The sequence below is a fragment of the Cherax quadricarinatus genome, chromosome 37 (genome assembly GCF_038502225.1).
Source record: "Cherax quadricarinatus isolate ZL_2023a chromosome 37, ASM3850222v1, whole genome shotgun sequence".
Lineage (NCBI taxonomy): Eukaryota > Metazoa > Arthropoda > Malacostraca > Decapoda > Parastacidae > Cherax > Cherax quadricarinatus.
Window position 1 is genome coordinate 17,027,299 of NC_091328.1, and position 71,857 is coordinate 17,099,155.

The following is a 71,857-nucleotide window of genomic DNA, read 5'->3' on the forward strand; positions in this document are numbered from 1 at the left end:
TAGCTTGACCAGATGACAGAGAGTAACACACACACACACATAGCCAGGATGTTCCAGAGATGGGACACAGCAATAAGGGGTCACAATTGAAAGTTCAAGACTCAGATGAATCACAGGGATGTTGGGAAGTATTTCTTCAGTCACAGAGTTGTCAGGAAATGGAACAGTCTGGGTAATGAAGTTCATGGAGCAGGGACAGTGACCTAGTAGTGACCAGTGAAGAGGTGGGGGCCAGGAGCTGAGACTCGACCCCTGCAACCACAATTAGGTGAGTACATATACCTCTATACACATACACCAAAAAAAAAAATGTCTAATGATCACTAATCGACAAGTGTCTTTGACAAAATGCTAACACACAGGATAATACACACGGAATGATGTAGTAAAACACAGAACGGGACTCACTTGTCACGGGTTGAAGCCCCAACACATTCTGTGACTCGATTGCAATCGTTTTATTACGATTTATTGAGTCATTCATATAGTGAAAATTAGTTAGGCGGGTAGTGTACTGACATAGTGTAAGTACACTACCGTTGCTCAGTGTATATGCTGAGAGAAAACCTTAATCGCTAGTTGAGGGATTTAAATATTGTTGGCTGGTGGTGTTAATGTGAACTGCAGCCTTAGTGACCTTGTGCAGATAATGACACCTAAAAAAAAAAACTGAAAATTTACTGGTGTGGTGGGACGCTTTGCAAAGTACATCACATTTATATATTTGTATCTGATACTGAACTACGTAGAAATGTACCTGCATATAAATGGAGTGGTTGGGTTATATAAACTAGGGTGGAATTACGCACTATTTTTTGGGTAAGAACAAATAAAACGCCAATTTTTTCATATAGTATTCCTAATCATCGACCGTTTGAGACGCTTAAGTTAATAACTTGATTTATAAAGATCATTACACGAGATTATGATTATTGTTGCATTAGTTGTTTTGATATAATTAAGTAACTATTACCTATTATCTTTATCGTTTCAAAGTAACTTTATAAAGCTTATCAAACAAATAAGTAAAATCTATAATAAAATATATTAAATTCGTTTTTATTGGTGCTATGAGGTTGCTATATCAACTTGCCTGGTATTTAAATATAATAATAAAGCTTAGTTAGCAGTGCTGAATATCTTAATAGTGACTATCTTAATAGTTTTGCAGCCTTTTGTATAATATTGTGCTGGCAGAGGTGATAGTATGACCAGACTGTTGCTAGGCTTCCCAACATGAACTAAGTCTCGTGCACAACAAACATTTGTACATAAAAGGTCAATAAGAACATTAACTCTCATGTTTTACCAGTGTGGACCAGAAGTCAACACATATACAAATCAAAGAGAAAATTAATATGAACACTTTTTATTATCCACTGAGAATAGATTGTAAGAGTTTAATGTTTTAGGTTGAAGATTCAATGCTTCACTTTTACAGTGATCAAATAGACTGTTATTACTCACGCACCTACCCATGTATCTACATTATTTGTAAGACTCAAATAAATAAAACATTATCATCATTATTGTACATTTTTATTTGGACCATCGCCTTGTTAGGTAACTGTATATTACACAGTTTTAGTTAGCTAACTTTTCAGCATTTTTTTTTAGCAATTAAAATGATACGAGCGAAATTTTCTTAGAAAACGAAAATGCCTTAGAATGTCATCTTTTCATCTTTTTTTTTTTTGCAGGAAGGCTGGGTAAGCTAGAGAAGGAGTCAGTCCCATGACTGAACTCTACATTGTCTGAGATATCATTAAGTCTAAGACCGATTTTTCAAAATACCCCTTCGCCCCCCCCCCCCAATAATACCCATCCCTTTGGTTGGAAACACTTGTCCTGTTTCCTGTTAAACCTAACCTCTAGTACATAAGTTGTGAAGAAAAAAAAATTGGATACTCACAGTTTCATCGTAAATGACCATAAGAGAACAAACACGTCTTATGATAATTCTGTTGGCAATATATACTCCACTTGTTTCGACATTTTTATGTTGCAGTATAAGCGAGATATTTTGACAAGTTTTCGTATTTGCGGTGACGAGAGCCTCACCAGGAAGCTATGCTTACCTAGGTAATCTCATCAGTGCTTGCAGGTTAATGCTAATCCCTACATACACGGTGCGCTAACAGGATTCCCTAAGGGTATATATTCTCCCTCGGCCGAATTTTCCGTCAAACCCGACTCCATTTCTAGCAGCAAGAGCTACTGCTTGTGTGGTACTTACGCTTCTAATCCAGAGTTATCTACAGCTACATCAACTTTTCGATGGTGAACGCCGTGAAAGTCTTCAAGAAAACCGCCCCTAATGGTAGGTCGCTTCAGACGATGTTATACTCATTACTTCCGCTTATTTTGAAAATATAAACCCATTATGGATGAACACTTAGCACATTTTTCCAACGTTTAATTAACGAATCAAAAAAAGAAAATATACCCAGTATAAATGGACTCGTGTATATTTTACAGTATGTAAAGGAGTTTCAAAGTTCAGGAAGTTGTCTGATTTTAGTCTTGGAACCAGAATTTACGTCATGAATATATGTAATATTATATCGTGCGGAATAGAAAAAACTGGTCAATTAGCAAGAACTTATTTAAAATTAAGTCCTTTCTAAAATTTTCTCTTATACGTTTAAAGATATATATTTTTTCATTTATATAATGTAAAAATTAATACTTTTGTACTAAAAGAACTTCAGAAAACTTACCAAACTTATTATAAAAAGCGCACTTTAATTTAGCCTAATCCAACTAAACATATTTTAGATAAGTTAACAATAATTCAGTAATAAACAAACACAATGAAACATTTTTTTCCTTAGGTTCAGAATGATTTTGCGAAATTATTGCATACATAAATTTTCGCTTGTCTTATTCTGCATGAACAGCGTTGATATATATATATATATATATATATATATATATATATATATATATATATATATATATATATATATATATATATATATATATATATATATATATATATATATATATATATATATATATATATATATATATATATATATATATAATGAAAGCCTGTAATTGTTTTACATGATGGTAGGATTGCTGGTGTTTTTTCTGTCTCATAAACATGCAAGGTTTCAGGTACGTCTTGCTACTTCTACTTACACTTAGGTCACACTACACATACATGTACAAGCATATATATATATACACACCCCTCTGGGTTTTCTTCTATTTTCTTTCTAGTTCTTGTTCTTGTTTATTTCATCTTATATCCATGGGGAAGTGGAACAGAATTCTTCCTCCGTAAGCCATGCGTGTTGCAAGAGGCGACTAAAATGTCAGGAGCAAGGGGCTAGTAACCCCTTCTCCTGTATGTATTACTAAATGTGAATGGAGAAACTTTTGTTTTTCCTTTTGGGCCACCCCGCCTCGGTGGGATACGGCCGGTGTGTTGAAAGAAATATATATATATATATATATATATATATATATATATATATATATATATATATATATATATATATATATATATATATATATATATATATATATATATATATATATATATATATATATATATATATATATATATATATATATATATATATAAAGATGCGGTGACCTTAGAGTCAGGTATAAGCATTGCTTATATTTTTTATATAATTCTACTTTATTCCTGCATCTTGTAAATTTGATAATGCAATGCTAGAGTATATGATGAGCTATACAATGCAAGTCGTTTTACACTTATAATTCAGAATAAAAGTGACAACATTATGGCTGGAACAAATCAGAACTAACACTTTTGAGAAAAAACTTGGCGATGTCTCGTTTAGTCTTGAATCATTATGAAGTTGCGATGTGAGAGGAAATGGAAGCCAGAAGTATGGTCAGGAGAAGAGACGTTAAGAGACAGGACGAGGACTAGTCGTGTGTATTTCCAAGACGAGAATGTTTACACCGATTGATTTACAGGCTAAGAGCTGCTGTCTTATCTGAACTTATATCAAAACCCAACTCTTACCTATATTACCTCCCCAGAATGAGACTCATAATAGTCGACTAATAGCCAGGTACCTATTTTTTGTATAGGTAAACAGGGGCGCCAGGTATAAGAAGACATACCTAACGTCCCCACCCGCCCCAGGATTTAAACCCGGTCGTTTGATTGTTAGCCAAGGCACTACCACGGACCTATGAGCCGCCTAAGTTTAACAAATGTACTAGTAAAGGCAGGAACTGAGAAACTTCAATTCTGATATCTGTAAGGAATTCGAAAGTACATTCATCGATTAAAACCAAGACAATTGAAAATCTTTGAAACTTAACCCTTAACCTAATCCGAGCTAACCTATCCTAACCTAAGCTAACACAACTTAATCTTACCTAACATAACCTAATCTAACTTGATTTTACTTCTTAAGAAACGTACTTAAGTATAGAGTTCTCATGTTGGATTTAATTTATTAAAATTTCATTCACAATATGTCTTCCCACTATTCTTAACTGATGATAACTGCAGAATTGTATCTTTTCTTTTTTACCTCCACAGGTAAAATCACTGTGTACTTAGGTCGTCGTGACTTCGTGGATAATACCAGCTCCACTGAACCTGTGGATGGTGTAGTAGTGGTCGACAATGACTACCTCCATGGCCGCAAGGTCTTCGCTACCGTAAGTCTCATGTTAGCTCCACGTGTAGGTCATATTCCAGATTATAAGAGAAACCATTTAAGGAAGACAACGTTTCGCTCTGTGTAGAACTTCATCAAATCACGACCACACGGTGTTTAATACAATTCTTTAGCATTCTAAGACCTCGTTAAGAACACACATCTGGAGAGGTTCCAGAGCCCAATCTGGACACATGAAATTGTTGAAATTGCCTCTAGCCAGCAGGGAAACTCATTGTCATCTTCCAGTAACCAATCAGAGACCCCTCATTCCCAAGGAAAAATGAGGAGAGATGTGAAGTTGTGTAGCTCCAGACTTGGGAGCGAGTGGTTGCCAATCGCTCGTAAGTTGAAATAACGACTGTTTAGACTCACTTTTTAAAAATCATGAAGTCTATAAAAAATAAGGCAACAAAAATCATAGGGTAAAAATTTATTATAATAAAAAAGAAGCGCTAAGCCACAAGGGCTATACAGCCATAGGGGCAAAAAAGGTCTTGGAATGGGTCAGTTTATAACATGAAGTACATCTAAATCCCTGCACTATTTCCACGATGGAAAGATAAAAGTCATTAACCATTACTCTATCCCTACACTATAGAGTACATTTTCATAAAGCAAGTTACACTGGTAATGAACCATTTACTTGTTTATATCTGGTTACAATAGTAATGAGTTATTTATACAGACATGAATTCTCAAAACGATATTATAGTGTAGCTCATACATTGTTTTGAATTATTTATAATACCTTATATTTTAGCAAGACTTGGTTGAATTTGAACAAGTTTAAGTAGTTTTCATTTATTCACAACGGGCAAAAGTTAGGGTATTTTTCAAGAATAGTTGGTAATATGCCACTATAGATAAGACATTTTGACATTTCTTGAACATTTGTGAGTCTCCGAATTCATTAGTTTTATCGCATTCGAGCACATAATGACGCAAGGTCATCTGGCCGAGTTTATATGTAGTTCCTTCCATCAGCTGGTGATGCTGACGTGACTTTCCAGAGATACTTGTAACGCAGCCGGAGCCGGGCAGTAGTGACATCCATTTGTTCATTTTGTTGGATGCACCATAAACATGTGCTTCCCCTGCAAAACAGAATGATGATAGATGAGCTGACTGGGGTCAGTTTTTTTTTCGTTTTATTAACTGATAGTCCAAGATTGTAATCTACTCCCTCCTTTGAAGGCATATATATGCCTCTACTAATTCATCATTTCTATTATGCATCTGAAGACCAGTTTTGATGGAATCCACAAGTATACTCTGACTCCACTGCCTAAAGCTTTACCATACCTGTGTCTAGCTTTTGGCACAAGAATGCCACACTTGACCCTCATAGAGTTAAGACCATTTATGGATGATAGAGAATCAGTTAGAATTAAGTTGCCAACCATAGATACATGAAAGCATTTGAGTGCAAGGAGTATAGCAAACAATCCAGTTTGAAGGGTAGAAGACCAAATGTTGATGCGTGCTCCAGTTTCTGTACGATAGCTATTACTCTTTATGACAAAAGCGGCACTACGTGCTTCACTAGCGGACTGATGAACAGAGCCATCAGCATACATTTGTGAAATAGAAGGTTGTGTAACTAAGGCATCATTACAGCCTAAGGCATAGTGCTTGGCTTTAAAACGGAGCCTTGGTTGTGATTTAAGAAGGAAAGAACTTGATATTCCAAGCATTAGAGATCGTGCCACTGAAAGAAATTCCCTCACTGGTGTTAATATGCTCAGGGTAACTCATCCAAACCTTTGCACAAGGGTCCATTTAGATGAGTACTTGCAGTGGTGAGAACTACAAATGGATCATAAAAAAAACTGCAACTCACCTCCGAGTAGATCAGATACATGATATATATCAAGACAAACAGCGACACTACCTTGCACCATGGGAAATTACTTCATTCTAAACCACTATCCCTCACTTTGCCCCACAGGTGGAGCCACGGTAATGTTGACTTTTTCACCTCTCCCACAGGTTGCGGTCACGTACCGTTTCGGTCGCGAGGAGGACGAGGTTATGGGGCTGCACTTCAGCAAGGAGCTGCAGTTGACCTGCCAAGAGATCTTCCCTAACACCAAGAAGCTGAACCCCACCGAAGTACAGGATAGGCTCCTCAAGAAACTGGGGGGCAATGCCTACCCCTTCGCCGTTTCCCTCCCTGACAACGCTCCTTGTTCAGTCCAACTCCACCCCGGTTCCGAAGAAACGGTAAGATACCTTCATGGTGAACTAATTGCAAATAATAAAATAAATGAAGTCAAATGTATTTGAATTTTCGATAACATGAAATTACGATTGTCGCGTAATACCCTACTATATTATTATTATTATTATTATAGTAGTAGCAAAAGTAGTAGTCAAGTTGCGATATACTGGTTAAGTCAGTTTCCTGTTGTATTTACAATACAGCAACATAATCTTTGCTTATTATTTCACTTTTCTTGCTCTGCTTGTTATTCTTTGCAACTTTTTTTTTTAAGTTTGTCCATCAAACTACACAATGAGCACCACCGGTCTGTAAAAGAAACGGATATTTCTGAACTTAATTAAAGTGCATATAAAACAAGGACTACTGCAGTGCTCCTTTATTATTGTGTTCTTATACAGGCCAAACCCCTGGGAGTGATCTACGAACTGAAGGTATATGTCGCGGAGTCTGAAGAAGAAAAGCCTCACAGGAGGAACTCCGTCACTTTGGCCGTGAGGAAGGTGCAGTACTCGCCCCTTGAGATCAGCAAGAGGCAGCCTAGCACCCTCGTCAGCAAGAACTTCACCTTCTCCTCTGGTACCCTCACCATGGAAGTGACACTTGACAAAGAAGTGTATTACCATGGGGAGCAGATCACACCCAGTGTGGTCATCACCAACAGCAGCAAGAAGACGGTCAAGGGCATGAAGTGTTCCATCGTGCAGCACGTTGAGGTCACCATGACCAACAGTCAGTTCACCCGTGAGGTAGGTAGGCCTGCCTTCACACACACACACACACACACACACACACAATTATTTATATATATATATATATATATATATATATATATATATATATATATATATATATATATATATATATATATATATATATATATATATATATATTATGGTAGTAGGTTGGTAGACAGCAACCACCCAGGGAGGTACTACCGTCCTGCCAAGTGAGTGTAAAACGAAGCCTGTGATTGTTTTACATGATGGTAGGATTGCTGATGTCTTTTGTCTGTCTCATAAATATGCAAGATTACAGGCATGTCTTGCTACTTCTACTTACACTTAGGTCACACTACACATACATGTACACATTTATTTATACACACTCATCTGAGTTTTCTTTGATTTTATCTTAATAGTTCTTGGTCTTATTAATTTTCCTTTTATATCCATGGGGAAGTGGAATAAGAATCTTTCCTCCGTAAGCCATGCGTGTTGTAAAAGTCAACTAAAATGCCGGGAACAATGGGCTAGTAACCCCTTTTCCTGTAAAGATTACTAAAAAGAATAAGAAGAAGAAAATTGTCAAAGTGGGAAGTCTGAATGTGCGTGGATGTTGTGCAGATGATAAGAAAGAGATGATTGTGGATGTTATGAATGAGAAGAAGCTGGATGTCCTGGCTTTAAGTGAAACAAAGCTGAAGGGGGTGGGAGAGTTTCAGTGGAGAGGAATAAATGGGATTAGGTCAGGGGTTTCAAATAGAGTTAGAGCTAAAGAAGGAGTAGCAATAATGTTGAAGGATAAGCTATGGCAGGAAAAGAGGGACTATAAATGTATTAATTCAAGGATTATGTGGAGTAAAATAAAGATTGGATGTGAAAAGTGGGTTATAATAAGCGTATATGCACCTGGAGAAGAGAGAAGTGTAGAGGAGAGAGAGAGATTTTGGGAAATGTTGAGTGAATGCGTGGGGAGTTTTGAATCAAGTGTGAGAGTAATGGTGGTTGGGGATTTTAATGCTAAAGTGGGTAAAAATGTTATGGAGGGAGTAGTAGGTAAATTTGGGGTGCCAGGGGTAAATGTAAATGGGGAGCCTTTAATTGAGCTATGTGTAGAAAGAAATTTGGTAATAAGTAATACATATTTTATGAAAAAGAGGATAAATAAATATACAAGGTATGATGTAGCACGTAATGAAAGTAGTTTATTAGATTATGTATTGGTGGATAAAAGGTTGATGGGTAGGCTCCAGGATGTACATGTTTATAGAGGGGCAACTGATATATCGGATCATTATTTAGTTGTAGCTACAGTTAGAGTAAGAGGTAGATGGGAAAAGAGGAAGGTGGCAACAACAAGTAAGAGGGAGGTGAAAGTGTATAAACTAAGGGAGGAGGAAGTTCGGGTGAGATATAAGCGACTATTGGCAGAAAGGTGGGCTAGTGCAAAGATGAGTAGTGGGGGGGTTGAAGAGGGTTGGAATAGTTTTAAAAATGCAGTATTAGAATGTGGGGCAGAAGTTTGTGGTTATAGGAGGGTGGGGGCAGGAGGAAAGAGGAGTGATTGGTGGAATGATGAAGTAAAGGGTGTGATAAAAGAGAAAAAGGTAGCTTATGAGAGGTTTTTACAAAGCAGAAGTGTTATAAGAAGAGCAGAGTATATGGAGAGTAAAAGAAAGGTAAAGAGAGTGGTGAGAGAGTGCAAAAGGAGAGCAGATGATAGAGTGGGAGAGGCACTGTCAAGAAATTTTAATGAAAATAAGAAAAAATTTTGGAGTGAGTTAAACAAGTTAAGAAAGCCTAGGGAAAATATGGATTTGTCAGTTAAAAACAGAGTAGGGGAGTTAGTAGATGGGGAGATGGAGGTATTGGGAAGATGGCGAGAATATTTTGAGGAACTTTTAAATGTTAAGGAAGAAACAGAGGCAGTAATTTCATGCACTGGTCAGGGAGGTATACCATCTTTTAGGAGTGAAGAAGAGCAGAATGTAAGTGTGGGGGAGGTACGTGAGGCATTACGTAAAATGAAAGGGGGTAAAGCAGCTGGAACTGATGGGATCATGACAGAAATGTTAAAAGCAGGGGGGGATATAGTGTTGGAGTGGTTGGTACTTTTGTTTAATAAATGTATGAAAGAGGGGAAGGTACCTAGGGATTGGCAGAGAGCATGTATAGTCCCTTTATATAAAGGGAAAGGGGACAAAAGAGACTGTAAAAATTATAGAGGAATAAGCTTACTGAGTATACCAGGAAAAGTGTACGGTAGGGTTATAATTGAAAGAATTAGAGGTAAGACAGAATGTAGGATTGCGGATGAGCAAGGAGGTTTTAGAGTGGGTAGGGGATGTGTAGATCAGGTGTTTACATTGAAGCATATATGTGAACAGTATTTAGATAAAGATAGGGAAGTTTTTATTGCATTTATGGATTTAGAAAAGGCATATGATAGAGTGGATAGAGGAGCAATGTGGCAGATGTTGCAAGTATATGGAATAGGTGGTAAGTTATTAAATGCTGTAAAGAGTTTTTATGAGGATAGTGAGGCTCAGGTTAGGGTGTGTAGAAGAGAGGGAGACTACTTCCCGGTAAAAGTAGGTCTTAGACAGGGATGTGTAATGTCACCATGGTTGTTTAATATATTTATAGATGGGGTTGTAAAGGAAGTAAATGCTAGGGTGTTTGGGAGAGGGGTGGGATTAAATTATGGGGAATCAAATTCAAAATGGGAATTGACACAGTTACTTTTTGCTGATGATACTGTGCTTATGGGAGATTCTAAAGAAAAATTGCAAAGGTTAGTGGATGAGTTTGGGAATGTGTGTAAAGGTAGAAAGTTGAAAGTGAACATAGAAAAGAGTAAGGTGATGAGGGTGTCAAATGATTTAGATAAAGAAAAATTGGATATCAAATTGGGGAGGAGGAGTATGGAAGAAGTGAATGTTTTCAGATACTTGGGAGTTGACGTGTCGGCGGATGGATTTATGAAGGATGAGGTTAATCATAGAATTGATGAGGGAAAAAAGGTGAGTGGTGCGTTGAGGTATATGTGGAGTCAAAAAACGTTATCTATGGAGGCAAAGAAGGGAATGTATGAAAGTATAGTAGTACCAACACTCTTATATGGGTGTGAAGCTTGGGTGGTAAATGCAGCAGCGAGGAGACGGTTGGAGGCAGCGGAGATGTCCTGTTTAAGGGCAATGTGTGGTGTAAATATTATGCAGAAAATTCGGAGTGTGGAAATTAGGAGAAGGTGTGGAGTTAATAAAAGTATTAGTCAGAGGGCAGAAGAGGGGTTGTTGAGGTGGTTTGGTCATTTAGAGAGAATGGATCACAGTAGAATGACATGGAAAGCATATAAATCTATAGGGGAAGGAAGGCGGGGTAGGGGTCGTCCTCGAAAGGGTTGGAGAGAGGGGGTAAAGGAGGTTTTGTGGGTAAGGGGCTTGGACTTCCAACAAGCGTGCATGAGCGTGTTAGATAGGAGTGAATGGAGACGAATGGTACTTGGGACCTGACGATCTGTTGGAGTGTGAGCAGGGTAATATTTAGTGAAGGGATTCAGGGAAACCGGTTATTTTCATATAGTCGGACTTGAGTCCTGGAAATGGGAAGTACAATGCCTGCACTTTAAAGGAGGGGTTTGGGATATTGGCAGTTTGGAGGGATATGTTGTGTATCTTTATATGTTTATGCTTCTAGACTGTTGTATTCTGAGCACCTCTGCAAAAACAGTGATAATGTGCGAGTGTGGTGAAAGTGTTGAATGATGATGAAAGTATTTTCTTTTTGGGGATTTTCTTTCTTTTTTGGGTCACCCTGCCTCGGTGGGAGACGGCCGACTTGTTGAAAAAAAAAAAAAAAAAAAAAAAAATATATATATATATATATATATATATATATATATATATATATATATATATATATATATATATATAGCTGGACTTGAGTCCTGGAGGAGGTGTTCGGGATATTGGCAGTTTGGAGGGATATGTTGGGTATCTTTATACGTATATGCTTCTAAGCTGTTGTGTTCTGAGCACCTCTGCAAAAACAGTGATTAAGTGTGAGTGAGGTGAGAGTTGAATGATGAAAGTATTTTCTTTTGGGGGATTTTCTTTCTTTTTGGGTCACCCTGCCTCGGTGGGAGAAGGCCGACTTGTCAATAAAAATATATATATACGTATATATATATATATATATATATAATATATATATATATATACATATATATATATATATATATATATATATATATACATACACGAGAGAGGGTAAAAAATTGACACCATGCTCAGCCCTTCTAGGGTAGGGTAGGTGCCTGAGTCCGAGCTTGCAGCTCACAAGACTATCATTCCCATTAGTCCCCTTGGGGCGGGGATGGCAGACCAGAGAGGCCTAGCTTGTGGCTAGGCCTGGGGACAGTTGGTCCCAAAGATGAGGAGGTACTTGTGCCTCCTCCCATGGGAGACTTTGGTCTCAGGCACTCCCTAAAGAGAGCCAAGGCCGGGCCTCCACTTGGAAAAGGCCCGGGCCGGGAGAATACCGGCGAATCTTTCATAATAAATAATAATAATAATAATAGAGGGTAAAAGTCACAACTGCAAAATATAATTTTTAGGGCTATTAGGTAGCGTGTTTTTTAAATGGTGTAAATCTAGCGGATGCCTAACCAGGTCATTATTTGACAAACATGAGTATCAGGAGACACTTGTAGTGTTTCCTGACGTACAAAATGCCACCAACACTCTAGGACGCTACTGTGTAGTGAGCCTCGTTTTTACATGCAGTTGATATTTGACATATATTTTTTTTTACACAATGGACCGGTGAGCCAGATCAAGGCCTCGATCAAATGACCATTGACCAAAAATTTCCATCGAAAGGACAAATTCATTTTGGAAAATCAAACTAGGCTTGAGTTTTAGGGTGAGGCATATTGTGTCTTCACTTTGAAAGTTGGGCGAGGATGTTAGGGGTTTAGTGGATTCTTATTAAATTATCATGTTTAAGTTGAACAAAGTTAGGTACTTAAATAAATATATTGCCTGAACACTGAAGACCAATTGAACAACGGGCAGTAAACGTACTACAATACTCCATAAACTCATTCAAGAAAAACTTGACAAGAATTGTGAAGAGAAGCCACCAGCAAGTCAGTTGTAGATGGTTTGTAATTTAAGCGACGGATTTTTAAGCTCACTGATAAACACCAAATACACTTTGCAACTAAGGAGACCTGATATGAGACCGGGTTGCCAGAGTGATGATTAACATACATGTTTAATAATCATCTGTTAAAAATGAAACATAAACAAGAATAACGCTCCGTGTTACATTTCTTGCTCTGATAATGGTTGCAGGTGGCCTCACTGCAGACCAACGAGGGCTGTCCCATCCAGCCAGGTGGTCGCTTCCAGAAGACCTTCCACATCACACCACTGGCTTCCAACAAGAGCAGGTTCGGCATCGCCCTAGATGGCAAGGTTAAGGTACATATATTATTTTTTTGTAATTTATTATGTAATAGAACATTTTTTTTAAATCTAAAGAGATAGAATGAGTACTGTTAGGTAGTGTGTCTGTCTAGCAACTAGCGGACGAAAGATCGAGCTTCCGTTGCTCCTTTATAAACAGCTAAATAAACAAAATACAATTAAACATATGCTCTATTTTTAGAATACTGAAATCAACGTAAGATCTTTGAATATCAAAAGAAATGTGTGTGGATTACGAGTAAACGTGATTCTTATAACAGGACACTGACGCTAACCTGGCTTCATCTACGGTGTTGCGGGAGGGCAAGGGTCCCAACGACGCTCTGGGTATTGTGGTGTCTTACAGCGCCCGTGTGCGTCTTAATTGCGGTGCCCTGGGCGGCGAGCTGGTGGCTGACCTCCCACTGAAGCTCATGCACCCAGGCCCTGGTTAGTATATTGACATCCTGGCGTGGAAAACCTAGATCCAGAAAGCCAGTGAAACTTGACCACAAATACATAGCACCAGTGCCACAGTCACTGCTTAATTATTGAGCAAGTCACTATGCCATTCAGTGAATTCAGGTAGCACTTTTTTTTTATAATTATTGCTGATCACGTTGTTTAAGATACACTCATAAATAATACACCCACCAGCTAAAATTGTCTTAATTTTATGTGCTATCAAGAATACATCTATTTTCTTGAGAGTTATATGGTTATTATAATAACTTGCAGTTTCCCCTTCAAACTTCAAAAGAACTGTGACTTTCATCAGCGATTTTGCTAACATTAGAAATTTATACAATAATAACTACGTTAAATAACTTTCATTCAAAACTAGCTTATCAATTAAAAATGAAAACTGGACGACGTTTCGGTCTGTCCTAGAAAAAAAATATTAAGTCACTCACGACTAATGGTTCAAGACGACCTTAAACGTTGTCTATTTTTCACGTCCAGCTTGTATGTTATCTGTGAGCTGTCTCAGCCATAGTATTGTAACATTAATTCCTTAAGCAAGAGGTATGTTGACACAATCTTCTACCTTCCCAGGCTCTGGCAAGAACGAGCATGGGGACATAGTCTTCGAGGACTTTGCCCGTCTGCGCCGTGGCGTAAGTGTTGACAACCAACTGTAAATCTTGCCTCATGTTCCGATTGTCCACCTCGCCTCTATTACTCCATCAATTGATCTTCAGGCAACTCCACCAGACCTAAAACAACGCAGCTCTTCAACGGATATCGTTTACTATCACAGATAGCTCTACCGAACGAACGAAGATAGCGGCTATATCTATTTCCTTTGCAGAAATTTATCAGCGAAGTTTCCTCCTACATTGCCTTTTTCTGAGCTTAACTCCCCTACTCGTCAATAATAATAAAAATTGTTGCTCCACTATTAACATCAAGAGTGAACATCCCTTCGACTGGCCGTATCTGAAACTCAAATAGCAGCATAAGAAAACAAAGTAGGTTTATCTACCTCAAAATTAATACTTCATTCGAACAATAAACCCTCAATAACTATTCCCAAGAATTTCACGAACAAATCAGTGTTTCTTATCAGGAATTATTGGCTGTAATTTGTGTGCTTTAATAAATTTTAGACATCAATCTTTGTTTCATCGTACCACTGATAATATTAGACTGCTGACAGCCTAACAAAGAGGTTATCCACAAGCGTCATCAAGATTCAGGTTCAGATTAAAAAAAAATACATGACTATTTAAAATATAATGATACAGCATTAGCAGTAGTATGTTAGTAAGTTCACGAAACTGACATGTTACGAGTAACAGATAGTATTAGTACAGCAAGAATAACATAATGGAGCATTAACTGCTGCATCATGAGCAATGTAATAATAGAGAGAATTATATTGGCACAGTGTTCCATAGACTGCAATTTCTATGTAGCATTTAAGACAATTGTTAACTTAATAAATATTTAATTGGAGTATATTAAATGTTTTGAAATTTCATTGCTAATAATATTAAGTGACTAACTTAAATGTGAGGTACAAAAGAAATGCAATTAATACTAATTTAATTTAAATACATACAATAGTTTATATAATACGAAATACAGAATAACAATGCATTCCCGTTAGTAATATATCAATGATTTTGAATCTAAGGAAGTAGAGCAACCTCACTGTACAGACATATGCAGTATATTGCTATCTTCAATGACAACGTTTCGCCCACACAATGGGTTTTATTAAGTCACAAAATCTACCTGGCGAGAGAGGACGTGCGGATATTATCTATCTATCTATATATATATATATATATATATATATATATATATATATATATATATATATATATATATATATATATATATATATATATATATATATATATATTCAACATGCTGGCCGTCTCCCACCGAGGCAGGGTGACCCAAAAAAGAAAGAAATCCCCAAAAAAGAAAATACTTTCATCATCATTCAACACTTTCACCACACTCACACATTATCACTGCTTTTGCAGAGGTGCTCAGAATACAACAGTTTAGAAGCATATACGCATAAAGATACACAACATATCCCTCCAAACTGCCAATATCCCAAAACCCTCCTTTAAAGTGCAGGTATTGTACTTCCCATTTCCAGGACTCAAGTCCGACTATATGAAAATAACCGGTTTCCCTGAATCCCTTCACTAAATATTACCCTGCTCACACTCCAACAGATCGTCAGGTCCCAAGTATCATTCGTCTCCATTCACTCCTATCTAACACGCTCATGCACGCTTGTTGGAAGTCCAAGCCCCTCGCCCACAAAACCTCCTTTACCCCCTCTTTCCAACCCTTTCGAGGACGACCCCTACCCCTCCTTCCTTCCCCTATAGATTTATATGCTTTCCATGTCATTCTACTTTGATCCATTCTCTCTAAATGACCAAACCACCTCAACAACCCCTCTTCTGCCCTCTGACTAATACTTTTATTAACTCCACACCTTCTCCTAATTTCCACACTCCGAATTTTCTGCATAATATTTACACAACACATTGCCCTTAGACAGGACATCTCCACTGCCTCCAACCGTCTCCTCGCTGCTGCATTTACCACCCAAGCTTCGCATCCATATAAGAGTGTTGGTACTACTATACTTTCATACATTCCCTTCTTTGCCTCCATAGATAACGTTTTTTGACTCCACATATACCTCAACGCACCACTCACCTTTTTTCCCTCAACAATTCTGATATATATATATATATATATATATATATATATATATATATATATAGATATATATATATAAGTGAGAGAGTAATTGTGGTAGGGGACTTGAATGCTAAAGTAGGAGAAACTTTTAGAGAGGGTGTGGTAGGTAAGTTTGGGGTGCCAGGTGTAAATGATAATGGGAGCCCTTTGATTGAACTTTGTATAGAAAGGGGTTTAGTTATAGGTAATACATATTTTAAGAAAAAGAGGATAAATAAGTATACACGATATGATGTAGGGCGAAATGACAGTAGTTTGTTGGATTATGTATTGGTAGATAAAAGACTGTTGAGTAGACTTCAGGATGTACATGTTTATAGAGGGGCCACAGATATATCAGATCACTTTCTAGTTGTAGCTACACTGAGAGTAAAAGGTAGATGGGATACAAGGAGAATAGAAGCATCAGGGAAGAGAGAGGTGAAGGTTTATAAACTAAAAGAGGAGGCAGTTAGGGTAAGATATAAACAGCTATTGGAGGATAGATGGGCTAATGAGAGCATAGGCAATGGGGTCGAAGAGGTATGGGGTAGGTTTAAAAATGTAGTGTTAGAGTGTTCAGCAGAAGTTTGTGGTTACAGGAAAGTGGGTGCAGGAGGGAAGAGGAGCGATTGGTGGAATGATGATGTAAAGAGAGTAGTAAGGGAGAAAAAGTTAGCATATGAGAAGTTTTTACAAAGTAGAAGTGATGCAAGGAGGGAAGAGTATATGGAGAAAAAGAGAGAGGTTAAGAGAGTGGTGAAGCAATGTAAAAAGAGAGCAAATGAGAGAGTGGGTGAGATGTTATCAACAAATTTTGTTGAAAATAAGAAAAAGTTTTGGAGTGAGATTAACAAGTTAAGAAAGCCTAGAGAACAAATTGATTTGTCAGTTGAAAATAGGAGAGGAGAGTTATTAAATGGAGAGTTAGAGGTATTGGGAAGATGGAAGGAATATTTTGAGGAATTGTTAAATGTTGATGAAGATAGGGAAGCTGTGATTTCGTGTATAGGGCAAGGAGGAATAACATCTTGTAGGAGTGAGGAAGAGCCAGTTGTGAGTGTGGGGGAAGTTCGTGAGGCAGTAGGTAAAATGAAAGGGGGTAAGGCAGCCGGGATTGATGGGATAAAGATAGAAATGTTAAAAGCAGGTGGGGATATAGTTTTGGAGTGGTTGGTGCAATTATTTAATAAATGTATGGAAGAGGGTAAGGTACCTAGGGATTGGCAGAGAGCATGCATAGTTCCTTTGTATAAAGGCAAAGGGGATAAAAGAGAGTGCAAAAATTATAGGGGGATAAGTCTGTTGAGTGTACCTGGTAAAGTGTATGGTAGAGTTATAATTGAAAGAATTAAGAGTAAGACGGAGAATAGGATAGCAGATGAACAAGGAGGCTTTAGGAAAGGTAGGGGGTGTGTGGACCAGGTGTTTACAGTGAAACATATAAGTGAACAGTATTTAGATAAGGCTAAAGAGGTCTTTGTGGCATTTATGGATTTGGAAAAGGCGTATGACAGGGTGGATAGGGGGGCAATGTGGCAGATGTTGCAAGTGTATGGTGTAGGAGGTAGGTTACTGAAAGCAGTGAAGAGTTTTTACGAGGATAGTGAGGCTCAAGTTAGAGTATGTAGGAAAGAGGGAAATTTTTTCCCAGTAAAAGTAGGCCTTAGACAAGGATGTGTGATGTCACCGTGGTTGTTTAATATATTTATAGATGGGGTTGTAAGAGAAGTAAATGCGAGGGTCTTGGCAAGAGGCGTGGAGTTAAAAGATAAAGAATCACACACAAAGTGGGAGTTGTCACAGCTGCTCTTTGCTGATGACACTGTGCTCTTGGGAGATTCTGAAGAGAAGTTGCAGAGATTGGTGGATGAATTTGGTAGGGTGTGCAAAAGAAGAAAATTAAAGGTGAATACAGGAAAGAGTAAGGTTATGAGGATAACAAAAAGATTAGGTGATGAAAGATTGAATATCAGATTGGAGGGAGAGAGTATGGAGGAGGTGAACGTATTCAGATATTTGGGAGTGGACGTGTCAGCGGATGGGTCTATGAAAGATGAGGTGAATCATAGAATTGATGAGGGAAAAAGAGTGAGTGGTGCACTTAGGAGTCTGTGGAGACAAAGAACTTTGTCCTTGGAGGCAAAGAGGGGAATGTATGAGAGTATAGTTTTACCAACGCTCTTATATGGGTGTGAAGCGTGGGTGATGAATGTTGCAGCGAGGAGAAGGCTGGAGGCAGTGGAGATGTCATGTCTGAGGGCAATGTGTGGTGTGAATATAATGCAGAGAATTCGTAGTTTGGAAGTTAGGAGGAGGTGCGGGATTACCAAAACTGTTGTCCAGAGGGCTGAGGAAGGGTTGTTGAGGTGGTTCGGACATGTAGAGAGAATGGAGCGAAACAGAATGACTTCAAGAGTGTATCAGTCTGTAGTGGAAGGAAGGCGGGGTAGGGGTCGGCCTAGGAAGGGTTGGAGGGAGGGGGTAAAGGAGGTTTTGTGTGCGAGGGGCTTGGACTTCCAGCAGGCATGCGTGAGCGTGTTTGATAGGAGTGAATGGAGACAAATGGTTTTTAATACTTGACGTGCTGTTGGAGTGTGAGCAAAGTAACATTTATGAAGGGATTCAGGGAAACCGGCAGGCCGGACTTGAGTTCTGGAGATGGGAAGTACAGTGCCTGCACTCTGAAGGAGGGGTGTTAATGTTGCAGTTTAAAAACTGTAGTGTAAAGCACCCTTCTGGCAAGACAGTGATGGAGTGAATGATGGTGAAAGTTTTTCTTTTTCGGGCCACCCTGCCTTGGTGGGAATCGGCCGGTGTGATAATAAAAAATAAAAAAAAAATATATATATATATATATGTCGTGCCGAATATGTAAAACTGGTCGATTAGCAAGAACTCATTTAAAATTAAGTCCTTTATGAAATTTTCTCTTATACGTTTAAAGATATATTTTTTTCATTAATGTTAATGTAAAAAATTTTAATTTTGCACCAAAAGAATCTTAGAAAACTTACCTAACCTTATTATAACAAGAGTAATTTATTTTTGCCTAACCCAACTAAATATATTTTAAATACGTTTACAATAATTTAGTACTAAACAAACACAATCAAATATATTTTTTTCGTTAGGTTCAGAATGATTTTGGCGAAATTATTGCATACACAAATTTTCACTTGTCCTATATAGCAAGATGACCGTTGCTATTTAAGCCAAGATCGCAAGTTCTGCCTATTCGGCACGACATATATATATATATATATATATATATATATATATATATATATATATATATATATATATATTTATATATATATATATATATATATATATATATATATATATATATATATATATATATATATATATATATATATATATATATAAGAGAGAGAGAAAGAGAGAGCGTGGTGACAGAAGAATCAGATGAGGAATATTGAAACTGACTTCTTGTGCAGACTGATGAAATAAGTCGCCTGACACTTCACGCTCTCTGTCTACGCACGTCCTCTTTCTCCAAGTATATCTCTCTGACTTGATAAAGCCCACTGTGAGGGCGAAACGTTATCAATAAAATACTGAATTGCATATGAGAATAGAAGAAAGGAGGAACACTACAGCTTGCCTACTGGCTCATACTTGGCAAGTCCTTGTCAAAAACCCACTAACAAAAATATTCACCCAACCCATTATCAATGTTATCCAAAGGAATAAGCTTTGAAAACCCTATGTGTCTGTTTTTCCATCATGTCGGTATTCATTTCACCTCCATCCGTGTATATAAGCTGAGATTTATGCACCTCTTGGTGTATTTAAATACGACAGGCTAAGTTTCAACTGTCTGAAAGCATTTTCCTGAAGACTGTGTAAGTGAAACTGGTAATTAGCTTCATAAAGTTTATACAGCTGTTTAATGTCAATGTATCCGCGTTTCACTGCATATGTTACAACGCTCAGTTTACCTTGATTAGTTCTTTCCAAACGTTAATGACACTCTTCCTAAAAATGTGTACACACACACACACACACACACACACACAGAGGAGACCAGGAGCTGTGAATCGACCCCTGCAACCACAACTAGTTGAGTATACACACACACAAATACACACACACACACACACACACACACACACACACACACACACACACACACACACACACACACACACACACAGGAAACGATAAGGGAGACAGAGACAGGATATTCCAGAGATGGGACACAGTAATAAAGGTCACAGTTGGAAGTTGAAGACTCGTATGAATCACAGGGATGTTAAGAAGCATTTCTTCAGTCACAGAATTGTCAGGAAGTGGAATAGTCTGGGCAGTGATGTAGTGAAGGCGGGATCCATACATGCTTTAAGAGGTATGATACATATCATGGAGCAGGGAGAGAGAGGACCCAGTAGCGGCCAGTGAAGAGGCGGGGTCAGGAGCTGTGACTCGACCCCTGCAACCATACCTAGGTAAGCACACAACTGAGTACACACACACACACACACACACACACACACACACACACACACACACACAGCGGGGTCCCACAGGGGTCAGTCCTAGGACCAGTGCTGTTTCTGGTATTTGTGAACGACATGACAGAAGGAATAGACTCTGAGGTGTCCCTGTTTGCAGATGACGTGAAGTTGATGAGAAGAATTCACTCGATCGAAGACCAGGCAGAACTACAAAGGGATCTGGACAGGCTGCAGACCTGGTCCAGCAATTGGCTCCTGGAGTTCAATCCCACCAAGTGCAAAGTCATGAAGATTGGGGAAGGGCAAAGAAGACCGCAGACGGAGTACAGTCTAGGGGGCCAGAGACTACAAACCTCACTCAAGGAAAAAGATCTTGGGGTGAGTATAACACCAGGCACATCTCCTGAAGCGCACATCAACCAAATAACTGCTGCAGCATATGGGCGCCTAGCAAACCTCAGAACAGCATTCCGACATCTTAATAAGGAATCATTCAGGACCCTGTACACCGTGTACGTTAGGCCCACATTGGAGTATGCGGCACCAGTTTGGAACCCACACCTAGCCAAGCACGTAAAGAAACTAGAGAAAGTGCAAAGGTTTGCAACAAGACTAGTCCCAGAGCTAAGAGGTATGTCCTACGAGGAGAGGTTAAGGGAAATCAACCTGACGACACTGGAGGACAGGAGAGATAGGGGGGACATGATAACGACATACAAAATACTGAGAGGAATTGACAAGGTGGACAAAGACAGGATGTTCCAGAGATTGGACACAGTAACAAGGGGACACAGTTGGAAGCTGAAGACACAGATAAATCACAGGGATGTTAGGAAGTATTTCTTCAGCCACAGAGTAGTCAGTAAGTGGAATAGTTTGGGAAGCGATGTAGTGGAGGCAGGATCCATACATAGCTTTAAGCAGAGGTATGATAAAGCTCACGGCTCAGGGAGAGTGACCTAGTAGCGATCAGTGAAGAGGCGGGGCCAGGAGCTCGGAATCGACCCCCGCAACCTCAACTAGGTGAGTACAACTAGGTGAGTACACACACACATACACACACACACACACACACTGAAACAGGCTCTTGAGACAGAAAGCATTCTTTAGAAGTACACCAAGATATCGCCATGTGTACCTGGATCAGGACAGAACAGGAATAGAGAGAGAACAGCTTAGAATCCATGTAAAAAATCGTCGACATGAATCAAGTACGGTAAATGGGTCACAACAGGGAAATCTAGGCTTACCCAATGCGTCTCTCAGCAGTCCCATTTCTCGACTCACTCTCTCTTTCGCTAACAATGCACTAACTCAACTAAACCCTTCCACCTCCTTCCCTCTTCTTCAACTATAACCCCAACCCCTCTCCTTTTAACTATGCACACAGCGATCCCACTCCCACTCCTACTCTCCTGACACGCAGAAAAGGTAAAAAAGGCTTGAACTCTACAAGCCAGAGAACACTAAGAACAACAGTAACGAACTGATAGAACAAATAGCTGAGGCAGCCTCAGATATTATAGCTTTTAGAGACGAAACTAACTGAAACACCAGAAGTGATGTTTCACACATGAGATGCAGACAGATTAATATGGTATAACAAAAAATACATATAAACTTAATGTTATGTAACTATGAAACTGGAGGAACAATTACTGTACAGGACCGAGCAATATTACGAAAGGCGAAAGGAAACCTACTCAAAGAAAATGACAGAAATTAATGTGAATAGAGAAATGATAAACAGAAGAGCACTAATGAACCCCGATATAACGTAGGATGAAGAGAATCTGTTACAGAAGCACAACGAAGGCATAAAACTCACTCAATATATCACCTTGGATGAGAGAGAAGTTGAAACAGGCTCAGTATCACACGCCTGATAAACAGAAAATATAAGCCATTATTAATATGATAAATACAAAACCCTTAACTACAGACCAATGCAATATGGAGAAAATACTTAAAAAAAGACTAGCCAAGCACCTATAGGAAGAGGATTCATCTCCGGACATCATAACGCCAGAAACGGAAAAGTAGAAACGTAATGCAAACTCAGTGAGACAGAAAAGAGAGAGAGATAAGCTGACTATTTATTTTTGGAACGCAAAAAAAGGCCTTCGACAGGACTGTGCTGTAGAAGACTGATTCTTAAACCTGAAAAACATTCCAAAATAAAGGGAAAAAATAAACGAATGGATATTGGAACATCTAAAAAAAATCAAGAAGGGATAAATATAGAGATACGAATTATCAGAATAGACGAATGTTGCCAGTAAAAGTTCCACGTCAGACGAAATATTAAACATGTTCACAAATACAAGTTTTTTTTTAACATGATATATCGTTTATAAAGAAATAAGTGACACTTGAGTGCATGTTGAAAGCCCATAGTTATACAGAGCATTTCTCTATTGAAAATAAGTCACTTAAGTGAATGTAATCACTTAAATCTGCGTAACTGTACTTAAGTGTAAGTGTACCTAAATCATCTTACTGAACATAGAGTAAGCAGCATGAGCAGCACCACAACGATGATACGTGGAAACTGAATGAAAAGATAAATTTCAGAGAGGTAATAATACAGTTGTACAGCATCAGTGGTTGAGATGGTGGATCATATTAGAAATGGACATAACCAGAAACAGGAATCTAATGCGAAATCTAAGAATTAAAACACAAAATCTGAAAGCTTAACAAAATAATTTAAAGTGGATAATTACGCACTATTAGCGCCAAGGGGGTGTAGCTCAGTGGTAGAGCGTTCGCTTTGCATGTGAAAGGTCCCGGGTTCGATCCCCGGCACCTCCAGTCATGGGGATATATATCTCAGATGGTATAGGGCTCGCTTAGCATGCGAGAAGTACGGGGATCAATACCCCACATCTCCAGATATTTTAAAACGATTAAGCACCGAGGAGGCCGTGTATCAGCTGAAAATGGTTGACTAATGCTATAATTTATTTAAGCAGCATTTGAATTTTGCACCAAACTACCCAAACAATCAAAGTAGGTTATTTGGCTAAAAAATGCCGTTAGTTACTTGGGAAAAGTGATGCGGACGGAACCTCGGGTGACGCAGGACACCAAGGATAATGACTCAGCTCTGTAACCGCAGAACCAACATTTTACCCAGATAAATGCCTGAAACAAATTATGTACCATACACTCAAAGGCTTGTTCTGCATACTTGTGTTACGGTGACAGCCTTCAAACACACACATATCGCAGATGATGTGAAGTTAATGAGGAGAATTAAATCAGATAAGAATCAGGCAGGACTACAAAGAGACCTGGACAGGCTGGATACCTGGTCCAGCAACTGGTTTTTCGAATTTAACCCCGCCAAATACAAAGTCATGAAGATCGGGGAAGGGCAAAGAAAACCGCAGACAGAGTATAGACTCGGTGGCCAAAGAATGCAAACCTCGCTCAAGGAGAAAGATCTTGGTGTGAGTATAATACCAAGCACGTCTCCGGAAGCACACATTAACCAGATAACTGCTGCAGCATATGGGCGCCTGGCAAACCTGAGAATAGCGTTCTGATACCTCAGTAAGGATATTCAAGACACTGTACACTGTGTAAGTCAGGCCCATACTGAAGTATGAAGCACCTGCTTGGAACCCGCACCTGGTCAAGCACGTCAAGAAATTAGAGAAAGTGCAAAGGTTTGCAACAAGGATAGTTCCAGAGCTAAAGGGAATATCCTACGAAGGTTGAGGGAAATCGGCCTGACGACACTGGAGGACAGGAGGGTTGGGAAGACATGATAACGACATACAAAATACTGCATGGAATAGATAATGTGGACAGAGACAGAATGTTCCAGAGATGAGATGCAGAAACAAGGGGTCACAATTGGAAGTTGAAGACTCAGATGAGTCAAAGGAATGTTAGGAAGTATTTCTTCAGTCACAGAGTTGTCAGGAAGTGGAATAATCTAGCAAGCGATGTAGTGGAGACAGGAACCATACATAGCTTTAAGACGAGGTATCATAAAGCTCATGGAGAAGGGAGAGAGAGGACCTAATAGCTGTCAGCATAGTTGCTGATCCCTGTATTCCCTGTATTATATAGCATAGCATATTAGTATCCTCCATGTGCTTTAGACACGAGATCCCTCGTAGGCCTTTGGCTTGGAGTGACGTCATAGGGATTCACATGGGCAGTGATCCCTCTGTCCCGCTCTCACTCGGCGGCAGACCTACAGTGCGTGAACAGGCTTGGCACCGGGCTCCATCTCTCATCTCAGTCTGACAATACACCTACCATCCTACAAGTGTGTCTACCTTATCCTACGAAATCTCCATTCAAGAACCCTTTACGATAAATGGTGACAGCGGTGAGCCTGTAATTCTGACGATTACAGCGATTTCTGGAGATAAAATTGTCGACCAGCAAGACGGCCATTTCGTGTGACCAGTAGGCCTACCGACTACCGAGGTTCACCCCATCCAGCTACCTCAAGCCAGCTACTCTACCAGCTTCTACATTATTCACTGGTCAGTCTCTTTGTATTAGTGTTAACTGCTTTTTGCATTACTCCCGAGGGGTTGACCCGAGTTTGCAAAATAAGCCAGCTTCCAGTCTGTGGTGGGGGAGTCAGAACACCCGAGCCCAGTCCAGCCTAGCCTACTCCATCCAATTATTTTGCCTGCCAAGCCAGCTTCCACCCCTGCTGTGCTCCTCGTGTGAAGTTATCAAGCTATTCTGTGTGAAGGGTTAAGATAAGCCAGCTAGCAACTAACCCAGGTGTCTTACCCCAGTACTCAGGCAAGCCACGTGACTAGTCTTCATCGCTTGTGATTCAAGTTCCAAGCATTCTGAGTGCTCCTTGTCATCCTTGTGGTGTTGTAGTATTTCGTGGGTTTATTTTAAGCAAGTCGGCTTAGAATTATCTTTGCGGCAGTGTGGGTTTTCTCAGTGAGGCTTACGACGTTCAACCCATAAGCCCAGCCACTCACGATCACGTGTGTCGCACCATTGCCGGTCTCAGACGCCTCGCTCAGCCATTACCCACAAACCCAACTAAAGTCGGCCATTACAACTCATCTACCTCATCAGTGTTTTGGTGCACTGCTAAGGGTTGTAGCACCATATTTTAAGGACCACATAGGGGGTCAAGAGCTAGAGTGTGTCGCGCCATCTTTAAAAGCCTCCTGTGTGTTGTCTCTCGCCGATTTAAGCGCAATTCTACGATCATCTGTGCAGAGGACAGCAGCAAGACGATATAAACAATCCTTCAGTCTCATTTTTTTCAAGTGTTACAGCGATAATATTTTTTTTTAGAGACATTTGCGAGTGTTGAGACATTTCTTTTGTGTTCCCAGTGAATTTTTCTCTTAGTGACATTCAGTGACTCTTGATCAGACTCAGTGTTTATCATGTACTGATTGCATTAATTTCTTTTAATCTCCTTAATTCAGTGTTAATTTTCGTGTATTATTTTATATCTGTTGTGTTGTGTTTCTTTTTATACACACTTGAAGTAAGTACTTAGTGTTTCCTTTGTTGTGTGTGCAACATATGAGCAGTATAGAACTTGTGTTTAAACTTCAGAATTCCAGTGAATTAACTCAGTAAATTTTTCACCTCATATTCTGCATCACAACTCAGTGTTGTCTGTTATTTTTTTTTCTTCCCAGCATTTGTGTAATTCTATTTTTGTTCCCTGTGTGTTGAACATTCTTGTGTTCATATTCCTTTATTCAGCCAGTGTTTAATTTGTCTTATTTCCACAGACAATAGTGCCATTTTTAAAGCTCCAGCAAGAAATCTGTTTACAAAATTTTTTAAAACATCAAGTTTCATTGCAAGAAAATTCTAGTATTGTGTGTATGTTGATGTGTTCTGCATCACTGTAAGTGTTCAACCCTCTGTTTTGTTATGTATTTTTTGCACCTATTATTTTTTTCATGTTTTATTGAACAAATTCACTCTTAGTGCAATTTTTAAATTCTCCTTCTAAAGTAAATTGTTCTTTTGCTTGTTGTTTAAGTGCAGTTAAGAGTTAAAGTGTTCATTCCTTGATATATTTCTTTTCTTGTGTGTTATAATTTTTATTATTGCACATAGACTCATTTTGCAATAATTCTTGTGCAAATATTGTGTTGCTATTAAAGTTTTTCTTGCAGAAAATTTTATGCAGTGTTGTGCAATACAGTTTCTTACAGTGCAGTTTCTTATGCTCTGTTCTGTGCATAGTATTTTATTCTGTCTGTCATTTTAATTTTTATTTCAGCGAATTGTGTGTTGTTTTAATTTTTGCACAAGTTTATTGAGTCCATTTTATTATTTTATTGTGTATTTTCCTTGTTGCATTGAAAGTAAAGACAACTCACTGTGCCATTTATTCAATTTAAAGTAAAAATTGAGCATATTAGATTTGAGCAAGTACAAGTTCTCTTGATTTTCAGTGTTTGTTAAGTTGCATATTATTCTTGTGTGAGTTCTTTGCTTACTGTGTAACTTGTCAATTTTTAATTACTTATGCAGAATAGTTAAGCATTTTTTTTTCCATTTAAGCTTACTGTGTCATTCTCTCCATTTTTCTTGACTTATGCCCTTCAGTATTTTCACTGAGAAGATGTCCCAGTCACTTTTGAACGTTCACTTAGTGTATCATTCCAGTCAAAGTCAATATGAATCAGTCCACAGTACCAACATTCCCTTACTGACTGAAAGACAATACCTAGCCCTTGAGCAATGTGTTTGTTCTCACAGCTTGTATCTGAGATTTGTTAAAGTGCTGCGAAATGTGAAGTTCAGATTAAGTTCCTATAGATCCGTGAATTACTTATTAACGTAGCCGAGCGGTCAGGCACTAGTAATTCTGTCATTCCCGTCTGTGTTCCACCTATACCTTCAGACTTGCAGGATAGTGTTCCGTTGCCTCAAGTGTCCGAGGACACTCAGACTGCCTTGAGTGCACAGCCTATCCCTGCAATGACTGCTAGTTCGAGTAATAGTTTCTCCACAGGGGATGCCTTGTCAGAAAACGATTACTTGCAACTAGTAATGCCATCTCTTGTTGATGTGACATGCTGTCTGCAGAAAGACGTCTCTGTTACAGCTAGTGTTCTCACTAGAGTGTCTGTTGTTGTTCCTAATGTTCCAGATGGTGATCCCATCCTAGTTGACAGTAATCAGTGCATTGTAAGAAGTTATTTCTCGAGTAACTTTCACATGTTAACGTTGTAAGTGTAGTTTCTTTATAGCTGATACCTCGTGTCACTGTGTGCGACTCAGATTGAATATCAGCATTGTTCACCGTGTTCATTTCTTTTCTCCTGTGTTTGCAGTTTGAGATAGTAGATTCGTTCTCCCTTGCTCATATTGCGTGTTATAGCGTTAATTTTTTCAACCGGGGGGAGTCATCCACTCCACCGAGTTTGTTCTTTCCTCCAGTAAGGAAGAACTGTTACCTTTATTCCAGAACAAACAGCCTACTGGAAGGTTAGCCAGATGGACCTTGACTATCCAAGAGTTCAATCCCACTTTTGAAAATTTACCTGGCAAGTCAAATGTAGTCGCAGATGCTTTATCGCGACACGTTAGTGTAGTTACTGCAGATCCTCCATTTACTGTCGAGGATGTCAAAACTGCACAAAGACTAGATCCCTTGTGTTCTGGTGTGATTCGATTCCTGCTCCAGGAAGATCTTATTCTTACTGTGAAGCCACCAGCATCCATTAGTGACTTTGTAATGAGCCAAGAATTACTGTATCGAATAGTCGAGTTGAGTACTCCTAGCAGATGAATTAGTAATTCCACAGTCACTAGTGATTGTAGTTGTATCTTTTGTAAATACTCGTTCAGCTCTCTCTCAGTCAAGGCATGTGTTAGCCATTGCAGAGGAATTCGATCCTCCCAGAGATGATAACCATTCTGCATACGTAAACCTCACCCTCGCAGAATTGGGTTTAAGTGTAAACAGCCTGCATAATTAGATGTCCGAGATGAATGAAATTGTCAACTGTGTGTTTATTATTTGCTGATCAGTTTGTCAGAAATTTTCGTGTTCACGTTCCCTCCGTATTCTGAGAATTAACAGTCTAGATTTGTGTGCACCGAATCTGCCTTTCTGTTAAACACTTCTTTGTATATAATTATTCTTCCTCAGAATCCGTAGAGTGCATGAATACAGATCGATCGATCAATTCCATCCATATTGTATAATGATTTGTACTTATAGTTTGTAATGATTACGTTAACACCCATTACGTCAAAATCATGTTGTACCATCCATTAGTTCTAAGTTATATATGCATTTGTTATTGTATAGAATCAGCCCAGATCCGCCTGCCTGTTCAGCCTATAGATAGTAGTGTATGTCGGGACGACATACGTAACATGACCGAGCTGTCAGCATAGTTGCTGATCCCTGTATTCCCTGTATTATATAGCATAGCATATTAGTATCCTCCATGTGCTTTAGACACGAGATCCCTCGTAGGCCTTTGGCTTGGAGTGACGTCATAGGGATTCACATGGGCAGTGATCCCTCTGTCCCGCTCTCACTCGGCGGCAGACCTACAGTGCGTGAACAGGCTTGGCACCGGGATCCATCTCTCATCTCAGTCTGACAATACACCTACCATCCTACAAGTGTGTCTACCTTATCCTACGAAATCTCCATTCAAGAACCCTTTACGACATAGCGATCAGTGAAGAGGCAGGGCCAGGAGCTGAGTTTCGACCCCTGCAACCACAAACAGGTGAGTACAGGATGTTGGACGTCACGCATGAGCCATTAACTAATCCTTGAGGGAGCAGCGCTAGGGCCAAGACAAACATATAATTAAGAATATTGGTAAATGTCTCTTGATCCAAGGAACTGGAACTACCCTTTCTGATTATGTCCCATTCCCTAGGCTATTGTATAACCTCTACAAGTATAATGTTTTCCTACAACTAATAATGATGGTTGTGAAGCTTGGAGATAACAGTGTCAGATTTAAGAGGCATAAACCTCACATTCCACAAGATTCATGGCACTACACACTTGATGTAAGACACTGCACCATTACAAGATTCATGGTACTACACACTTGATGTAAGACACTGCACCGTTACAAGATTCATGGCACTACACACTTGATGTAAGACACAGCACCATTACAAGATTCATGGCACTACACACTTGATGTAAGACACTGCATTGTTACAAGATTCATGGCACTACACACTTGATGTAAGACACTGCACTGTCATTTGGGTTTTCGATACGTGGATGGGTAAAAATACTCATGTAGGCTGGTAGTACGTATAATATATAACGGGAAGTATGGAAAGCGCCAACAGCCGACCTGTCTCTCTCTGCTGCCTAACTACGACTGACTCACAAGTGTCTACAGGGTGAGGGTGTTTGAAATCCTGCTATGGTCAGCAGCAATATGAATACAGTCAATGATTCACACAGATGGTTGGTAGTGAGTCATCTACTGGTACACTGGTTACTGGTAACTGGTTACTAGGAACTGGTACTACTACTGAGAGCTCGGCTACGCTAACGTATGTCGTCCCGACATACAACTAATACAAACTAGAGACGGCAGGTGTACGGCTTGGGCTGATTCTATACAATATCAAAGTACACAACAATTGAACATTATAACATACATAAGTAGAATATTGGAATGGAAGCTTACATAATTGAAACTGTAATAAAACTGTAATGCAATACAAGGTATAATATAGCACAACTCATCGAATGAAACTCAACGTTGGGATTACACAATAGAAGTGATAAAAAAAAAATTTGATCGATCGATCTGTATCCATGTGATCTACAGATTCTGAGGAAGGAATATATACAAAGAAAGAAGTGTTTAACAGAAAGGCAGATTCGGTGCACTCAAATCTAGACTGTTAATTCTCAGAGAGAACGTGAACACAAAAAAAAATTTCTTGAACACTGATAAGTTGATACTGTAATTATTCATCTATACAGGTTATTTACATTTAACCCCAACTCTGCTAGGGTGAGATTGATATATGCAGAATGGGTGTCATCTCTGGGAGGATCAAACTCTGTTGCACTGGCTAACTCATGCTGTATTTGAGGCAAATCTGAATTGGAAGTAACAAATGATACTTGAGGATTTCTCAATACCTGTCATGTACGTAGGGAATAATGACATTCAGGTTGATCGTCTGACTGAGTATCAGAGGTAGAGAGTACAGGATCAGGAGGACTGTCAGAGTCTGTCACATTAGTCTGGGTTGGAGCATCATTAACATCACATACTAACTTCATATGATCTAAATGCCATTCTTTATACTGACCAGTACTAATTTCTCTAACCTTATACTTATTGCCAGTGATATGTTCAACTACTCGATAAGGACCCACAAACTTTTGATCAAGCTTAGGCATTGCAGACGTTTTGTTAAAGTTGGTCAGCATAACTCTCGAACCTACTTTGATTTTGGATGGCTTTGCTCGAGTGTTTGCGACTCTTGTAAATTCTGCTGTTGATTTATGAAGTGTTTCACGGATTCTTCTAAAAACACTTTGAGCTAAGCTGGTACGAGTTGCTATGAAATCATCAGGGTTGTAATTTGGTTTCGGATTAGAATATAACAACTCATAAGGCAAACGTTTATCTACACCGTACAATGCATAATGTGGAATGTCACCTATGGAAACATTGTAAGCAGAATTTATAGCACACTGCACATCAGGTATAACTTCATCCCAAGTTTCACTGTTGGGATTGATAGTGGCTCTCAAGACATCAAGTACTTTCTTATTGGTACGTTCCGCTAACCCATTGCTGGCAGGATGATGAGAAACAATGGTGGATTTAGAGATCTTGTACAAGGTGCACAAATTTTCAAGAATCTCATTACAGAATTCACCTCCATTATCTGTTACTAGGGACTTTGGGGTGGTATGCCTGCAGATAATGCATTCTTTAAATGCTTTAGCTACTGTCTCAGCAATCTTATCTGCAATAGGAACTAACTCACAATATCTGGTGAAATGGTCTACCATAACACAGATGTTTGTTGCCCTGGAGGGAACATTGGAAATTAGTTAACAGATCTAGCGCAACTCTTTCCCACGGTTCGCTAGTGGTTGGATACACTTGGATTGGATTAGGACCATTAGCATTACCTTTATGTTGCATGCAGACACTATATTTCTTAACATACTCAGAAATATCAGTTGCCATACAAGGCCAAAAGTATTTCAATCTGGCTTGTTTTACTGAATGATCCATACCAGGGTGCGCAACACCTGGTACATCGTGAACTAGCTGTAAGGCTACATTCACTAGTTACTGTGGAATTACTAACTGGTAAACTCTTCTGCTAGGAGTACCCAACTCGGCTGTTCGATACAGTAATTCTTGGTTCATGATAAAGTCACTGATGGGTGCTGGTGGCTTCACAGTCAGAATAAGATCTTCCTGGAGCAGGAATCGAATCACACCAGACCACATGGGATCTGTTCGTTGAGCATTCTTTACATCTTCAGCACTAAATGGAGGGTCTGCAGTTACTATACTAACGTGTCGCAATAAGGCATCTGCGACTACATTTGACTTGCCAGGTAAATGTTCAATGGTGGGATTAAACTCTTGGATAGTCAAGGTCCATCTGGCTAACCTTCCAGTAGGTCGTTTGTTCTGGAATAAAGGTATCAGTGGAGCGTGGTCTGTCAAGACATGAACAGAGTACTGATAAATAATGTCTCAGAAGTGCTTTAAAGACCATACTATTGCTAAAACTTGTTGCTCAGTTACTGTATAATTACGTTCAGCCTTCGTAAGGACTCAGCTAGCAAATGCAACTGCGTTGTACTTGCCATCAGTCTTCTGAGCTAGTACGGCACCTATGCCAATAGAACTAGCATCAGTTGTCAGATAGAAGGGCTTAGAAAAATCTGGAAATTTCAAAATTGGAGCAGATGTTAGCTTTTCTTTTAGAGTTTGGAATGCTCTTTCTTGACGGAAGGTCCAAACAAAAGGAGCATCTTTCTTATGCAACTCAGTTAGAGGAGCAGCTATGGAAGAAAAATTGGCAATGAAAGATCTATAAAAACCTGCTAAGCCCACAAAGGATCTTACAGCATCAGCAGTTTTGGGAGTTGGAAAATTTAGTACTGCAGTTACTTTACTTTGGTCAGTCATAACCCCTCTAGGAGTGACTACGTGACCAAGAAACTTAATTTCTGATCTGAAAAATTGACATTTAGACAGTTTGATCTTTAAATTGGCTTCTTCAAGCTTACCAAGTACTACATCAAGTCTTTTCAAGTGTGTATCCACGTCTTTAGACATGACGATTACGTCATCTAAGTACACCATAACTGCATTACCTATGAGACCTCTAAAGATATTAGTCATGAACCTTGAGAACGTGATAGGGGAGGATCTTGAGGAACGTGATAGACAGGATCTTTAAATTGAAGCTTACCAAGTATCGTAATGTGTATCCAAACATGACCATCTAAGTACACCATAAGTGATTACCTATGAGAAGTATTAGTCATGAATGATAGGGGAGGATCGTAATCTGTACAGAGAAGTGATAATGACCTGTAGGATGCAGTTAGCTCTTGGCTGTCCTCGTGAAGAGGGACTTGCCAAAACCCTTGTAACAAGTCCAGGGTTGAAAAGACTTTGTTATCTCCGATGTTACGTAAAAGATCACCTAGTACAGGAAGTGGGAAGCGATCTGGAATAGTTTTCGCATTTAACTTCCTAAAGTTAATCACTGGGCGCCAAGTACCATCCTTCTTAGGTACTAGGATCAAGGGCGCATTCCAAGGTGAGTTGTTAGGTGCAATAACTCCATCATCAAGCATTTGATTGATCAATTCTTCTGCGACAGCAACTTGTGAATGATGCATTCTGTACGCAGGTATATAGATAGGTCTAGTACCAGGTTCAAGTGGAATACGATGGGACAATAAGTTCGTTATACCCATCTTCTCACCTGGTAAGGCAATGGCTTTACGACGTTTGTTCAACAGAGTCAACAAACGCTTGACTTCATCTGGGAAGTCAGTGGGAGCTATGTCTTTCTCCTCAACTGGTGGAACAGATTGATCCAGTGAAGTGGATGAGGTCTCCCCGGTAGAAATAGCACCGACCCACTGGTCAGGTGACAACTCATCCTCTACCTGAACAGGGTAAGGATAGTGAACAAGGTCAACAAGATTGGTATTTGCTCTGAGACGAGCACTGTGACCAGAAGTGTTAGCTAGGAAGAAATGGATCTTACTATCTCTTACAACCTGTAAGGATGGTTCAACAAATAGACCTTTTACTTTGCAGGAATCACTGTCAACTAGGACGTTATCACCATCTGGAACACTAGGAACAACAACAGACACTCTAGTGAGGGCACTAGCTGCCACAGAAACGTCTTTCTGCAGACGGCATGTGACATCAACAAGAGATGGCATTACTAGTTGCAAGTAATTGTTTTCCGACAAGGCGTCCCCTGTGGAGAAACTACTACTTGAACTAGCAGACATTGCAGGGATAGGCTCAGCACTCAAGGTAGAGCGTCCTCGGACACTTGAGGTAACTGGACACTATCTTGCAAGTCTGAAGTTGCAGGAACACAGGAGTGACAGGATCATCAGTGCCTGACCGCTTGGGTATGCTACTGGAAAATGCACTGGCCAGTAAGGACTTAATTCGAATGTCGTACTCTGCGGCAGTATGGCAGATCTCGGATCCAAGCTGGTAACCCCAAAATGGTACGATCAAGTCATCAATTTGGGCATGCCATCGATAAGGGTCGAGCACAATGCGTAAGTCTCGCATGGAAGCAAATCCTAGTAGAAGGTCACCAGGGAAAGAAATCTGGTCGACAACAAGGAAGGAAGCAGTGAAGTCTCTACCTTGGATTGAAAAAGTGAGGGAAGTCCGACCTCGGACACGCAGGTGAGAACCAGCTACTCCACTAAGGGAAGACACATGAGTCGGTTCTATGAGAAGGACATGTCGTAACTGCTTATCCCTAAACAAACTAGACCTGATAATATTGACTTGCGCACCAGAGTCCATGAACAAATGAATGGGCGCATTATGAACAGATGCTTGCACTATAGGGCCTATGGTTGCATTGGAAGTTATGTGCAAACAAAAAGGTGGATTGTCATCAGTAAAGATTTGTTCCACTTCATCCCCAAAATCATCTACGTCAGAGATGTGTGAAGCAACATCATCAGCAGGATTGTCATTCTCGAGACTGCTTAAGGCTTCAAAGGAATTGTGAACGGGGATGGTGTACTCATTATCACCTACTGTCACCATGGGATGGTTTGACTGGGGCGCTCGAATTCCCCCGAATTGGAAGAATGAGCCTGGTTCTGGTTATTTTGAGAACCCCGATGTCTGTTTCCTCTACGGGTTCTGCGGTTGGAACGGCCACGGAAAGACCTACAGTACTGAAGGTTGTAAAGAGCATTGCACTCAGATGTGTCATGTCCATGTATTCTATGATAAGTACAGTAGGGAAGATCTGACTGGTACTCATCATCAGCACGACGCCTCTTCGGGTGACTATCAGGACAATTAATTGCAATATGGCCACGGAAACCACATTTGTAACAAGTCCGCTGACTATGGTTACTGAATGTACTATGAATACTACGAGGTTTATAATGACTCTGTACACTGGTCCTTGGTGATCGCTGAGATGGTTGACGACCACGATTTGTCGCTGTGGCACAAACAAGAGGTGGTGCAGACTGAGGCATAGGTGTGAAATTACTTTTGATACATGGGAAAGTACCCTGGGGGCACAAGGAACGTACATGATTTAGGGCTGTAAGGGGTTCCATCGTCACAGTTGGAGGATTAGCCTCATATGCACACAAGGAAGCAGGCGGCATTAGTTCTTTGATTGCTCCAAAAGCTGCTATTTTAGCAAACGATGCTGTGGATGGTTTATCCTCGTCAGGGACAAAAGCTGAGGACTGGACAGCATTGATAAATGATGATAAAAGTTTATCTAATCTAACAGCAAATGCACTCAACGATTCATTAGTCATGGGTGTAGCATTCACTAGTTCCCTAAGAACGACATATGGATCAGCTGTTTTTACTGGTACGAGGAAAGAACGAATCAGTTCCTCATATTGTGACCACTTAGTAAGATTCCTGAAGTCTCGCATATCAAGAAGATCAACAACGTGAACAGCAGCAGGGGACCGATGAAGAGCTTCTTTTGCAAGTCTGATAAGACTTTCCTCTGAAGGAGGACCATCAACTAGAGCATTAACACGAGAACGAATGGCAGTAAACCATACTTCAAGACTATGTACATGGCCATTGAATAAAGGTAACGCATCAAGGGAATCACGAGTAAAACTGTAGTGTCTCAGTGTCTGGGTTGGTCTGTCAGTCCATAAGGAACTGTGAGGACTGATGACAGGAGCAGCAGTAGCCTGAGAGGTCTGAGTGTCGCCATTCACTAAAGTATCACTTGACGGTATGTGAGACATAATGGCAAAGAAGTTGCACAAGAACAAATAAGGCAAAAATAATGAACAATAAAAATTATATAAAATGTTAAAATTAAAATAAAAGAGATGCAACTAATTCTGCAGAAGTAATAAAAAAAATGTCTAAGATACACTGCAAGAGGAAGGACAACTCAATATAAAGGACTGCTGGACAAGATAAAAAATTACATTGAAATTTACAAGTAAAAATATTACTGGAGACTGAATTAAATGCAAAATGAGCTGTCTGTACTCTTGCTAATAAAGAAATTAACTAATAAAATTGTAAATCAATGTAAAAAGTATAAAATAAAATCACGAAATTGTATGCAAAGAGAGATAACTGGGAAATTTAAATATTTTCTAAGAATGCATAAACAAAATTAAAATATAATACAAAGACAACATGAGGAAAAATAATAAAATGAAAAACAAGACTCATAACTGAGATAATGCATACAGAAAATAATTCACTGCAGAACAAGTGCAATAATTCACTGCAGAACAAGTGCAATAAACTGCAGAAAAGTGCAATAATTCACTGCAGAACAAGTGCAACAAAATAAGGTGCAGAAATAATTAATGCAGTAATAAAGTTACACTGGGAAAATGTTGGTTAAATAATAAAATAAAAATATGAAGAAAAACTGATTGAACACTTTAACTCTTAATTGTAAATTAGACAAAACAATTTACTCAGAGTAAAGAAAACACTTTACGTTAAAAAAAGAAATCACACTAAGAGTGAATTTGTTCAAAGAAATATGAAAAATATGAATAAAAATAAAACAAGAAACAAAACTGGAAGTGTAACACTTACAAGTGGCAGGGCACACAACACTTACAAGTGGCGGGGCACACAACACTTACAAGTGGTGGGGCACACAACACTTACAAGTGGCAGGGCACACAACACTTACAAGTGGTGGGGCACACAACACTTACAAGTGGCAGGGCACACAACACTTACAAGTGGCGGGGCACACAACACTTACAAGTGGCAGGGCACACAACACTTACAAGTGGTGGGGCACACAACACTTACAAGTGGCGGGGCACACAACACTTACAAGTGGCGGGGCACACAACACTTACAAGTGGCGGGGCACACAACACTTGCAAGTGGCGAGGCACACAACACTTACAAGTGGCGGGGCACACAACACTTGCAAGTGGCGAGGCACACAACACTTACAAGTGGCGGGGCACACACTTACAAGTGGCGGGGCACACAACACTTGCAAGTGGCGAGGCACACAACACTTGCAAGTGGCGAGGCACACAACACTTACAAGTGGTAGGGCACACAACACTTACAAGTGGCGGGGCACACAACACTTACAAGTGGCGGGGCACACAACACTTACAAGTGGCGGGGTACACAACACTTACAAGTGGCGGGGCACACAACACTTACAAGTGGCGGGGCACACAACACTTACAAGTGGCGGGGCACACAACACTTACAAGTGGCGGGGCACACAACACTTACAAGTGGCAGGGCACACAACACTTACAAGTGGCAGGGCACACAACACTTACAAGTGGCGGGGCACACAACACTTACAAGTGGCGGGGCACACAACACTTACAAGTGGCGGGGCACACAACACTTACAAGTGGCGGGGCACACAACACTTACAAGTGGCGGGGCACACAACACTTACAAGTGGCGGGGCACACAACACTTACAAGTGGCGGGGCACACAACACTTACAAGTGGTGGGGCACACAACACTTACAAGTGGCGGGGCACACAACACTTACAAGTGGCGGGGCACACAACATATTCACGTATTCATTTTTTTAGTATATTCTTACAACAAAATCTTGCTGTGACTGATACGACAAAAATTGCTGGCAAAAATAATGGTACACAAGTCTGAGAAAAGATCAGGGAATGAGACACTGCTGGTGTACGAAAAAAAGACACACATAGAAATAAATGGATAATTTGGTAGACGACAAATTCTGGAGAATACAATGCTGAAAGAACACAAGATAAAATAAAAAAAAAATAATTACTTCACACGGAGTGACTGACTGGTACACTACACAATAATACTTACTACAGACATAGAGTAGCATAAAAAAACACAGATAAAAATTATAAAAATGAAACACAAGAGATGAGCGATAACACTGAAAAATATTGCAAAAATAATGAGTCAAAGAAACACTGAGTCTACACTGAAAACACAAGGCTTAGAGTACACAAGAAATTCACTGTAAATGTCTCACACACGCAAATGTCTTTAAATGCAGGAAAATGTCTCTAAACAGAAAATTATCACTGAAGTCTGGAGTAGAAGACGGGATGACTAGTGATGAGGGTAAGGTTGTCCTGTGTGGTGATGACGCCTCCTACACTCTGTCGTCGGAAGGGATGCGCTTTCTAGGTGAACTCACATAACTGGCTTTATCGTTGGCGCCAGCTACAATCTCTTGACCAATTATGTGAGCCAAAACAGTACTAGGACCCGGTACAAGGGTGGAAAACCCCACAGGTAGATGAGTGAATAGGGGCGGGTGGTAGTGGGGGCAGCGGAACAAGCTGGCCCTGTGCGCTCTCACTGCCACTCACTTCTCACCACGCACAAGGTGGCTTAACTAAATCACAATGCCACAGGGATGATGAAGACCACTCTTACCAGCATCCAAGCACAAGCGATATATGAGACAATACCTCAGAGGAACTTGCGTGGCTTACTTCTCTCTCTCAGCTGGGTTAGGAAGCTGGGCTGGCTGACTGGCTTAACCCACGAGAATGGCTGACTGGAAGACGTGTAACGATGCACACAACATGAAGGAGCAGGTGGATGACAAGAGACAGGCTGGATGGTAGGCTGAGGCAGGCTGACTGGCATTCACTTCCACAGTCTGGCTTATTGACTGGCTTAATTGCAAAATCCGGGTCAACCCCTCGGAGATTGAAGCAATTAGCACACGAACTAAGCCAGGAAGCTTGAAAAACGGCTGCAACAGGCTTGCAGGCTGGAGCTGGAGGTGGCTGAGACGGTTCACCTCTGACCTGCCGGCAACCCACAAACAGTCTTCTAACGTCTGAAATACCCTTAAATCCACGCCCATACCGGTGCCACCATTTGTCATGTGGGTTTTCGATACGTGGATGGGTAAAAATACTCATGTAGGCTGGTAGTACGTATAATATATAACGGGAAGTATGGAAAGCGTCAACAGCCGACCTGTCTCTCTCTGCTGCCTAACTGCAACTGACTCACAAGTGTCTACAGGGTGAGGGTGTTTGAAATCCTGCTATGGTCAGCAGCAATATGAATACAGTCAATGATTCACACAGACGGTTGGTAGTGAGTCATCTACTGGTACACTGGTTACTGGTAACTGGTTACTAGGAACTGGTAGTACTACTGAGAGCACCGTTACAAGAGAACCATATCAATGTTATCCAGAGGTCAGGGAACAACCTTCACCTGAATCTCATCGACAATTGTTGAAATGAAACGAAAACAGAGCACTATCCAAAAAAAAAAAAAATCATCAGTGCCATGCTAGGCGCAGATTAAAAAAATAACCCGGATTTAAGAAATGGACTTGTCTTACTACAAAATAAAACTCAGCTTTTATGCTTAACCGCCTCAAATTGGTAATTAAATCCCAGTGAAACAAGACCAAATATTAAAAAGTTAAATTTTATTTTTCTTATATAAGTCCTTTACCATATCATACTAGACTTTCAATTGTAATATTATCCATATATAAATATTCATATTATTGTTCTCTTGCCAATTTATTTCAAGATCTGTAACAACTACTACAACCAATATAACAGTTGTCTAACAAAATATCCCAAAATATTATAATCATAAACCAAATGGTTAATGTCAAGGATTGCAAACTTTACCATTCATGTAAATCAACTTAGTTTTATATGTTCGTAGTTTTAAGTTATTTTTAAGAATGCTGGAAATGCTCTGGATAACCAGCTTTCTATAAAGGATGCCAAAAATGTCAACTAACCCTACATCAATTGTATTATGTACTTTATAGAAATAAAGATTATTATTATTATTATATTATTATTATTATTATTATTATTAGTACAGCAGAAAATATTTCCTTTTCCTAATATTGGAACCTTACACTTGTGTGCACTTAAATGCATCTGCCACTTCTCTGGCCACATCAACTTATTCAGGTCATCCAGTCATCAGAAATTATTTGATGATCTATTTTGGAGTCATCGGTAAACTTGCTTATGTCGTTATTTATTCCCTCATCAATGTCGTTTATGTAGATTATGAACAAAAGGAGTGCCAACACTGAACCCTGTGCACACCACATGCATAAGAAGACCAATAGACCTTTGGTCATTCAATTTGTCCTTGAGGACTGTGTCGATGGCCTGGTGAACCAGCGGTGCTCCCAAGAGGGTACTGTCGGACGGAGTGGCAATAGAGACTTCTGGGAGGATTCTTCGCACAGCATCGATTATTTCCTGGTTCGCCGTGATTTCACACTTGGAGGGATTGAGGATGAGTCCCAAGTCTTCTCCCTGAGTTTTCACCAGTTGTAGGTCCCCTACCAGGGACTCTTCAGTACCTGCCAGAGTGCCATCATCCAGGTACCAGATGTTGAGCTCGCTGCGTAGGCTGAAGTTAGTTCTCTTACTGCCAAGCAGAAAAGAAGTGGAGCTAGTGGGTCACCCTGCTGAACACCTTCTGATGAGAGAATTCCATGTTCTCCAAACAAAAGAATTAAGAGTTTGCTGTAGCCGGCTGAAATGAGGGGAAAAAGACTGGGGAACCGATCCCGAACAGCTGGCAAGACAGCATCTCTCTTCACCATATTAAAGGCATTTCTAAAATCAAGTTTGACTACGGCCTTGTCTTCTGGTAGGTCCCTGATGTAGGCCCTAGCCGCATATATATATATATATATATATATATATATATATATATATATTTCTAGTAATGCAAGGAATTGAACTGAAGTTTACTACAAATACATTCGCTGACAGTTTCCACGGTGTTCATTCGTGTATGTTCCCAATTTACATTATTTACAGGAAGTATTATATATAACAGCAGAAGCCTACATTTAAACATTTCAGGCAAAAATCCCCAAATCCCTTGTAACTGGGGAGAAGGATTTTTTTTTTTTAAGGCTGCAGCAGGCAGAGTGCCGCTGCATATACAGTAATCCAGTTACACCAGCTGTCACTGTGTTAATCTCCACTCTTCCTCCTGGGTACTAACTGGATTGATCTTCAGCTATATAATCTCCCACTCGGCCAATTTTCGCTCACTCCGTCAGAGTTCTCGCCGGACAACCTACCTCTCGTTTGTTCCACTTATATTTTCTAGATCCTTAGTTGATCTATTCCAACTTTTCGATGGTGAACGCCGTGAAAGTCTTCAAGAAAACTGCCCCCAATGGTATGTGGTTTAATATTTCTATGTGCTTATGGGATTTGTTTAAATGGATTAGATGTATGGCAGCAATTACACAATTTTTTTTTTCAGATTTCTCTTGGCTTTATAGATTTAAAAGTTTATCGACTAAACAAGCGTCATTGAGATTACATGTAATTTGTAAACCAATAGTCAAAAATGCTTTAATCCCGAAAATAGCGCTTAAGATAAACTCTATATACACTGAGATATGAAACTTTCAGTGTATATATACTGCTATTCTCAGTGTATATACCTCGAGAGTGCTACACCTTTAGAATATATACTGTATTTTAATCATATATTAATGTAAAATTAAATTTAAATTAGGCATTTTTTATACCAATATAAATATTTTAAGCTGATAATTATTGTCTTGCTGTAAATCTTCACTATGTTCAATCTAAAGCCATCAGAATTTAGCTTCCTTTATGAATGTTTTTCGTACAAATTATTCCCCTAATTAAATACGTATATCAAGATCCTACACTGAGATATTAACACGAAACAGAAATTGGTTATCTGTTTAAAGATTTGCTGTGCGAGTTGAGACAAATTTTTTTTAGCTTTGATACATTTGTAGTTTTACCTGAAGTTATACATATTGTAGCATTAGCTGAAGGTTTAAGTTTCGTAGCTTTACCGTAAAGTATAAGTTTTGTAGCTTTATCAGAAAGTAGTTTTTGTAGCTTTACATAAAGTATAATTTTTGTAGCCTCACCTGGAGGTACAACTTGTGTAGCCTCACCTGGAGGTACAACTTGTGTAGCCTCACCTGGAGGTACAACTTGTGTAGCCTCACCTGGAGGTACAACTTGTGTAGCCTCACCTGGCGGTACAACTTGTTTAGCCTCACCTGGAGGTACAACTTGTGTAGCCTCACCTGGAGGTACAACTTGTGTAGCCTCACCTGGAGGTACAACTTGTTTAGCCTCACCTGGAGGTACAACTTGTGTAGCCTCACCTGGAGGTGCAACTTGTGTAGCCTCACCTGGAGGTACAACTTGTGTAGCCTCACCTGGAGGTACAACTTGTGTAGCCTCACCTGGAGGTACAACTTGTGTAGCCTCACCTGGAGGTACAACTTGTGTAGCCTCACCTGGAGGTACAACTTGTGTAGCCTCACCTGGAGGTACAACTTGTGTAGCCTCACCTGGAGGTACAACTTGTGTAGCCTCACCTGGAGGTACAACTTGTGTAGCCTCACCTGGAAGTACAACTTGTGTAGCCTCACCTGGAGGTACAACTTGTGTAGCCTCACCTGGAGGTACAACTTGTGTAGCCTCACCTGGAGGTACAACTTGTGTAGCCTCACCTGGAGGTACAACTTGTGTAGCCTCACCTGGAGGTACAACTTGTGTAGCCTCACCTGGAGGTACAACTTGTGTAGCCACACCTGGAGGTACAACTTGTGTAGCCTCACCTGGAGGTACAACTTGTGTAGCCTCACCTGGAGGTACAACTTGTGTAGCCTCACCTGGAGGTACAACTTGTGTAGCCTCACCTGGAGGTACAACTTGTGTAGCCTCACCTGGAGGTACAATATTATACTTCCTGGTATGAGATGAATGTCTCATTATTCATTGTTCATGCGTGTTCAAGTGAACTACCTTCATGGACCCTCCCTGTCATCACAGTGCTAACTTGGTTTACCATTTTAAGTGTTTCAAGTTGAAATCACAGTGAAAATTAATGTTCAGAGTCAGGTTCATGTGACACAGTGATCGCTCTTCATCATTAGAGGGATGATGGCTGGCTAATTAGGTTTAAAGCCTATCAACTACACAAAGAGCTATTACCTCTGCACGTGGCCTGTTTACCACCAGTGATGGATACATAATCCCTAAAATACGGATTAAACTCAGCGTATATATGCGAGTATTAAGGTATATACCTATCGACATATATAACCTTGTCAATTATGAATGATTTTTAGTTGGTTATTATCAATAATATACATATTATATATTTATTTATTTATTTATTTATTCAGTAATTTTAGCATACATACAGAGGTACAAAAAAATACAGGTAAGAGCTATATTGCAGGTTGCGGTAGCTTTACTGAGGCACACGAGTACTGAGCATGTTTGTTCCCATTAAAAGTTCCAAATCAATGTCTTAATGACCGTGACGAGCAATTTGTCCACTAATTCATAACGGACTTTCAAAACGAAATTCTGAAGTTAAGTTTTCTCAAACAGAAGGATGAAAGTTACAATACCGTAGGTGGAAAGTCACAGTCTACAAATTAAATTAAATTGAACAACGTTTCGGCCATTCTGAACAATTATCTAGTTTCATCTCCAATCTGTGTCAGTTGTGAGATTATTATTATATATACGGTATGAATGGCCTATTTAGTATAAAAAAATGTAGTAACATTCCGTGTTCGCCTCCTTGTACCGTGATGAAGACACAGTTACAGTGACTTGATTGTGACAGCGTTTTAAAAAGCACTAGAGTGAAACGCTGTTACCAGAAAATCGTGTCCTGCACCTTTGTCTTCTCAGCAGAACGCTGCTTTAACTTTGTATTTTCTACTTGGCAGGGAAGACCACAGTGTACCTCGGTCGCCGGGACTTCGTGGATACAACCATCAAGACTGAGCCCATTGATGGCGTAGTAGTGATTGATGATGACTACCTCCGGGGCCGCAGGGTTTACGCCTCCGTGAGTATTCACTGGTTAGCGTGGTTGCTTAATGATGCTTGAAACCTATCGATTACACGAGTTATTAAATCACCTGTTTACTACCAGTCAAGAATGATTAAATTCCTAAATTACGGATTAAAGTAATGTCTAAACATATATGCACTGAGACATACACTTCACAATCCATATAGTATTCACTTTGGGTGCGTCTCAGTTAATGAAGAGAAAATTCTGACAAAAGGGAATTCACCAATAAATAACACGATTAACGTAAAAATATACATTTTCTATAAACTATGAAAGTTTGCAAAGCAGTTAATTGATAATACATATTCCTTTTATAAACTAATGCAATTTACATAGCCAGAGTTGACTAACGTTATTTTAATACTGTACCTATTTATATACATACTTATTACGGGCCGGGAGAGTACCGGCGAATAAGAAAAAAAAAACTTATTACTGGTGAAATCGTAATGACACGATTGTAAACAACTTGCATCTCATGCACAGAAAAAACGACATTGAAGATATTTGTAGAAGACCTGGAGAGCAGAGGACTGGTCATGAAATGCCAGCTTACGTTTGGAAAGGTAAATCAAATAGGCAGTAGAATTTGATGAGACAAAGAAGGGTGGTCTGTGTATTCTTAAGACGTACAGATTATATTCCTGGGGAAGCGCAAAGCCTACTGGAGTTATACAGCGCCCAGGGAACAGGAGGTAACTAAATTTGATCCAAGAATGATGCTATTTTACATTTTCCTTTCAAAAATAATTCTTTGTCATTTAATTGTCGAGTTGCCGTTTCAGAAGATTTAATCACCGTTTCAAAAGTATTTCATTTTGTTGTTTTAACGACCACCAATTCATATCCCCTTGAAGTACATTGATGCACACTGGAGCATCTGGAAGACATACAAAGGATGGAGTGTAAGGATGGCCAACAGTAATAAGTGGAGTCTCTTAAGGATCAATACTAGGACTCAGTGTTGCTGTATACGAAGACAACGACACACTACAAGGGACAGATTCTTGTGCGTATTCGTTCGTTGATAAGGACGAACTTGTGTCTTTATTATACATTTGTCGGTTCCGGTTGACTTGTGTGATCTACCTAAGTGCAAATTAACGAGTCGAAGAACAGGAGACCAGTGGAAAAATATCACATGGGAAACTTTTCAGGGCTCAGATAAAGAAAAGCACAGGGAGTGGAAATAACATATTTCCTGAGCTGTATATACACTGAAGAATATCAAACATATATACGAGTGATAAAAATAAACTCATACAGGAACATACACAAGGAATCTTTCAAGGGGTTACACATCTTAGACCAATTCTCGAGTACACGGCACCCGCATGGAGGCATCTGTAGAGCAAATAACGAAGCTCGAAAAAGTTCGCCAAATGATCCTAGGATATTACTCTGTAATGTGCCACATTTTCTGGACGAAATAGAAATACTGCAATCACCGAACCAAATAATAAGGGGGTGTAGCTCAGTGGTAGAGCGTTCGCTTTGCATGTGAAAGGTCCCGGGTTCGATCCCCGGCACCTCCAGTCACGGGGATGTAGCTCAGATGGTAGAGCGCTCGCTTAGCATGCGAGAGGTGCGGGGATCGATACCCCGCATCTCCACATTTTTATTTATACACGCTTACAAATGATAAAACAAAAAATATTAGGTACAATAAATACTAAAAAGAGTTGTAAAGCTCTTCAGGATGGTTTGTATGAATTGACTAAATGTAATGATAGGTGGACGATGAAACATAATTTACGTAAATGTCATGTAATCGTTGGAACGCAGGAGAGAGATATCATAATCTACACTTGGAAAATTCTAGAAGGAATGGTCCCGAATCTGCACACAGAAATCACTCCCTACGAAAGTACAAGACTGGCCAGGCGGTGCAAAATACCCCCAATGAAAAGTCGGCGCCATTGGTACACTAAGAGAAAACTTCGTAAGTGTCCGGGGCCCAAGACTGTTCAAAAGCCTCGCACCATGCATAAGGGGAATTACCAATAGGCTCCTGGCTGCCTTCAAGAGGGAGCTGGACAGATACTTTAAGTCGGTGCCGGATCAGCCGGGCTGTGGTTCGTACGTTGGACTATGTGCCGCCAGCAGTAACAGCCTGGTTGATCAGGCTCTGATATACCGGGAGGCCTGGTCTGGACCGGGCCGCGGGGGCGTTGATCCCCGGAAAAAGCTCCAGGTAGGTAGACTCCAGGCAACAGAATTGGAAGAAAGTGAAATCATGCCATTGGAAAAAGGCTCCAAGAGTAATTTTAATAAAAAAAATGTCACTGAAAGATCATATAAATTAAATTGTGAATAATTCATATGGTATTCTAGCTTCTAAATGTAACGGCGGAGAAATGCTCAAAAAAAAAAAAAAACTGTTTATAGCATATATACCAAAAATGTAATATACAGCCATGGCGTGGTGTCCAAACCTAAAAAACTTGTATATACGTTACTAAAGGTTCAAAGAAGAGCTACAAAAGTTAAGAAAATATGTGAGTTATGATAAAAGGTTGAAAGTATTAAAGATGGCCGCATTGGCTGGCAATTACATAAAGGAAACTTTTCGAACCAGCAACAGCAATAGTTGTAAACTGAGAAAAAAGTGGAGCCGATGGGATACTAGGAATTTTTGCTTTACAAAGTGGTAGATTAGCGAAATGAATTACAAGTTGTAGTCAGTGCTACAACCATTAGAAATTTAAACAAAAATATGAATAACTTACTGAAGGCAGAACAGTACACACACACACACACACACACACATGCCGGGTCACCATCTGGAAAAGACCTGGGCCGGGACATGTACCGCCGAATCATTCAAATTCAAGCACACACACAGCTTTGGGGTCAGGAGCTGTGATCGACCACTGCAACCACAAACAGGTAAGTACACACTAACATTCCTGGTTTCTTTCAGGTTACAGTCACGTACCGTTTCGGCCGCGAGGAGGACGAGGTTATGGGACTGCACTTCAGCAAAGAATTTCAGCTCGCATGCCAGGAGATCTACTCAAAACCTATGGAAACAAAACTGACCGACGTACAGGATAGACTCCTCAAGAAACTAGGTCACAATGCCTATCCCTTCGCCGTTACCCTGCCTGAAAACGCTCCTTGTTCCGTCCAACTCCACCCCGGCTCTGAAGAATCAGTAAGATTTATTTTCCCGGTTATATCAGTTTATATTGTAACAAGGATGTTAAAGTTTTATTTCTCTGAATGTTTTCTGATTAGGTTTATTCTAGTCTGTTTTTTTTTACTGAGTTAACTGTATTGTACTCATGAGTTGTCAGTGCCTTTAAATTATGTAAACTGTTCTCTGAAATACTTCGCTACTGTATACGACTGGTACGTCTTTATACATACACATCCTTATGCATACAAATTATTGAAGTCATCAGGACAAAGCAATCATCTCCAGTTTATTAAGATTATTGTGTTTTTAGATAAGTTTTAAAACCAAAATATATTAAAAAAGGCGAATCTGTTTAAATTTCTTCATCAAACAACAATCTGTAAAAACACAACCTTACTTACTGTACGTATACTTATTACATATCTCTGATGATTTCTAATTCAAAATAATTATGTTACTGCCATTATGCAGACAAAGCCCCTGGGAGTAATCTATGAGCTGAAAGTCTTCGTTGCCGACAATCCTGAAGAAAAGCCCCACAGACGTAACTCCGTTACTCTGGCCATCAGGAAAGTTCAATACTCCTCTGCTGACCGCTTTACTCGGCAACCTAGCACCCTTGCCTCCAAGGGCTTTACCTTCTCTTCCGGGAAACTGAACGTGGAGGTGAGCTTAGACAAGGAGTTGTTCTACCATGGGGAACAAGTCACTCCCAAGGTACTCATCAGCAACAACAGCAAGAAATCAGTAAAATCAATGAAATGTTCCATAGTACAGCACATCGAAGTCACCATGATCAATGGCCAGATGACCCGTGAGGTAAGACATTGCATGCTAACCATTGTACAATGATCAAGTAATGGATGATAATGGTGATTATCACTAACAGACTTCATATGCATTTTAATAAGAGACAGTTTCCGAGGTAAAGAAATTTCAGAAGTGTAGAGTTCGCCAGTAATCGCACTTGGTTCCGTGGATAACGCTGAAGCCACACAACAAAAATGAGATTTGAGTTACATGTACTAGCAACAACAACTTATGGTTTCCCATTTCTTTGCATGCTTGCTGCAGGTAGCCTCGCTGGAGACCAAAGAAGGTTGTCCACTGCAACCAGGTGATCACTACCAGAAGATCTTCTACATTACTCCCCTCGCAGCTAATATGAGCAAGTTTGGCATAGCTCTTGATGGCAGGACTAAGGTAATGTTCTATCAATCTTATTTAACCATATTAAAAATAAATTGTCAAGTGAAAGTAAACTTGCTTGAAGCTTTTTTCCTCTCAAGACACTTTAAAGGAGTGCCTTAATGTTGGCAAAGGGCTCTTCATCTAAGGAATTTGAGCTACCTTTCAGGGAATTAAACCTGGTTACTTCCTACTCCCAGGCGTGATTATAATAATTTTCTTTTTTGAGATCAAATAGACTAGGACACTGAGTAGAGAAAAAACTTATTTATGTATTTCCATTAACAGGACACCGACGCCAACTTGGCCTCCTCTACAGTACTAAAAGAGGGCAGCAACCCCAACGATGCTCTGGGTATCGTTGTATCCTACAGTGTCAGAGTACGGCTGAATTGTGGTGCCCTGGCTGGCGACCTGGTGGCTGACTTGCCCTTCAAACTCATGCACCCAGGCCCGAGTGTGTACCCTCAAGTTATAATCTACTTACAAAATGCAAACCCTGAGCTGATATTTATTGTTTTACGTTAAACTTTTGTAGTGTGCTGAAATTAAATTCCTTTCGATTTTTTCCACCATTGTTAATAAGACAGTAATATTCAGAAACAATTAATTTTATTTAAAACGGTAAAGTTCAGTTTATTTTCAATAGTAAATCCCAAGGAAAACTTTTGGATTTGAGTAGAGATTCTGACGTTTAACAATAGTTGAATTTAAATAGTCATCATCTTGTGTCAATATTAACTTAACTGCATCTCATTTTCATTCTCTGATTTCACTTACAGGTTCTCTACAGTCCAAGGCTGATGACATTGAATTCGAGGATTTCGCTCGTCTGCGCCGTGGAAAGAGTGTAGACAACCAGCTTTAAATTCTTCTAAAGCGACTCTAGTCACATCTTTGTCTTCCCACTGGCATCTATTTTAGGCAGTCACTGTGCCACATCGAACAGTCTATCTTCCCTTGGCCTTGCCAACACCTCGTTCACCACTGTAGTCAACCTCATCGAACGAACGAAAACGAAATCGATATTCGCTCCTCTAACCATCCTTGCAGTTAATCACTAGTAAAGCATGTCGTGACCAAATACCATTTAAAATATGCATTGAGAGGTGTTAGTAATTCTTTTAAACTTGCCACTTCTACATAGCTATTAACTCTTCAACCTCTGTCGAAGGCTTGGTAAAAATTAAACAGATTGACAACACAGTTAACATGCTGGAGTGTATATCATACCTGGTAGGCAGAGTATCAAGAAGAGCGTGGGTGAAACATCGAGATGCCTGGAATTAAGAATACGACAACATAAATATGCATGTCACTGTGGCGACCAGAACGTGTCCACAACATCATAGTGCACAGGGCCACCTCATGAAATGGCGAGAAACCAAGCCAGTAATTCGAGAAAATGGCCTGTGTGACGTAAGTATTTAGAAGCTGACATGACAGCTGTCACCAACACCATCTCCACAAAAATCCGGTAGCTACAGTATTTTCAAGATCTTGGTAAACCAGCTGTCCAACCTGAATATTGCAGCTACATGACACCAACCAGAGAGGTCACAACTACTGTCTCTGGTTATTCATGTATATTTAATCTCCGCTTCTTAATTTGCTCCTTTTCACCTGATTCCTTGTACTATATACAGTACACTGCTTGTTTCAGTAGTCTCTATGTTAAGACAGAAGCCGCTCGTGGTGAAACATTTCTTCATTAAATGTTTTAAACTGCATAAGTGTCTTTATCCATACTAAGAGATTACTTTAACTCCTGTGTAAGTCATTAAGATATATTTAATGGATAGTAACTAAGTGGATTACAGCTTTAATTACTTCAAAGCAACTGATAAGCATCGTAAAGCGTTGATAAAGACCTTAACTCCACTGCTCTGTATTTGGTCATGATTAGTGAGCCTTTGACCTAAATGTACAACTTTAAAAAATAACATTAGTGCTGAGCAGTGAAACACTTCTTGATTCAATATTATCCGTAAAAACCTACGATGAGATTAGTAGTGTGAATTTAAATTTAAATAAACATTCCGGCCTTTAGAGTATTATCCAGTCGTCACATAACCTCCACAGTAAAGAATCTTACGGTAATATCTTGGAATTCTTTCAAAGGAGAGGTGGTGAGGTACCACTGATACACAGACCTGGTCGTCAGGATCCTCATCAACTACTCTTCTCTTATTTGGCTTAGATCTATAAACCATTCAGTAGTGTTTGAATGTTTACACGATATTCTTAGCGATAATTCAGTTTGGTACTAAATACTCCTAAACTATTTATCTTATTGTTAAACACCAGTATAAATATATGACATCAAAATTTTGTGTTATTTCTTTTTGTTCCAACAATGATACATATTTGTGGTAAATATCATAAGAAAGTTACCAGGCTCCTGGTCTAAATATTTTTAAATAACAGTAGTTTTGTGAAAGTATCTATATAAATTAAATATTTTCTATGCATTTATTTTAATTGGGATTTTTCAGTGCTCAACTTTCTTTGGTATACTGTGTTCAGTGGAGTACAGTACTGTTTATATCTTGGGGCTGACTTGGACTCGTATGGATAGTGTTAACTTGTGCTTAAGTTTCATGGACTAATTCTGCATTGTCTGGTGTGGGAATTATATGCGCCATTAATCTAATCACTAGCGGCTAAACTCGAGGAAACTAAAATAAAATGCTTCAGTAGGTACCTAACAAGCCAGTGACGTAGTTAGGTAAGCTTACGGCTAAGAAGAGAACAAATGAGATTAGAAGCTTAGGAAAGCAGGTCAGAGGAGTCTTGGGAGGTGGAACTCTAAATAAGGGTAACACGATTATCGGAACGTATAAATAGGTTGTGTTACTCTGTCAAAGTCTTCCCTCTGGGCGGGCAACTTTTCCAGTAAAAAGATTGCAGTGTGAATAAGACGTGTATACCGGCCCCTGAACCTTCGTGTATTAGTGTGACATGTAAATGGTCCAAGTCGGACCGAAACGTCGTTATAAGCTTCTCTCTTTTATGTGCGGGTTATTTGTGTGTAAGATATATGTTCAACACTTGGGTAACTTTATGTAGCCGCTGCACTAACAAGTGGTTTTTTACAGTCGATACCGTGATTATATCCTGGAAGCCATGAAAGAGATATCAGTCGTCTATCTATGGGGCCGAAAATTCCACTGGTTGGCACACGTGTCTTATTCATAAATTTGGTGGTATTATATACCATTCATGTAATAATGAAATATATTTATCCAGACACCAATATTGCAAACACAGTAAACCTATCAGGGCTAAAAAAAAAAAAAAAAGGAAAAAAAACTACTGTCTCCGTACAGAAGTGACAGCAGAGTTGAGACAGCACTGAAGACTCCATCTTCTATATTGGATGATTTTAACTGCCTTTGCTCCTTTAAGAGTGGCGCCTTGTGCTGGTGAGGAGCTCTTGAAGAATTGAAGCTACTCTTCCCGTCCTTGGATCAAACCTGATTGTCTCTCATTCCCATGACGCTATATGGCTCCTAAGGGCTTAATTATTCCCTTATATAACAATAATAATAATAATAATAATAACAGTTTACAGTAGTATATCCACTACATCATTTTATTGTTCATGAGATATGACATCTCGAGATGGCATTCAGATTTTGCAATAACTATATACACTGTGCGCCAACTATATAAATTTGGAGTCAGCTATATAAATTTGACGTTGACGAAATAAATTTTGCATCAGTTTCATAAATTTGCGTCACTCACAGGAACTGCAGATGCACAGTGAGCAAGTAACCTGGAGAGGGGTTTCCGGGGGTCAACGCCCCCGCAACTTGGTTCATACCTTTACCTTACCTTTGAAGAGTTGGTGATGCTGTAATGTATTCACACTACCAAACTGTTACATACTTAATGATTACAAACCGCAGCATTCTAGTAAAGATAATCTAATTAAACAAGTGTTCAGTATTACCCGGAGTCATTTACCGTAGTCACCGCCTCTACGGCCCAGTCCTAGTACAAGCCTCCAAAATATGGAGATGCGGGGTATCGATCCCCGTACCTCTCGCATGCTAAGCGAGCGCTCTACCATCTGAGCTACATCCCCCGGACTGGAGGTGCCGGGGATCGAACCCGGGACCTTTCACATGCAAAGCGAACGCTCTACCACTGAGCTACACCCCCTCAACGATCGTTAGTAGTAGTAGGGATATGTTATGTTGGAACTTTTTCGGTCCGAGAAGTCCCAACGGAGAAACACACCGTTCGGTGGCCCTTACACCCAACCCAAAACACAAACACACACTCTCCCGAATTGGCCAAGGTGGATGGGAGGTACTATTTAATTTATAGATTTACCCTTCAGGGAAGAAGTAGGTAATTTTACTGTTAGTACACTAATATTAGGATTATTAAGGCAACTGTAGATAATAATGTAGACCTAAGACCTTAACATAGGTAGTAATAGGCCGATAATGTAGGCAAACACTAGGTTAAGTTAGCTAGGGAGAACTGGCAGCCCTAGTTTGCACCACGAGACGCGGGTCTGGAAGACGCCAGCTCGCCCTTCTTTGACCAGACATCACCTGGACAAGACATGCCGTGATCAGCAGACGGCGCCCCCCACGTGTCTTCACATATGAGACTTGGGGAAATCTGGTAGAGGCACCTCAATGTACCGTAGATGACCTCCTCCGTCAGGCCCATACAGTAAGACAAGACCTCCACTCTTTCGTAGGATTCTGGCCAGTTTCTGGGGAAAGCTGTGAGTTGAACTGTGGGCCTTTGTGCAGCTGGTAGTGCATGCCCAGTACGTACCAGCGTCCCTTGTCAGTCTAGAAGCTAGTGTCCGTGTCTGCATAGTTATACTAGGGGATACACACCCCCTTGGATATAGGAATTTCTGAGGTGCAGGCAGGTCACTAATAACGATTGAATATTGCAGGAATTAAGGCTCCCGGTTGCACATGGTTTCTGAGGGGAAGTCCAAAGGGGCTAAGCTTAGGGAGGTTGAAGATCAGGATATATGCTGCAACACCAAGTAAGTTAGTCCTTTATACGTGCATGCAGGCGAGTTTCTTGCAACATCAGTCATTTATGAAAATCTGTCCTATAAGCCACTTGTGAGGCTGAGGTACCGACCTCAGAGCTCGGTGTCAACAGAGCTTGCCCTGGTCAAAGAGGCTGACCAGGTCCCTACTTAACAGAACTCAGTGTGAATGCTTTGAGAAGATACCAGAGCAGCGAACGGACATCCCAGTGCATCGTTTCAGCGTAAATAGTTGAAGTGTTGTGCAGTTTCAGAGGAGTTGGTGTTGTCGAGTCAGGACCAGTCAGCGCCTCCCCCCCTCTCCGCTGGGGGGGAGGGGGAGGGCGTGTGTAGTAAACAGTGACCCTCTCATAACGCCTCACCCCTGCCCGTCTCCCCCGCCTCACCCACCCAACTCCCAGCGCCACCCCATCTGTAGAGGGTACTTCTCCCCTAACCCACGATGTCAGCGATGGCACTGCAGGGCGTGCCGGGCTCACAGGAACTTCCACTACAGGGACAGCATCGTGGAGTTCGACCGCGAGGCAGCTGTCAGGTGTGCCACAGGCAGTGTGTACTCAGTTCCTCAAGCTTCAACATCCGTGCACACGAGGGCCTGGGATCTTCAATCAACTTGGCGTCCACCAGGACGCTGACATGTCCCTAGGGAAGCTCTCCCTCGGGCTGCTAACGGAGTCACTGGCTTCTTGGACCTCTTGGGGAGGGTCGATGGTGCTCGTGCAAGCAGCAGATCCCGGGGCAACTTGCTGCTGTTTGCAATGGCTGTCTGCCGAGGAGAGACAGGCACCTAGCAACATCTGTTGTTGGGGCAATGGATGAATTCCCTGCTATGTTTGTTAACTGCTCATTACTCTGTAATTTGTCTATGATTGTAATCATGTGATAACGTGTTTATCATTCATTACCTTTGAAACTTGTCATGATTTTGACCAGCTCTACCTGGAGCTCATTACCTTTGTAAATTCTCATGATTAATGTGTTTATGATTCATTACCTTTGCAATTATTCATGAGTGTGACCAGCTCTACCTGGAGCTCATTACCTTTGTAACTTGGTCATGATTATGACCAGATCTAGTTCATTACCTTTGTAACTTGCTCAGCTATCAAAACTTTGGAGTCCAGTCCCTGGACCAATTATGTACCTCTGTAATCTTTTGACTACCGCCCACAGGATGGGTATGGGGTGCATAATAAACATATTAAACTAACTAACAGGGTACGCGATTCACTTGGAGGCAGTCCACACAAATTTTCACATGTTAATCTTAAAGATTCGAAGTGCTCCGCATAACAAATAATAATAATAATAATAATAATAATAATAATAATAATAATAATAATAATAAGGCTTTTTATAAAGTAGTTTATACATCTAAGTTAATACTATGTCAAATGAATACTGTACTGAACTTTTTGGAAATAATGTTTAATTACTGTATTTCGGTAATTTTAAATGTGATATAAAACGTTTAAATTCTTGTCACAGTAATGTTTCTTGGACGAAGACTGAAGAATGAAAAACATTAGTAACTCAGAGATAGATGATAACCTATTTCAATTGGGTTCCATGTAATATCTTATTATTTAAAGCCTATCTGTAAGGTACAGTATAAATCAATCATCATTTTAACCTTAAAAATAAAACAGCTAAGTAACTCAACTGTGTGAAAGTCAGTTACAGTAAAAAGAGGTACAATAGGAATAAAGTGAACTGAGTTCTTTACATGAACATTAAATAAGAGACGATCAGCTGACAATAATAGGTACACAAATCTTACCTATACAAGAAATCACTCCTCTCTTTTTTTGAATGAGGATAATCACTGAGAAAAATAAACAGCTCAGTGTTAAACCTGCTGTTCTTGCTTTATTCGTCAGGAAACACAACCAGTGTTTCCTGACACGGGTCTGAATAGTATAAATGCCCCTTTAAATTAGTCACTAAACTCGTGATCTTAAATAGGACAACGTCTGTTGTAAAGACTTTGTATCTTTTGCAGAAAAATATGACTCATTCGTCAATACCTTGTACATGTACTTGTAGTAAATAAAGATATTATTATTATTATATTATTATTATTAATTAATTTAGAGTCCCCGCTTAATTATGTGGATAGTCCCCATTTTCTTTTATTTGTGGTTCACAGAAAACGAAAGTATCCGGGCAATACTTATTTTAATCATAAACTATAATGAACATTAATATCTACGACTAATAATTTTCTGTTCCATCAACACATGCCACGTTGATCACGTGTGGAATATATGCCGCTAGTTAATCAAAGTATCTGTGAAAAATTATGCGGGTAAATTTTACAAGCAATGTCCCGAATTATTTCACCCCCATAACTGTTGTGGAAAATACTGTATATATTTTCCAGAAATACAGTAGTTATATGTAAATAGATGGCCATACTGTATTTAATAATATTTATGTCATAGAAAACGGGAAGCTGCGCCTGTGCAGAAAGAGTCGCCATTTTGTTTGAATGGAGTAAGACGTTAATTAATAATGTGAAGAATTTTCGTGCTCTAGAGGCTAAAATTGGGTTGACACCTCTCAAATAGGAGGCGAAATTGTTGGATGTGCATTCATGCATAACTTGAGATATCAGGCGACTGGATAAGACAGCTCCAGGAACCTCAGATAAGTCTGTTATGTTATAACTCTGGCCAGTTGTTATTTTCATGTACAGACAGTGAGGTTTTCTGAGTATGATACAACTTAATCTCCAGTCAAACTGGTGAGTGTTATGATTAAGATATATTCTCCTTCTGTTATATAAATGTGTGTATATACTATAATCCTTTTTTAATTTTAATATACAGTCCACAAATTTACATATTTACCAGCATTTCTGGTGATGTATAATTCATTTAATTAATAGGTCCAAAGCAACTTGTGGATATGACAGTGGTAGGTATCGAAGGGGGACATTTTTTGCGACCTAGGTGTCCCAAATTCCTACTTGTCTAACTGATAAATAATAATTATCTATGTTCATTTATTGTTATGTATATAATGATACATTCAGCTAAATGCAATTTTCCACAATTGTGAAGAAACTTTGGTACATTATTAAACAGTTCACACTCACTGATATTGATGTACCTCAGAGTCAAGAGGGACTTTAAGGTCACCAGGTCACAATAATACCCCACCTTCGTGCCCACCTTCTCAGGTCATTACGTCTCATACGTCTGGACCTTGAATTATTAGAACATATAGTTTTTAAAATTATTTGAAAAAAAAAATTATGCCAATAACACCCTGCGTCATTATGTACTGGAGTGCGATAAAATTAATGCATTCAGAGACAACTCACTCAGAAATGTTCAAGATATGTCAAAGGATTTTATCCACAGCGGTATATTACAGACCATTCTGGAAAAATACTCTGACTTTGCTCCATGTAAATAAAGCATTACATGTGTGTGTGTGTGTGTGTGTGTGTGTGTGTGTGTGTGTGTGTGTGTGTGTGTGTGTGTGTGTGTGTGTGAGTGAGTGAGTGAGTGAGTGAGTGAGTGAGTGAGTGAGTGAGTGAGTGAGTGTGAGAGAGAGAGAGAGAGAGAGAGAGAGAGAGAGAGAGAGAGAGAGAGAGAGAGAGAGAGAGAGAGAGAGAGAGAGAGAGAGAGAGAGAGAGAGAGAGAGAGAGAGAGAGAGAGAGAGAGAGAGAGAGAGAGACCCAACAATTAATATTTGCACCAATAACTCATTACAGTTGCGACCGGGTGTGGACGTGTGAATTGCTCATTACTCTATAATTTGTTCATGATTGTAGCCATGTATAAATGTGAGTAAGTAAATTTACTTACAGGATTCTTTACCTTTGTACCTAGTTCAACTATCAAAACTTTGGGGGCCCAGTCCCTGGACCCATTATGTACCTCTGTAATCTTTTGACTACCGCCCACAGGATGGGTATGGGGTACATAATAACCATATTAAACTAACTAATAACACTGACATATTTGTGGATTGTATATATTCGGTAATATCAATTACTTGACCTGAGTAATTTGCTTGGGTAATTTTATATAAATATGAATAAATTACATGATTAGAAAAGTATAAAGGACATTTCAATAATATAATAATTATATAGTATTATAATTATTAATCAAGGGAACATTTCAATATTACTCACCACATTAAGATTTTGGTGTCATATCCTAACGCCTCCAATTTGGTAGGCAATTCATATTGGCCAATATAAATTAACATACCTGTATTGAGAATTAATATACTGGGAGACGGACATTACATGTGTGAACTTTGTCAATTTCTAACGATACCGTTTCTATTACACATTCGTTAATTTCATTTGAAGATTCGGCCGATTTCCAAATTCCTTGAAAGAACTAAATCCACCTTCTCAGGACGGCCACCCGGGCCGTAATCGCTCGGATTCAATTTTCCTTTAATGACCTCTCTCCTTGGGTCAAAATAAAGGAGCAGACAAGACCAGCAGTCAGCCTTCCACACCCATCTTACCAACACTGCTTCTTGCCACCTACACAACCCTCCTCCCCCACACAGTTGGATCTACTCACTCGCTTCCTCACAAGCAGTCTGGTATTTTTTGACTACCATTAATACTTCATATTTACATAACATTATATTAACACTTCACATACGCATTGTCAATTACAGGAAAATTATAGCAAATTTTTCACAGTATCCATCGAAAATGATGAGGCTGCGTCCACGTGGTCATTCATCCAGTGACATTTAACCTGAACCATGTGTATGGATTTTCGGCAAGTATTTGCTTAACTGGTAAGATAAGATTGTTCGGATTTTTTACCCAGAAGGTTATCCACCCAGGATAACTCAAGAAAGCCAAGCCTGCATTATCGAAGACTGTCTTATTTCCATTGTGGTCCTTCAGTCTTATTCCCCAGGATGCCACCCACACCAGTCGACTAACACTCAGGTACCTGCTTACTTCTAGAATCTAGATGAACAGCGACAGCAGATGTAACAAAACAAGCCCAGGATTTCCACCCGTGTCGGGGATCGAACTACGGTAATAATAATAATAATAATAATAATAATAATAATAATAATAATAATAATAATAATAATTATTATTATTATTATTATTATTATTATTATTATATTTAGGGACCACTAAACAGGTAGGGGGTCATGCAGCGCCAACCTGTCAGTGAACACACTCTGTATGCAGCGCCTGGGGAATAAGATGTACAAAAGGAAAAGTCTGTTATCAGGTATCTGCGAAGGGGACCTTAAACAATTACCAGAAGTGTTTTTCTCCCTCCAAGTTTGCGCATTTATTTCGTTCATAAAAAAAAATTCAGCATCCCATCGGATTCAAATTTTCCACGCTGGTGTACGGTAATTAGGGCAAGATTCTTGGAACAGTTGGTTTATGCAGGTGTCCTATAACCCAAGTTTTAGAACCCATTCACAGCATCCTGGAATGGCTCCATTAACTTGCAACTTAGAGGATGGGTTAAAACAGTTATGAGCTGTGTATGTTCTAATTTGCCATTTTTATTGACAAAATTTGGATAATAGTCTCTGTATAACTTCTGAATGTCTCTCTTTATTTTTATAAAATCTTCAATTTTAATAACTGACTCCAAAAGACATTTGTGCACTTTTGCTATACGGTGATACCTTTCTCGGACACCTCGGCCTCTGAAATATGTTTAGTTATTGTTAATGTTGATGCTGTTATTGTTAATATTGATGCTGTTATTGTTAATGTTGGTGCTGTTATTGTTCATGTTAACGCTGTTATTTTTAATGTTGTTGTTATTGTTTATGTTGATGGTGTTGGTGTTAATGCTGACACTTATTGCTACTGTTGATGCTGTTATTGTTAACGTTGATGCTGTTATTTTTATATTATCTTTATAATTATTATTATTTGAAAAGTATTTATTTCTATTTTTTTGCAATTATAGAACTAATAATTGCTTAGTAGAACAAGTTGTATCCAACAGAGTTCACACCTCGGCAATCATGTAAAAACGATAAAGAAAATCAGAAGACTAGTCCCAGAACTGAGAGGGTTGGATCACAAAAGGCTAAAAAAAAAAAAATAGCCTGACGACCTTAGATGAAAGAAATACCGTATAACGTATAACACAAGCAAATGTGTTAATAGAGTAGACAGGGACAGACCAACGGAAACAAGAAGGCTCAGCTTGAAGTTAAAGATGTAAATGATTCACAGGGACGTTAAGAAGTGTTTCGTTAGACTCAAAGTGGTTGAGAATTGGAACGACTTAAATAAGGAAACGGTGGAAACAAATGCATACACAGGTTTAAAGACAGGTACTTAGCGGGCCCACGAAGCAGGAAACTTGTAAAACCAGTTGTATTCAGTTAAGAAGGGGCCAAGAATAGTGATTCAACCCCCTTGACCACGAATAGACGAGGCAACATAAATAGCTGAGTATACCCACACCAACATGCAGTCATAAACACGTTACACACACACGTGTACGCTCACATATACGTACGCATACACATGTAAACTCACATATACGAGTACGTATAAACACACACACAGCACCTGTTTGGAACCCGAGCACATTAAGAAATTAGAGAAAGTGCAAAGGTTTGCGACAAGGTTAGTTCCAGAGCTAAGGGGAACGTCCTATGAAGAAAGGTTAAGGGAAATCGGCCTGACGACACTGGAGGACAGGAGGGTCAGGGGAGACATGATAACGACATATAAAGAGACAAGGTGAACAAAGAAAGGACGTTCCAGAGAGGGGACACAGCAACAAGGGGTCACAGTTGGAAGTTGAAGACTCAGATGAATCACAGGGATGTTAGGAAGTATTTCTTTAGTCACACAGTTGTCAGGAAATAGTCTGGGAAGTGATGTAGTGGAGGCAGGAGCCATACATAGCTTTAAGAAGATATGTAATCAAGCTCGTGGAGCAGGGAGAGTGACCTAGTAGCGACCAGTGAAGAGGCGGGGCCAGGAGCTGTGAATCGACCCCTGCAACCACAACTAAATGAGTACACACGCACACTCGATTCGACTATGACTCGACTCCTGCAGCCTCAATTAGGTGAGTACACACACACACACAGGTGTACACTCACACACACACACACACACACACACACACACACACACACACATATATATATATATATATATATATATATATATATATATATATATATATATATATATATATATATATATATATATATATATATATATATATATATATATATATATATATATATATATATATATATATATATATATATATATATATATATATATAGCGAGCTTGTAGCAGCGATTCTCCCTGAACATCTTAGGGACAAGATTGGAGTCCAGGACCAAAAATTCATTGACGGAGCAATGATCTGGGATAATCTAACGGGCTCTGAAACCAGACCTGCTCCCCCCAACGACTACAAACAATCGCACTGGGATGGTCCAATGGTGGAAAATATTGCCTCAACAATGCTTCAGAGTGTGTCAGGGAAGGATAGAGCCCGCCTCCTGGCAGTGAGAGCCCCTCATGCTGGGGACTTTCTGTTGGCTGTTCCCAACTCCAGCCTTGGCACACGCCTCGACCCACAGACCATCCGCATCGGTGTTGCCCTTCGACTTGCCGCCCCTATTCTCGCCGAACACAGGTGTATTTGTGGCAGTGAAGCAGCAGACCGATTCGGGTACCATGGTCTTGTGTGCCGTAAATCCGAGGGAAAGATTGCAAGACATGAGGAGGTTAATAACATTATCAAGAGGAGCCTTACAACAGCTGGATGCCCAGCAGTAAGGGAGCCACCCCAACTATGCAGATCTGATGGCAGCCAGAAGCGTCCAGATGGTATCACCCTTCAAGCCTGGACAGATGGGAAGCAGGTGGTGTGGGACTATACATGTGCATCTACCTTGGCTGATACCTATCTCCAATACACCAGGGAAGAAGGAGGGGCAGCTGCCAGCTTCAGGGAGTCCCAAAAGTCTAGAAAATATGGAGAACTTGCCCATCATTATATGTTTGTTCCCATAGGCTCAGAGACCCTTGGCTCATGGGGAAAGAGTGCATCTAAATTCCTTAAGGAGCTGGGAAAAAGACTCATCAGGGTAACTAGGGATCCCAGGGCAGCTAGTTTTCTGTTCCAGCGGCTCAGTGCGGCTGTTCAAAGGGGTAATGCCTGCTGTATTTTGGGCACACACCCCAGCTCTGAGGAGCTGGATGAGATTTTTGCCTTATAATCGGTGACACACACGTAACAACATGTACCGTATATGCCACCTTTATATCAACAATGTATCTCTTAAATCTTCTGTACCATATTATGTAATAAAATATTCCTATTGGTAAAAAAAAATATATTAAAAGATGGGGTGGTAGGGGAAGTGGAATATTCAAACGGCTTCAGGAAGAAATCTAAATATTCTTCCTTGAAGCCTTTTTATCCACTTCTCCGAGGCTATGGGTCCCACAATTTACACCAGAGGTGGACCCCATCCTATATATATATATATATATATATATATATATATATATATATATATATATATATATATATATATATATATATATATATACATATATATATATATATATATATATATATATATATATATATATATATATATATATATATATATATATATATATATATATATATACATTCACACACATATACGTACACACAAATATTTCCCGATCACGTAAGTATTGCCGTATATCTGGTGGCCCGTGGCCTGGTGACAAAAGCTCTCGCTTCACACGGTGAGGGTCCGGGTTCGATTCCCGGCGAGATGTAGACTGTAAGCCTACATGCCTAGTTCCCATAGTTCCCACCAAGGGGAACGGTTCTGGGTGGGTATGCCCAGACCTGCCTCTCTCTCACTTAGCGTCCAGGCATCCTTGAGTCAACAAGGCCTACTCTTCTTTCCCTCGCGGGCATGGCCCCCCACCCGGGCATGGCCCCCCACCCGGGCATGGCCCCCCCACCCGGGCCCCGGGCAACTTAAACACATTGCCTATATACCTACGATATCGCAAATAAAGAAAGAAGCCCTTGAAGCCTTATCATTGTTCCTCGCCTGCAACGAAAGACCTAATTAACTCATTACGGAGAGTTGAAACATTGGGCGTGTTTCCTTACACCGGTTGTCTATGTTCACCCATCAGTAAAGTAGGTACCTGGGTGTTAGTCAACTGGTGTGGGTCGCATCCTGGGACAAAACTGACCTAATTTGCTCGAAATGCTCAGCATAATAAGTGGCTTTCTATATAGTAATATGTCATTGATGTCAGCTAGGACTGTATACCATGTACATGTACTTGTAGTAAATAAAGATATTATATTATGTTATATTATTATTATTATTCCTCCTTCCTTAACACACTCTCTCTCTGCCTTCCTTCCTCTCCGCCTCTACCTCACTTCCTCTCTACCTCACTTCCTCTCTACCTCACTTCCTCTCTACTTCACTTTCTCTCTACCTCACTTCCTCTCTGCCTCACTTCTCGCTGCTTCAAATATCTGTTTGGTTTTTATCATGTTTACCGTTATCTTGGTATGGGTAAGCATGTTATCAGGCAGACACCGCCCCGACGTTGTTACAAGCTCCTCACCAAACCAACCCATGAAGGAGAGGTAGCGACACCCAACACTAACATTTCAGCTGTAATGTCAACACACTTCTGGCAAGACAGCTATTTAATGAATTATGGTAAACGTGTTCTCTTCTTCGTGTCACTCTATCTTGGTGGTACATGGCACTAAAAAGTAGCAAACAAAAGTAACTAACAATTTTAAAAATAGAGAAATACTGTAGAAGTGACATTGTATTAATGACATACTGTAGAAGTGACATATTGTATTAGTATTTGTATTGTATTAGTATTAGTACATTATTTGTATTGTATTAGTAATGAGGACTGTAGCATTTTATTGTGAAGACGTTCCATCCACCAGAGTCTTCATTAATTCACACAGAGAATGACAAGACATGGGTATTTACAGTGATTACAGAGGTACAGAGCTGAAAGAATAAGGTCATGACGTCACAGGTGAGCAGGCAGGCCAGTAAGTAAGGTTAGGTGATCGTAGTATCAGGTACTGGGAGAATAAGCTTTGCTAAAACATCGGGGATTACAAATGATCCTGAGTTTTGATTAATGTTATTGGTTGTAGAATTACTGTTGATTCTAAACATAATCTGTTGCGATGGTCATTGTCTTTCATGAGTCTTGCCTCTGGGAACTTCATAAAATGGTTCTTCGTGTTTCTGATTCTGGTATCTACGTCTAAGAACATGCTGTATTAACGCAAGCCGTGACGACGACACTGAGGATGCAAACAGAGCAGAAACACCAAGAACCATCTCATAAATTTCCCAGAGGCAAAACTCATCATCAAAGAAAGTGACCATATCAGCAGATTATATTTAGAATCAGATTAAATCTCAGAATCAGTCGTAATTTCCCATTACCTACTACAGCGATCACCTAACCTCACTTACTCAGCGGGCTACACACCTGCGACCTCATGACCTCATTCTTTCACCTCAGAATCTCTCTACAATCACTATAAATACCCATGTCTTGTTCTCTGCCTGAATTAATTAAGTCCCTGCTGGATGAAATTTGATTTATTTACATACTGTCGGTATACTCTACCACTGTGATATCAAGTACAGGTGTTATCTACGTAACTTAATTGCAAGTTATGCCTACATGTTATTGTTTACGTGTTGACTGCAGGCACTGCATGCATGTTATTATGACAGGTGATGGCTACAGGCGCTGCACACGTCTGCTTCTGACAGATGATGTCTACCACAACTCTAACAACAGCTGTTACCACCTGGGGCCTCCCGAGTACATGGGTTAGGTCAAGGCATATAGAGCGACTTTATGAAGCTCTACATAAAGAGAGAAACGCTCTCACACTAATTTCCTCATTCTATTTCTTTCCATCTCAACTAATCTGTCCCTATCATCTTGATCTGTGTCTGAATATCTTATAAGTTGTGGTAATGTCTCCCCTAGATCTATGGTCTTCTAGTGTTGTAAGAGATGGCTCTCTTAACCTATCTTCGGAGCTTGGCATCCTGTCACTGGCCTTGTAGCAAACCTCTGAACTTTCTCAAATTTCTCAGCATGTTTGATGAGATGAGTGTTCCAAGTTGGCGCTACCTACCCCACTACTGGAGTTACCTGTGGTTTGTTCAGTGATCTGAAATTATTTGTGTGTGCGTGTGTGTGTGTGCGTGTGTGTGTGTGCGTGTGTGTGTGTGTGTGTGCGCGTGTGTGTGTGTGTGTGTGTGTGTGTGTGTGTGTGTGTGTGTGTGTGTGTGTGTGTGTGTGTGTGTGTGTGTGTGTGTGTGTGTGTGTGTGTGTGTGTACTCACCTATTTGTGGTTGCAGGGGTCGAGTCACAGCTCCTGGCCCCGCCTCTTCACTGATTGCTACTAGGTCCTCTCTCTCCCTGCTCCATGAGCTTTATCATACCTCGCCTTAAAACTATGTATGGTTCCCGCCTCCACTACTTCACTTTCTAGGCTATTCCACGGCTTGACTACTCTATGACTGAAGAAATACTTCCTAACATCCCTTTGATTCATCTGAGTCTTCAACTTCCAATTGTGACCTCTCGTGTCTGTGTCCCATCTCTGGAACATCCCGTCTTTGTCCACCTCGTCTATTCCGCGCAGTATTTTATATGTCGTTATCATGTCTCCCCTGACCCTCCTGGCCTCCAGTGTCGTCAGGCCGATTTCCCTCAACCTTTCTTCGTAGGACAATCCCCGTAGCTCTGGGACTAGTCTTGTTGCAAACCTTTGCACTTTCTCTAATTTCTTGACGTGCTTGACTAGGTGTGGATTCCAAACTGGTGCTGCATACTCCAGTATGGGCCTGACGTAAATGGTATACAGAGTCTTGAACGACTCCTTACTGAGGTATCGGAACGCTATCCGTAGGTTTGCCAGGCGCCCGTATGCTGCAGCAGTTATTTGATTGATGTGCGCCTCAGGAGATATGCTCGGTGTTATACTCACCCCCAGATATTTTTCCTTGAGTGAGGTTTGCAGACTTTGGCCATCTAAACTATATTGTGTCTGCGGTCTTCTTTGCCCTTCCCCAATCTTCATGACTTTGCATTTGGCGGGGTTAAACTCAAGGAGCCAGTTGCTGGACCAGGCTTGTAGCCTGTCCAGGTCTCTTTGTAGTCCTGCCTGATCCTCGTCCGATTTGATTCTTCTCATTAACTTCACATCGTCCGCAAACAAGGACACTTCTGAGTCTATCCCTTCCGTTATGTCATTCACATATACCAAGAACAGCACAGGCCCTAGGACTGACCCCTGTGGAACCCCGCTTGTCACAGGCGCCCACTTTGACACCTCGTCACGTACCATGACTCGTTGTTGCCTCCCTGTAAGGTATTCTCTTATCCATTGCAGTGCCTTTCCTGTTATGTGTGCCTGATCCTCTAGCTTTTGCAGTAACCTCTTGTGAGGAACTGTGTCGAAGGCCTTCTTGCAGTCCAAAAAAATGCAGTCGATCCACCCCTCTCTCTCTTGTCTTACTTCTGTCACCTTGTCATAAAACTCTAATAGGTTTGTGACACAGGATTTTCCCTCCCTGAAACCATGCTGGTTGTCAATTATACACTTGTTTCTTTCCAGGTGCTCCACCACTCTCCTCCTGATGATCTTCTCCATGACCTTGCATACTATACACGTTAGTGATACAGGTCTGTAGTTTAGTGCCTCATGTCTGTCTCCCTTTTTAAAAATTGGGACTACATTTGCCATCTTCCATACCTCGGGGAGTTGCCCAGTTTCAAATGATGTGTTGAAGATCTTTGTTAATGGTACACACAATTTCTCTGCTCCCTCTTTAAGGACCCACGGAGAGATGTCTGGTCCCACCGCCTTTGAGGTGTCAAGTTCGCATAGCAGCTTCTTCACTTCCTCCTTGATTATATGTACCTCATCCAGCACTTGCTGGTGCACCCCCCTGCTCTGATTTCCTGGAGTCCTACTGGTTTCCACTGTAAATACTTCTTTAAATCTTGTGTTGAGCTCCTGACATACCTCCCGGTCGTTTCTTGTGAATTCCCCATCACCATTCCTCAGTCTGATTACCTGGTCCTTGACTGTTGTTTTCCTCCTGATGTGGCTGTACAACAGCTTCGGGTCAGTCTTGACTTTCGATGCTATGTCATTTTCGTATTGCCGTTGAGCCTCCCTTCTTATCTGTGCATATTCGTTTCTGGCTCTTCGGTTAATCTCTTTATTTTCCTGAGTTCTCTGTCTTCTGTACCTTTTCCATTCTCTAGTACACCTAGTTTTTGCCTCCCTACACCTTTGGGTGAACCAAGGACTCGTTCTGTTCTTCCCATTATTTCTGTTTCCCTTGGGAACAAACCTCTCCTCTGCCTCCTTGCATTTTGTTGCGACATAGTCCATCATTTCTTGTACTGGTTTTCCTGTCAGTTCCCTCTCCCACTGAATGTCTTGAAAGAAGTTCCTCAAGCCTGAGTAGTTCCCCCTTTTGTAGTTTGGTTTTTCCCACCCTATTCCTGCTGCTCTCTCCACTTGGAGCTCAACTATGTAGTCGAAGCACAGAACCACATGATCACTAGCTCCCAGGGGCCTTTCATACATGATATCCTCGATGTCAGAACTACTCAAGGTGAATACAAGGTCCAGTCTTGCTGGTTCATCCTCTCCTCTCTCTCTGGTAGTGTGTCTAACATGTTGATGCATGAGGTTTTCCAGTACCACATCCATCATCTTGGATCTCCATGTTTCGGGACCCCCATGGGGCTCCAGGTTTTCCCAGTCAATCTCCTTGTGATTGAAATCACCCATAACTAGTAACTTTGCTCCCCCCACGTGTGCTCTCCTGGCCACCTCGGCTAGTGTGTCGACCATTGCTCTGTTGCTCTCATCGTATTCTTCTCTTGGCCTCCTGCAGTTCTGTGTGTGTGTGTGTGTGTGTGTGTGTATTTACCTATGTGTATTCACCTATATGTGGTTCCAGGGGGTCGAGCTTAGCTTTTGGCCCCACCTCTCAACCTGCATTCTGTCAGCTTCACTCCCTCCTAGCCCCGTGGGCTCTATCGTACGTGCTCTTAAAACTATGTATAGTGTCTACCTCCACCACCTCTTTGTCAAAGTCATTCCACTTCCCAAATACCCAGAGCCAGTAGAAATACTTCCTGACATTCCTGTGAATTATCTGTGTATTTAATTTTAGCTGTGCCCCCGAGTACCTGTTTCTCGACTCTCAAACAGCCTGTCCCTATCTGTCGTTTAAATTTCTCTTATTTTTTTTATGTTGTTATCAAGTCTCGTCTGGTCCCTCTGTCTTCTAGTGGCGTAAAATTCATTTGCGTTAGCCTCTCTTCGTGGCTCATATCCCATAGCTCTTTAACTACCCTTTCTGGTGGCCTGGTGGGTAACGCTCTCGCTTCACACGGCGAGGGCTTGGGTTCGATTCCCAGCCAGAGTAGAAACGTTGGGCGTGTTTCTTTCCACCTGTTGTCTATGTTCCCCATCAGTAAAATGGGTACCTGGTCGACTGGTGTGGGTCGCATCCTGGGACACTGACCTAATTTGCCCGAGATGCTCAGCATAACAAGAGGCTTTCTATGTAGTAGTATGTCATTGTTGTCAGCTAGGACTGTATACCATGTACATGTACTTGTAGTAAATAAAGATTATTATTATTATTATTCTCCAGTTTCTTAACCTGCTTCCTCAGCTGTGAGTTTCATACTTGTACTGCGTACTCCAAGATGGGCCTAACATGTTATATGGCATTTCTGAAGGCCGTCTTTGATTTGACAGGCGAGCATTGGCTTCATAGGCTATTCGACTGATGTGAGCCTTTGGGTCACATCAGTCGAATAACTAGCCTCTTCGTGGTAGTAGGCACTATGCCTACTACTAGGTCTTTCTCACTGAATGAGATCTGTAGCCTCTGTCCCTCGAGTCTATACTCTGTGTTTCTCAGTGTTCTGGACATGATAACACAAATTTCCTTCCCATCACCGTCTCCATCACCTTAGCTTTCCACGTTTTGGGTTTTCCCAGTGGATCCCAGTTCTCTCAATCTGTTTTATTGTGACTGTAATCGCTTTCGGTTATGTGGGTTCACCTTGTTCTTTCTGCTACAATTTCAACCACTAATTTGTTATTATTTCCATATTCGTGTTTTGGTTTCATAATTAGTGTGAGTTGTGGATCACTGCTACTACCACTATGTATGGTCCCCTGGTCTTGACTGTGTTTACTATAAAGTGACATGACTCATTTCTATTTATTCTCATCTCTTCCAAAACTCTGCCGGTTTTTGATTAGCAGTGCTGCTCCTCCCCCCTCCCCTGTTTCATCTTCATTTCGTCATTATTTAATATGCTGGGAATACAACATCTGTGAGAACTATGATTCAGGGGATGTCTCTGCAATCTGTTCTTTCTTGTTTGATAATCTGTCTGCATTCGTGTACCATTCTATGAGCTTTCTTCCTCTTACAATGTTCTGGTTGATAGAGTCCAGGCGTTCTCTCTGATGTTTATCTGTGAAGAGGGGGAGAGGTGAGACTGGGGCTGGTGTGTGCAGTGTTACAGGGGAGAGGTGAGACTGGGGCTGGTGTGTGCAGTGTTACAGGGGAGAGGTGAGACTGCGGCTGGTGTGTGCAGTGTTACAGGGGAAAGGTGAGACTGGGGCTGGTGTGTGCAGTGTTACAGGGGAGAGGTGAGACTGGGGCTGGTGTGTGCAGTGTTACAGGGGAGAGGTGAGACTGGGGCTGGTGTGTGCAGTGTTACAGGGGAGAGGTGAGACTGGGGCTGGTGTGTGCAGTGTTACAGGGGAGAGGTGAGACTGGGCTGGTGTGTGCAGTGTTACAGGGGAGAGGTGAGACTGGGGCTGGTGTGTGCAGTGTTACAGGGGAGAGGTGAGACTGGGGGTGGTGTGTGAAGTGTTACAGGGGAGAGGTGAGACTGGGGCTGGTGTGTGCAGTGTTACAGGGGAGAGGTGAGACTGGGGGTGGTGTGTGCAGTGTTACAGGGGAGAGGTGAGACTGGGGCTGGTGTGTGCAGTGTTACAGGTGAGACTGGGGCTGGTGTGTGCAGTGTTACAGGGGAGAGGTGAGACTGGGGCTGGTGTGTGCAGTGTTACAGGTGAGACTGGGGCTGGTGTGTGCAGTGTTACAGGGGAGAGGTGAGACTGGGGCTGGTGTGTGCAGTGTTACAGGGGAGAGGTGAGACTGGGGCTGGTGTGTGCAGCGTTACAGGGGAGAGGTGAGACTGGGGCTGGTGTGTGCAGTGTTACAGGGGAGAGGTGAGACTGGGGCTGGTGTGTGCAGTGTTACAGGAGAGAGGTGAGACTGGGGCTGGTGTGTGCAGTGATACAGGGGAGAGGTGAGACTGGGGCTGGTGTGTGCAGTGTTACAGGGGAGAGGTGAAACTGGGGCTGGTGTGTGCATTGTTACAGGGGAGAGGTGAGATTGGGGCTGGTGTGTGCAGTGTAACAGGGGAGAGGTGAGACTGGGGCTGGTGTGTGCAGTGTTACAGGGGAGATGTGAGACTGGGGCTGGCGTGTGCAGTGTTACAGGGGAGAGGTAAGACTGGGGGTGGTGTGTGCAGTGTTACAGGGGAGAGGTGAGACTGGGGCTGGTGTGTGCAGCGTTACAGGGGAGAGGTGAGACTGGGGGTGATGTGTGCAGTGTTACAGGGGAGAGGTGAGACTGGGGCTGGTGTGTGCAGTGTTACAGGGGAGAGGTGAGACTGGGGCTGGTGTGTGCAGTGTTACAGGGGACAGGTGAGACTGGGGCTGGTGTGTGCAGTGTTACAGGGGAGAGGTGAGACTGGGGCTGGTGTGTACAGTGTTACAGGGGAGAGGTGAGACTGGGGCTGGTGTGTGCAGTGTTACGGTTGAGATGTGAGACGGGCTGGTGTGTGCAGTGTTACAGGGGAGAGGTGAGACTGGGGGTGGTGTGTGCAGTGTTACAGGGGAGAGGTGAGACTGGGGCTGGTGTGTGCAGTGTTACAGGGGAGAGGTGAGACTGGGGCTGGTGTGTGCAGTGTTACAGGGGAGAGGTGAGACTGGGGCTGGTGTGTGCAGTGTTACAGGGGAGAGGTGAGACTGGGGGTGGTGGGTGCAGTGTTACAGGGGAGAGATGAGACTGGGGGTAGTGTGTGCAGTGTTACATGGGAGAGGTGAGACTGGGGCTGGTGTGTGCAGTGTTACAGGGGAGAGGTGAGACTGGGGCTGGTGTATGCAGTGTTACAGGGGAAAGGTGAGACTGGGGCTGGTGTGTGCAGTGTTACAGGGGAGAGGTGAGACTGGGGCTGGTGTGCGCAGTGTTACAGGGGAGAGGTGAGACTGGGGGTGGTGTGTGCAGTGTTACAGGGGAGAGGTGAGACTGGGGCTGGTGTGTGCAGTGTTACAGGGGAGAGGTGAGACTGGGGCTGGTGTGTGCAGTGTTACAGGGGAGAGGTGAGACTGGGGCTGGTGTGTGCAGTGTTACAGGGGAGAGGTAAGACTGGGGCTGGTGTGTGCAGTGTTACAGGGGAGAGGTGAGACTGGGGCTGGTGTGTGCAGTGTTACAGGGGAGAGGTGAGACTGGGGGTGGTGTGTGCAGTGTTACAGGGGAGAGATGAGACTGGGGGTAGTGTGTGCAGTGTTACATGGGAGAGGTGAGACTGGGGCTGGTGTGTGCAGTGTTACAGGGGAGAGGTGAGACTGGGGGTGGTGTGTGCAGTGTTACAAGGGAGAGGTGAGACTGGGGCTGGTGTGTGCAGTGTTACAGGGGAGAGGTGAGACTGGGGCTGGTGTGTGCAGTGTTACAGGGGAGAGGTGAGACTGGGGCTGGTGTGTGCAGTGTTTCAGGGGAGAGGTGAGACTGGGGCTGGTGTGTGCAGTGTTACAGGGGAGAGGTGAGACTGGGGCTGGTGTGTGCAATGTTACAGGGGAGAGGTGAGACTGGGGCTGGTGTGTGCAGTGTTACAGGGGAGAGGTGAGACTGGGGGTGGTGTGTGCAGTGTTACAAGGGAGAGGTGAGACTGGGGCTGGTATGTGCAGTGTTACAGGGGAGAGGTGAGACTGGGGGTGGTGTGTGCAGTGTTACA

At 40.9% G+C, this 71,857-nt stretch overlaps 2 protein-coding genes, 1 long non-coding RNA gene and 5 other non-coding genes across 8 annotated transcripts; 5 read left to right on the forward strand and 3 right to left on the reverse strand.

Annotated features, from left to right (window-relative positions):
* The first annotated feature begins 2,164 nt into the window (after nucleotides 1-2,164).
* On the forward strand, nucleotides 2,165-14,695 carry LOC128701260 (arrestin homolog). Its single transcript, XM_053794888.1, has 7 exons — nucleotides 2,165-2,320; nucleotides 4,538-4,659; nucleotides 6,651-6,884; nucleotides 7,284-7,631; nucleotides 12,965-13,093; nucleotides 13,360-13,528; nucleotides 14,135-14,695. Exons 1-7 carry the CDS (start codon nucleotides 2,278-2,280, stop codon nucleotides 14,218-14,220), a joined length of 1,131 nt encoding a protein of 376 aa, XP_053650863.1. The 5' UTR covers nucleotides 2,165-2,277; the 3' UTR covers nucleotides 14,221-14,695.
* On the reverse strand, nucleotides 5,077-13,074 carry LOC128701266 (uncharacterized). Its single transcript, XR_008408884.2, has 2 exons — nucleotides 12,939-13,074; nucleotides 5,077-5,755 (listed from the first exon to the last, which is right to left on the reverse strand). It is a non-coding gene; the product is annotated as an uncharacterized lncRNA (long non-coding RNA).
* An 8,825-nt stretch (nucleotides 14,696-23,520) lies between the features above and the next one.
* On the forward strand, nucleotides 23,521-23,592 carry TRNAA-UGC (transfer RNA alanine (anticodon UGC)). The gene has a single exon. It is a non-coding gene; the product is annotated as a tRNA-Ala (tRNA).
* Nucleotides 23,593-41,518: 17,926 nt separating this feature from the next.
* LOC128701271 (arrestin homolog) lies at nucleotides 41,519-51,031 on the forward strand. The gene is made up of 7 exons (XM_053794908.2): nucleotides 41,519-41,673; nucleotides 44,240-44,361; nucleotides 47,294-47,527; nucleotides 47,984-48,331; nucleotides 48,587-48,715; nucleotides 48,989-49,157; nucleotides 49,483-51,031. The coding sequence occupies exons 1-7, from the start codon at nucleotides 41,631-41,633 to the stop codon at nucleotides 49,566-49,568; spliced, it is 1,131 nt and encodes a 376-aa protein (XP_053650883.2). The 5' UTR covers nucleotides 41,519-41,630; the 3' UTR covers nucleotides 49,569-51,031.
* Nucleotides 45,834-45,905, forward strand: TRNAA-UGC (transfer RNA alanine (anticodon UGC)). The gene has a single exon. It is a non-coding gene; the product is annotated as a tRNA-Ala (tRNA).
* TRNAA-AGC (transfer RNA alanine (anticodon AGC)) lies at nucleotides 45,911-45,983 on the forward strand. The gene has a single exon. It is a non-coding gene; the product is annotated as a tRNA-Ala (tRNA).
* A 1,689-nt stretch (nucleotides 51,032-52,720) lies between the features above and the next one.
* On the reverse strand, nucleotides 52,721-52,793 carry TRNAA-AGC (transfer RNA alanine (anticodon AGC)). Its single transcript has one exon. It is a non-coding gene; the product is annotated as a tRNA-Ala (tRNA).
* A 5-nt stretch (nucleotides 52,794-52,798) lies between these two features.
* On the reverse strand, nucleotides 52,799-52,870 carry TRNAA-UGC (transfer RNA alanine (anticodon UGC)). Its single transcript has one exon. It is a non-coding gene; the product is annotated as a tRNA-Ala (tRNA).
* Between the last annotated feature and the right edge of the window lie 18,987 nt (nucleotides 52,871-71,857).

Coding starts and splice junctions, on each gene's coding strand:
- LOC128701271 (XM_053794908.2), top strand. CDS start 41,631: ATGGTGAACGCCGTGAAAGTCTTCAAGAAAACTGCCCCCAATG. Junction 44,362..47,293: donor GCCGCAGGGTTTACGCCTCC/GTGAGTATTCAC, acceptor GGTTTCTTTCAG/GTTACAGTCACGTACCGTTT. Junction 47,528..47,983: donor ACCCCGGCTCTGAAGAATCA/GTAAGATTTATT, acceptor GCCATTATGCAG/ACAAAGCCCCTGGGAGTAAT.
- LOC128701260 (XM_053794888.1), top strand. CDS start 2,278: ATGGTGAACGCCGTGAAAGTCTTCAAGAAAACCGCCCCTAATG. Junction 7,632..12,964: donor ACAGTCAGTTCACCCGTGAG/GTAGGTAGGCCT, acceptor TAATGGTTGCAG/GTGGCCTCACTGCAGACCAA. Junction 13,529..14,134: donor GCTCATGCACCCAGGCCCTG/GTTAGTATATTG, acceptor CTACCTTCCCAG/GCTCTGGCAAGAACGAGCAT.